Here is a 72,089-nt window from a genome sequence, read left to right on the forward strand (position 1 = left end):
AAACCCTACAGAAATGCTAATATATTCCTAACCTAAGCAATGGCCAAGTTTAAACACCAAGACAAAAGAAATCCTTTGCTGAAACTTCCCAGGAAACATAGTAATGTGATAGTCCAAAGTGACTTTCACCCTGAGGAAGGCTACTTCACTTGTCCGGGCCTTTTAGCTGCTTTGGAAACTTCAGGTAGAGTACATCTAAGCTCCTCTCCTCCCCCCAATCCCAAAGAAGTCATCAGTCTGTCCTGTCCCTCCTCCCATCTTTTTGCTCCCTCTCCCTCCCTCTCTCCCTCTTCTCCCCCCTCACCTGGTCCCTGATGGGATTTACTGAGATTCCCTGCATTCCAGTCGAATCACTGGCTGCTTTTGCAAGCAATGGGGCCCTTGTGGGCAGGCGGGGCAGGGCAAGACTGAGCAGCTTGGATGCCAACCTGTTTCCTCCTTTTCCCTCCCCGCCCCTGCCCCCCACCACACACAAATCCATTCAGCGTCCTCGCCCCCCCTCCTTGCCCCATGTCAGTCAGGGGCCTCATCTTACCCTCTGGAGGGGGGGCCCTCAAGTTATTACCTCTGCTCCAGCTGCTCTAGGACACTCTGGTGTCTGCCTCCAGCCCTGACGAAACATGATGGGGACCCTCTCCTCTGGCTTCCTGCTCTGCAGCCTGCTGCTCCTTCTCCAGAAGCCTGGGGCTCAGGGGCTATCCCAACAGGTCAGAGGTAAGGGACCACTCTGAATCTGCTCCTAGAGTGTGTCAGAAGGCTTAGGTGCCTGGGATGCAAGGGAGATTAGGGCCATCGAAAAGAGCTGCTTCTTTGGAGACACAGTGGGCCTCCTTCAAGGCGCACTTGCAGCCTTCCAGGCTCAGGAAGCCCTGTGGGGAGAAGGAGTTCTTGGAGCAAAGGGGACAGGATAGAGATAGGGAGACAAGGGCAGAGTCCAGAGAATAGGGAGGTATGGGGACAGGATCAGGAACAGAAAAGCAGAGATGGAGCAGGGGCAATCAGTAACAACAACAATAATAATAGCTAGCATTGATTTGACACTTTAGTGTCTGCAAAATGCATTCTACTTTGTCTCATTTGAGCTTCACAAGAACTTTGTAAAGAAAGTACTGTTATTATCTCCATTTTTTAAAATGAGGAAACTGAGTCTAGAATAGGGTAGGTTACTTGTTCAGAATCACACTAAGTGACTGAAGCAGGACTGGAACTCAGGTTTTCCTAATTTCTAAAATCAGTCAATGTTCTATTCACTGTCCCACCTAGCAGAAGGGGGAGGAGTGAAATTGAGGATAATTAGGGTAGGGGTTGGGGTAGGTTGGGAAGCATGAACAAGGTAAGAGAGAAGGCAGGGATGGAGGCAAAACCTGGTATATAGCAGATGCTTAATAAATGGTTGTTAATTGATTGTTTTATCTGAGCCAGGGATAATGGCTGAATTGGGGATAGAAATTAAAATGGGCTCAGAGACAGAGTATTAACAGAGGCAGAGAGAGGGGAAAGAACAGGGGCAAAGACAGAAAGAGAAGGCAGGAATGGGCTCACAGCATGATAGATTTAAAGCTGTATGATTTAGAATTCATTTAATTTAATCCCCTCACTTTATAAATGGGAAAACTGAATCCCAGATAGAATGAATGAGTTGCTGAAGGTCACAGAGATAGAAGAGACATGGGGGTGAGGTGGGTAGGGAAGGAATAAGAACAGAAACAGGGAAAAACGGTGGAGAAAGGCAGGAAGGGAGTAGGGACAAGGAGAGAGTTGGAACAAAAAAGACACACAAGACTAGTGACAGAGACAGAGGTAGGAGGAGAGAGATGGGATCAGGTGCAGTGATAGAAGTAGAGAAATGGACAAGGGAAAAAACAACGTCAGGGACAGAGATGGGCACAAAAACCATAACAGTACCTGCTGGGAATTCACACTCTTTCTTTTGCCATGGCTCAATGATAGACACTCAGAAAAGCTTCATTCACTTCTCCTCAATAACATGCTTTGATTCTTGGAAGGAAGTATTCAGGGAGCCCAAATTTAGTGTCCAATTGTGCTCTCCCTTCTTTCACCCAGACCTAAGTTAATTCCAGATTTCATGTAGGGATGGCTCCTCCACCATGCTTCTCAGACAGCTAGAGTTTAGGTAACTGGGAAGATGTGGCCATTGAGTCCAGCTAAGAAGGTTCGGTGTCCACTCCATTATAATGTATTAGATACTTACCAGTTTGGTGTACTACAATTTCAGGATAATCTGAATCCAGGGAGAGGGCTAGAGAAATTTTAGTTTCTAATACCACCATTTCCTTAGACTTCCATGTTCAAAACCATGTTCAAAAAGGTAATTTCATTATCTTTCTCTCCCTTATTTCTCAGTCAGTTATTATGCCCTATCTTTCTACCTCTTCATGCCCTTATAATCTATCCCCCACTCCATTTGCCAGCATGTGAACACCATTTCCTCATGGATGTACACATACATATATACACATGCACACACTAACACTCACATATGCGCACGTGCGCACACACACACACACACACCCCTAGCTAAATCACTTATCTTCCCTACTTCCCTGGTCAGGGAAACAGAATTAATTCCTCTGACTTGACCCTTATTATTAAATGCCTGCATATACATATTGCTTTTAGGGAACCAATTGACCCTAAGTAATGTTGTTTTACCTTATACCACATTTTCACAGAATCAGTTTTTAATGCTAAGTGAGCTTTGTTCTGCTTGGCTACTGATGGCAGAATTAGTTAAGGGGGAGGAGGAGGAGGTTTAAAGAGGCAGATTTGGGGTTTAATATAAGGAAGACTCCTTGACAATCAGAATTGTCTAATAATAAGAGGGTCTGCCTTATAAAGTGGACAGATCTTAGCCTAGAGACTGCTTGTCAGGGATGGTGCAGGGGAAGAAATCCCTCATTGGTCAAGATGAGATGATATGCTAATCCTGAGATTTCACTATTTAGCATGAAAGAGTGGGGGGAAAGTACTAGGTCTGAAGTAAGAGGACCTGAATTTGAATTTTAACTCTGATGCTTGCTATCTGTTTGACATTAGGCTCTTAATTTCCTTAATTGGGTCTCAGTTTCCTTAATTGTAAAATGACTAGATGACTTCTCAGGCACTTCCCAATTTCTTGATTTATGATCCTAATACTTGTGTGACTTTGGCCAAGCCATTTAATTTCCTTGGGCCTCAGTTTCTTCATCTGTAAAATGAGGGGATTGGTCTAGGTAACTCTAAGATGACTTGACTACAAAGTTATTTGTCTAATATTCAAGGCCCTCCATCATCTCTTGCCACCTTTTTTTGTCTTGTCTCACAGAACTGGAGAGTTGGAAGAGACCTCCGTGATCCCCTGGTCTAACATATCATAAATTAATCTTCATTCTAGCATATCAAAAGAGGTTACCAAAGTGCTGCTTGAGGGCTTCAAATTGTTGTGTATTCTAATTCTTTATGCTCAATCTTATTGCTTTTGTATCTCAGTGTGTAACACAGTGCTCTGCACACTGTAGGTACATGTAGCATGTACCTATATGAATGAGCACATATTCTCTCAGAATATTGGATCAAAGAGTGAGAGGGCAATTTTAGGGAATGAAGTGATCCATCCAATAGTGCCAGGGCATTGGGACTTGGGGCAGGAAGACCTAATCCTAAATCCTCACACTAGTTGTGTCATCCTAAGCCACTTAATTCTGTGTCTCATTTTCTTCATTTGAGGAGATTGGACTGAATGGCTTCAGCAAAACTCCTCCCAACTAAAATTCTGTGATTCTATGAGTAATCTCTCTACTTCCCCCAACTCTACTCCTGGATTCTGGTGCTATCTATGTGGTCAACTCATGTCTCAGAGGCACTGGATCTGTAGGAGAATTAGTCTTTGGATGAAGGATGGTGGATGGGAGGGTGGTACCAAGGAGTCAGGGAGGGTAGGGAAGCTCCATCTTCTCCTGCATCAATGAAGGTTTGAAGCATGAGTAAATTGGATCCTGGTGTGGGCAAATTGTGCTTCACAGGACTCTCCTCTGTGCTACAGTTTCCAGGATGAGGTTTATTTATATGTGTAACCCAATTCAGAATAGCAATCAATAAGCAAGCATTTGTTGGGTGCTACTATGTGCTACAATGTTAGAGTGGGAATACAAAGACAAAAGTAAGAAAGTATCAGCCCTGCAGTAGTTTAAATTCTATTGTTTATAGCATGTTTTCAGAGAAATAAACACAATAAATATACAAAATAATGTGTGTGTGTGTTTGATATCTGAAGAAATCAGGAAAGACTGCTGTAGGATAGGAGCATAATGTCAGGACTGAGAGGGTTCTTAGAACACAGGATGTCTGAGCTGGGAGGGTCCTTAGAACACAGAATGTCAGAACTGAGAGGGACCCAAAAATAAAGAATGTCAGAACTGAGAGGGACGCAAGAATACAGAAGATCAGAACTGAGAGGAACCCAAGAATACAGAATATCAGGGCTGGGAAAGTCTGAAAAGGTCTTTCCTAACAGAAAATCAGAACTAGAAGGGACCTGAGGATATAAAATATTAGACTCCAGAGAGAGCTTAGAGATAATCCAAGCTTTTATTTTATAGTTGAAGTAATAGCTCAGAGAAGGGATATGACTTCATTAAGATTACACAGCAAATTAATAGGAGAGCCAGGATTGTAAGTCAAAGCTTCCTTACTCCCAGCCCCTTATTTTTTCATTATACTTTATTCTATCCTCCAAGATTCTTGAATCTGTGGTTACCCTGCTGGGATTCTAATTGACTATTAGCTCTCCTATCGCCCCACTTCCAACCCACCATGGATTGGATAAGTAGGAGAGGTGGTGAAAGATGGGGAAAACTACCCCTTTGGGTGTATTTAGGGAACAAAGTCAATCAACAAGCTCCTTAGGAAACTCTGTTCCAGTACCTCAACTTGCTTCAAACTGTAGGGACCATCCAAGCTCTAACTTGGATCAATATTTTGGTAAGTATTGACTGTGAGTTTTTCTTCTGAATTTCTTAACATCTAGATGCTTTCCCAGGTTTGGTCTGGAAAATATTCCTTGGTTCCTTTTCTTATAAATTTCACCATCTTCCTTTCCATAAACAGGGCACCTGTGCAGGACAAGGCCCACAGATCTGGTGTTCATCATTGACAGTTCCCGTAGTGTGCGGCCCCATGAATTTGAAAAAGTCAAAGTCTTCTTGTCACAAGTTATCGAATCCTTAGATGTGGGGCCCAACACAACTCGGGTAGGGGTGATCAACTATGCCAGTGCCGTCAAGCATGAGTTCCCTCTCAAGGCTCATCGGACCAAGGCCAGCCTCCTGCAGGCTGTGCACAAGATCGAGCCCCTTTCCACAGGCACCATGACAGGTCTGGCCATCCAATTTGCCATCAACAGAGCCTTCAGTGAGGTTGAAGGAGCTCGAGTCAAGTTCCCAGAGATCAGCAAGGTAGGTGTCAATTATAATTTTTTAGCAGTCTTGGTGGTGACTTTCTTTGGCCATCTTGGTACTAGATTCTAAGCCTCTTCAGCACAGGAAGTGCTTGTTCTCCATCCTATATTGTGTCAAGAATTCTATAGGGATTAAATCATCCTTTTGGTGATGGTGGTGGAGATAATGGCAATGGTAGGTGATATTAAGTGCAGTTTTGATGATGGTAATGGAAAAGAAGAATGACAAGGATGATGAGGATGTTACTGTGATAAAAAGTGCATTCATATACCTTAAATGTATGGATTCTCTGACAAATGATGAAGTTCTATTCAAGATTCCACTCCCGGACTCAGTAAACATCAATGATTTCTTAGTACTTCTAGGATCAAGTGTGAACTTGTTTTTGGTATTTAAAGCTTTTCACAACTTAGTTCCAATCAAAAAAGAGAATTATTACAGGAGAAGGAGATTAACTGCTTTTGCTTGGGCCCAGAGGGTAGAATTAGATGGAATCTGGAGAAAGGAAGGTTTAGGTTTAACAAAGGAAACACTCCTTAACAGTGACAAATGAGTGATCCCAAAGTAGAAAAGCCCACTTTGGGAGGGAATTTATTCACTGGAAAGAGCAGAGATGAGGCTTCATGACCATTTGTTAGGGATTTTGTAGACCAATCATGACAAGCCAATGGGCATTTCCTTAGTATCTTTTTTTGTACCAGGCATTGTGCTAAGCACTGGGGATACAAAGAAAGCAAAAACAATTCCTGTTCTGAAGGCCTTCACACTCTAATGGGGGAACACAACATGCAAGCAACTATGTAGGAGATAAACTGGAATTGATCAACAGAGGGAAAGCAGTAGTTTTAAGAGGGACTTGAAAAACTTCTTCAGGATGTAGGATTTTATCTGAGACCTGAAGGAAGCCAGGGAAGCTAGGAGGGGGACATGAGGAGAGAGAGAATTCCGGGCATGAGGGGCAACCAGTGAAAAGAAGATAGTAGTCAGTCAGATGGAGTGTTTGAATGCAAAGATCAGCAAGCAAGTCAGAGATTCTGGATCCTAGCGTATGTGAAAAATGTAAGAAGCTGGAAAAACAGGAAGGCATCAGGTTATAAAGGTCTTTAAAAGCCAAACAGGGAATTTTACATTTAATGCTGGAGGTGTAATGAGTTAGGCTTCTTGTTCAGATTGTGCCAGATGGCATCTGAGGCCTTTTTGAACACTGAGATTCTGTGGTCGGGAGGCCCTGCTCTCAAGGATCTTACAAACTAATTGGTGAAAGATTGTGTATAATAATTAACAGAAAGAGGATGATAAATGCAAATAACAGAGGCAAAGATTGCTTTGGAATGTGCAAGTCTTCATGGAGAAAATGGTTCCTGAGTTGGGCATTGAAGGAATGGAAGAATTTTAATAGACAAAGGTAGGAGAAATCTGTTCTAGGGATGAGAGATGGTATAGTGAAGGCAAAGAGTGGGAGGGAGGGGATAAAACAAAAGAATATGGAATGGAGAGTTGAATAAGACAAAGCAAAAAAAAAAAGGTAGGTTGCATCTGGACTAGGCAACCTCAAACAGAATAATATAAGAGTAGTTGATTACATCATGCTTCAGAATTATAAAAGCTATTTACATATATTATTTTGTGTGGCTGTAACAACTCTATGTATGAAATAGACCTTACGAATAAAGGACCATGACGTTCTAAGAGATGAATAAATTGACCCATGGACACATATCAGAACTGGGGTTCAACCCTAAATTCCTCCTGACCCAAGAATAGCAGCCTGCCTCTCAGTAGTGACAGCCACACTTTATTCTATGGGAAAAGTTAACCTAGAGCAGGTTGTATAGATGAATGATGTCATCAGAGTCTTGAAATGGGGCCATTACTAAGACATGATATGATGGACAGTTTGGAGATGGGATAGAATTGAGAGAGGAAGATCAGCTCATTTGTACTTACAATACCTGGGGGAGCATAAAGGCAAGTATTTATAGTGAAAGGGGAGTTAAAATAAGTGAGCAGAAATGAAAAAGATAGGAGGGATGGGAGAAAGATTTTAAAAGATGGATTGGATTTTTGAGGACTCTCTCAGTTCTGATATTCTGTGTTCTAAGGTTTCTCCCAGCTCTGAAATTTTGGGTTCTAAGGGTCCTCCCAGCTCTAATAGCCTATGTGCTAAGGCCCCTTCCAACTCTGACATCCTGTGTTCTAAGGATCCACCCAGCTCTGACATTCTGTGTTTGAAGCCCTTTCCAGTTTTTTTAAACATTCTTTGTTCTAAGGCCCCTCCCAGCTCTGATTCTTTCTGTTCTAGGCTCCTGCTCAGCTCTGACAGAGTTTATTCCATCATTTAAAAGTAAGAAGCTTATTGCATCTATAAGGTGGGGCCTCTTCATTTTGTGGCTCCTGCTGTGCAGATGTGGGACTGGTTTGGGTTAGATCTGCTGGGCTGTGAGCACATGCCTTTCTTTGCCTCACTCACTGCCTTCTTCCCCAGGCCTGGAAGGCAGACAATTTCTCCACATAGAAGCCTATGATCTGTTCCTGGGCCTTGAATGCCATCTTGCGGCCAAAGATGGTTAAGGCTATTTGAAGAGAAGACTAGGCAAGGTCTAGCATCCAGGCTTCCGTGAAGCTCCCTTGGATGGCAAGGACTGGAATGCACCCATCTGTTCCAAAACCCCCTCCTCCATTAAATTGTTGCTTTAATACATTTCCTGTTAGGGAGCTCATGTCCAGATCTCTGTAGTGGCAGGAGAACTATTTCCCACCAGACAGACAATTCTTGGAGATGTTTCCACCAGTGATGATCTTGCCCAAGAATAGAGGGAAGTTTGCTAACACAGAGGTTTTGCATCCTTTTTTGGGGATGGGGGCGTTAGCAAAGATGGCTAGAAAAGACACCTTTTACCTCTCCCCCTAGCTGCTCCCCCTTCTGCTTTGGAGCTGAAGAATGAGTTAGAGCATCTTTTGGAGACATCTTCTGGGTGCTACAAGGAATTACAGAATTGGGGACCGTGGAAAGTTATCCAGCAGTAAGAGGATGCAATTAGCTATATTTAGAACCTGACTTTATGGCTTACTTTTATTATTTAAAGGTAGCAAGGCTTAAGAGGTAAGAAAACCTGTGTTTAAATCCCTCCTCTGGTATTCTCTGGCTGTGATGGGGAAAAACACTTAACCTTTCTAGCTCTGTTTCCTCATTTGTAAAAGGTGATTCTAGTCACTACCTCATGAATTTGTTGTGAGATTCACATGTTCAGTTGAATAGGGTTGAGCCCATTTTAACCCGATTGCCTTAACTAGTTAAGACTGTATCTAGAACATTTAAAAGACTTTAAAAGATTAAAGGTGTAAAGTTTTTGAAAACCATTGGATAAAGTGAAGTAACAGGAGCCTCATTATAATGTGCTGAGAAACTTGATCATGCTTCTCGATTTTATGTATAAATTATCAAGTTGAGAAGGAGAATGAATCCCAGGTGTAATTGTAAAGCACTGTGCAAACTTTTAAGTGTTCTAATGTCACTGGTTTTTATTATGCTTGACTATGTGATCTTGGTAAATCATTGAATTTTGGGGGGATTCTATTATTTCCTCTGTAAATTGAAGATCTAACATCTATGACCTGATGATGTTAGGATCTATTTCCCATGAACAATTAGCCAACCTTGTTAAAATAAGCTAAATGGTCACTCAGCATTCCTATCTACAGAAGAGAGTATCCTGACCATACTTATAACTGATGGATGATGGAGAATATCCTGGTGTGTCATAGGCAGAGGTGATAGAGAACTTTATCCTCCCCAAGGAAATCATTCTTTGCAACAGATACTAAGATCTTGTTTGTTTGGCCTTAGATCTCAGCATCCTAAGGGCTATTCTCCATAGCAACATCTTCTCTTGACCTTACTTTTGGACTCAGAACTTTCCCCACCTTATATATGGTATAGTGAATACAGATCTGGACTTGAACCTCTTATTATCACATCCCATCTTTGATGTATTCAGAATTGGTGAACTTTTTGTGATCTATTTATTTTGATTCCGGTCTATAATTTACAGAGAACAAATCAATCTGCTTTGGTAGAGGGAATTACCTATAACAATAATGTCATAGGTCTAGCTCCTATATATTAAAGAACCATGAACTAAAACTTCCCTGACCCCAGAATTCCCATGATCTCCTATTTCTCCTGGACCTGCCTGATCATGAAGCTGATTTAACTCCCTGAATTCCAAGTTCAGCTATATCTAACTCATGAAACTTTTCTATCAAAAAGCACTAGTGACTTTCTCATTGTTAAATGAGGTGTCCTTTGATTTTTGTCTTCATTCTCTGAGATCTTTTAAAGATGCTGCTACTGACCTCTATGCTTCTGGAGTCTTTCTGTGTCCTTGACTTCTAAGAAGTTATCCTTCCTTACTTCTCCTTGAATCTCTGAAGTTACTCTTAACTTTCTTTCTTTCACTTTGATTCTCATCTTTTATTAGATCTCTCCGCACTTAGCTCATTCCACTCCTTATATATGTTATTTCTCAAGATCTGTTCTTGGGCATTTTCATTTACTCATTCACTCCTCCTCCTCCTCCTTCTCCTCCTCCTCCTTCTCCTCCTCCTCCTTCTCTTCCTCCTCCTCCTCCTCCTCCTCCTCTTCCTCTGTCTTTCTCTTTCTGTTTCTCTATTTATCTCTCTCTCTCTTCTTTCTGCGTATGTCTCTCTGTTTTTGTCTCTGTATCTCTCTCCTTTGTGCCTCTATCTCTTTGACTCACATACAAACATATGGACACACAGATAGACGCACATATATCCCTTGAGTCTTCTCTTCTTTCCTGAACTCCAGAACTATATTTCTAGCTCTCCACAAGACATTTCTATTAGGATATCCTTTTGGGACCTCAAACTCAATGTGATCAAAACTAAGCTTATCATCTTCCCTTAAATTATCGCTACCTTCTAACTTTGTATTTTTGTCCACAACATCAGTATTCCCCTGTCTCCTTTGTCCCCAACCTCGAGGTTATATGGCTCTTTCTTCTCTTTCATACCTTGGATCCAATCAATTACCAAGTACTCTTGAGTCAGCCTCTGGGGTATTGCTTGCATCTGTGCCCCTCTTCTCTTTCCACTTTTGCCATTCTTGTCTAAGCCTCCATTATCACCTTCCCAAGCTGTTGCAAGAGCCTTCTAAAAGATTCAGAGCTCTATTCTTCCCTGACTTCAATTTCCCCATAACACATCAGAATAATCCTTCTTTTGCATAAATCTGGTAATATCTTTTTTTTTTTTGCTCAAATATCTTTGGTAGTTCCCTATAGCTTAATGAGTAAATGAATGAATGAAAACTTTTATTAGGTGCTAACAAAGTGCTAATCATTGTGTTAAGTGTTATGGATATAAACAGAAAAGTAGGACAGCCCCCTTTTTTGAAGGCACTCACTTTCAAACAGAGAGAGATGAAATACATGAGAGATTTCGGCTGTAAGTCAGATGGATGCAAAGGTCCCTGTGGTCTTTCGGTTACAGCTTACCATGGTAAAGCAGTTGACAATGCATATTTTAAAATGTTATTTCCTCTGACAAAATTCTAGCTATTTATGATGTTGAGCCGCCCGAATACACAGAGGTCTTTTATGGTGAGAACTTTCATTTCTGTTTAGTGGCTGTGGCTGCTAAGGAAGAAAGGACTGAGTAACCTGTCCGGTTGCTCTCTTGGCTTCCTGGGATGGTAACTCAGGGGCTCAACTGTAGGGTCAGAGGTTGGGGGTGGGGAGCTGCAATTCTTGGGGTTCTTGGGCTCAGTTTCCTGGCATATTTCTGTTGGGATTCTGAGAGGAGGTATTAAAGTGATGGAAGTAATTTAACTCATCTGACACATGCCCCCCAAGGCATCGAGAGCGCTTTGCTGCTTCATTTAGGCTGTTTTGCTTGCTCCATGAGTGGCAACTGGTTGGCAGCTGGTGGACAACAAGCTTGGGAATTAAGCTCAAACTCTTCTGCCTGCTCCCCAAAGCCCTTTACCATCTAACATCAGCTTATTTTGGCAGTCTAGTTACACATTATACTCCTCCTTGAACTTTACACTACAACCAAACTGTGTCATTTAGACAATTGATCTCTCATCTCCATACCCTTGCCCACACTACTTCCGTCCTCAGGAGGGAATTTCTACTTATATTTCAAAGTCTCCCTCAAATGCCACTCCCTTCAGAAATCCCTTCCTGAGTCATTTTGCCTGGAATTTTATCTTTCCCCATATCCACTTATTAGAATCCTTGGCTTCTTCCAAAACTCAATTTCAATGTCACTTTCTGCAGAATGCCATTTTATGTTCTCTCTCCTCCTAGGAAACTAGAACATTTGGTGACCCTCTAAGATTTTCTTCCATCTACTCCTTATGCATCTTGTCTGTTGTTAATTATTTATAGTTATCTCTCCTACTAGAATGGAAGCCCCTTGAAATCAGGGACCATGGTTGCCTTTCATTGTTTCCCCAGTGCTTATTTTAAAACAGTATTTGCTTAATAAATATTTGTCAATTAGTTGATTGATTATCACCTATACATCTTGTTGTTCAATTGTATCTAATTCTTCATGACCCTATGGACCATTTAATACTCTCCATGAGGGTTTTTTTTATTTTTGTTTTTGTTTTTTGATAAAAAGTTATTTGACAGCAGCGTGAAGTCAGGGCAGCACATAAAGAAGGGAGCTCTTAGCATAGATATGGCTTGGAGTCAGTGGTCCTGACCCCAGGTACCACTAGGAATTCTCTAGCGTTTTGCTGAGTAACTGGTGACTCTCAAAGTGTTCTTGGCTCAGTATGAGACATTTATAGATCTCCACCCTTGTGGATTCCCCCTTATATCATGGCAGAATTCACCATGTCCCTCACTGTGGGGCAGGCTGTCAGTAAGATCATTCTCCTCACCTTTTTGAAAATAATCTTTGATTAGAAATTGTGGAGGGGCTTTTCTGGGAGTTGAAGGACATATTCAAGACATTCTTCCTCTGCCCCTTTTGAGTCCAAATTAGTAACTCTAAAATGTTCTGGCTGCAGAAAAGATAGGGGATTGTGATAGAATATGCAAGATCTTTATGAAATACTCTTATTGAATCAGGTTTTGGTAGAATGGACTGGATTCATTTGTGATGAATTAATGATGATGATGATAGCTAGCATTTATTAATACTTGCCAAGTACTTTACAAACATCATCTCATTTGATCCTACAAGATTATTATTCAATTTTACAAATGAAGAAACTGAGGCACAGAGCAATTCATTGAATTGCTCAGGATTACACGACTGATTTTGAAGCAAGATTCAGAGTGAAATCTTACTGATTTACTTACAGTTTCCTCATCTGTGCAATGAGGGGGTTGAACTTAATTGCCAAAATCCCTTCTAGCTTTAAATGCTATGAATTCTGGAAAGCTGGATGCAACATATAGCGGGCTTCCTCTCCTGCCCACCCAGATTTTGTCCCAGATCTCCTTCTATGTGGTCAGCATTCCTGAGATGTCTACAGGTTATTTGGGGCAGAGGAGGGAGGAAGTCAAAACCACATGTGGGACAAGGAGCCATCTCCCCTGGTGGTCATAGCACCTATTGCATGCTAACCGGAAGAATAGCATCACTAGACTTCCAGAAAGCTCCATCATTCCCTGACCTGATATCATTTGGGTTCTATTGTACAGTAATCAGTGAGCAGAGGTTCTATCACCAAACCATATATTTAGGCCAGTAGCAGAGCAATCATCCCCATAGACTCTTCTACAGTCAAGCTGTGCAACATGGAAGAACTGAGAGCAAACTAGAGTCAAATCCCTCCACTGATACAGCCTAGCTGCATGATGCTGGGCAAATCATTTAACCTCTTCATTCTCAAGCTATTCTCTAAGGCTATCTAAATTGCAGAGAAGGGATTAACCTGCATCGGATGAGAGAGTTTTCTTACCTGGAAGTCCATTATAGCATTGAAATCTCTGGTCTGTTTCCTCTCTATATTTCCTAAGACTTAACTCTATTAGAATTAATTCCCCAGCAGCAGGTGCAAATTGTCTGTGTTCAGGTCCATTTGTCTGCCCGGCATGGCAGCCATGGCATCTACTCTCAAGGGAGGCTGTGTCTCAGGTGGGCTTCTGCATCTCTGCTTGTATATTCCATCTTTGCCGTGACAGCTCAGGAGCAGGTTGCAGGTGCTAGTCCCAGTTTCGCTATATCCTGGTCTTCTTTTGGAAATCATGACTGTGTTATGGTCTTGGCCAATATGTCTAAGCATGGAAAGTATGTGCTCATGCCAGGGACCTAGTGGGATGGCCGGAAGACTTGCTGAGACCCTGGTTAGATCCTCTCAGTTCCTGATTGTGATACTATAAAAATCCCAACAAAAGAGACTGCCGATCTAAAACAAAAACAATCCCTCTAGTCCAAACCTTGGAGACTCTTTTGCTGCCCTGCAGACCCTGTTAAACAGAGGTTCTCAGCCCAATCCATGTTATGAAATTCCTTTGGCAATCTGGTCAAGCCTGTGGGCCCCTTCTCAGGAAAAAATGATTTTAAATAATTAAAAGAAATGCTAAATTTCAGTTAAAGATCAGTGAAAATAAGGATGTAATTTTTTCTTATTTAAGTTAACAGAGTCCCTAAAATCTATCCCTGGTTTTCTTGGGGTGGGGGGAGTCTATGATCTCCAGAATAAGACCTTCCATTCTAGCTGAGATTCAAGTTCATTAACTTCTATCAATTATGGGGCAAGGCTGTCAAAAAACTGGCCTCCTCCTCTTCCTCCTTCTTCATCATCATCATCATCATCATCATCTTTTTTCTTCTTTCTCTCATCTTCTTCTTTTCCTCCTCCTTCCTCCTTCCCTTCTTATCTTCCTATTCCTCTTCTTACCTCATTTTCTCCTCCTTCTGCTTCCTCTTCCCCTTTTCCTTCCCCTTCCCTTTCCCTTTCCTGATTTTCTCCTTCTCCTCCTCCACCTTCTTCTTGTTGTTCTTCTTGTTCTGCTTCTTCTTTTCTTCATCATATCATCATCATTATCATCTTTCTTCTCTTCCTTCTCCTTTCCTTCTTCTTTGTCTTCCTATTCCTCTTCTCCCCTCATTTTCTACTCCTTTTGCTTCTCTTTCCCTTTCTCCTTCCTAATCTCCTCCTCCTCTTCCTTCTCCTTCTTTTCTCCTCCTCCTCCTTCTTTCTTTCTTCTTTCTTCTTCTTTACTCCACAGGATTAGATCCCAGTGGACTCTGCTTCCCCAGAGAATGTGGGTAAGTCAATTTGGGGGAAATCCCTAATGTCACATCTCACAAGCAATTTGTTTTCCTTCATTTCCCTTTCCCCCAAAGGTGGCTATCGTGGTGACAGATGGTCGGCCTCAGGATGGCGTGAAAGATGTCTCAGCCAGAGCTAAGGAAAGTGGTATTGAGCTCTTTGCCATTGGAGTGGGTCGTGTGGATAAGCACACCCTGAGGCAGATTGCTAGTGAGCCACTGGAGGAGCATGTGGACTACGTGGAGAGTTACAGTGTCATCGAGAAGTTATCCAAGAAGTTCCAGGAGGCCTTCTGTGGTGAGGAGGAGGCATCTGGGCAAAGGGAGTAGATAAGAGTGTGGAAGCTTGGAGAATAGAGTGAAAGGAGGAACAGGGTGCAGATAAAGGAAAGGGTGTCAAGATCAGGGAATGGAAGAGAGTGAAGGGAGGTAAAGAGAATGGAATGGGAGAGCTGGGAATGGAAAGGAGGAGTCAAAGGGGAAATATAACACAGAGGAGGGTATGAAGGCAGAAGAAAAGAGATGAAAGTAATGGTATATTAGGGGAATGGGGGAAAGTCAGGGGAATTGGGTTGGGATTAAGAAAAAGAAGAGAGCAAAGAAGAAAAGTCAGGGTACAGATAAGGATAATGGTGGGATGATTCCTGCCATATGCATTTAAGCAAATTGTTTGCTGTCTGTGAGTCTCAACTTCCTCCTCTGTGAAACAGAGGTGTCCATTCAGGCCCTTCCCAATCTCACAGAGAGACCAAAGCAATTTATAAAAAGATAAAATAGCACATAAGTGTAAGGAAAGAAAAATTTCTTAGAAAATCAAGTCCACGGGCTTTGCTGCTCCCTTGGGATTTCTCTGAAGATTTGGTGAGGTTGGAAGGTTTGGAAAAATTCCATTCCATTCCATGAATATTTACAAAAGGTCTTCTGTACTCAGCAATTTGCTCAGACTTAGGAAAGATGCAGAATTTAGATAAAATCAGGTCCCTGCTTTCATGGAGGTCACAGTCCAGCAAGAGGATGAGATGCAAATACAGAGAACCCTATCATACAACAGAATTATGATAAGTCCATTAGAGGGGTGTCAGATGAAATATAGTATGAAATTTGAGGAGGAAGGACCTAACTAGGAGAAATGATTAGGGAATGCTCTTTGGAGGAGGCAGCATTTAAGTAGGGCTTTGAAAGTTGTGTAGGAATTCAAGAGAGAAAGAGGAGGAGGAAGAGCATTGTAAGTATATAAAATAGTATGAACAAAGATCTGGAGATGAAGAAGTACTAAGTGTGTGTGAGGCAGAACTTAGTTCAGTTTAGCTGCAATATAGAGGAGAGAGAAGGAGATGGGGGGAGAGAGAAAGAGAGAGAGAGATACACAGACAGAGAAAAAATATATATAGCGAGAGAGAGGAGAGAAAAATATGTGTATATATATATATATATATATATATATATATATATACACATAGGAGAGAGAACAGAGAGAAAGATATATATATATATATATAAAAAAAATATATATATATATATATATATATATATATAGAGAGAGAGAGAGAGAGAGAGAGGATAGAAGAAAGATATATACACAAAGAAATATATATGTATATATGTGTAGAGAGAGAAAGAGATAGAAAGAGAGAGGAGAGAAAAATTATATATGTATATATATATATATATATATATATACATAAAGAGAGAGAGGAGAGAGAAAGATCTATATATATGCACACAGAAAGAAATATATATCATATATATATATATATATATATATATACAGAGAGAAATATATAAAGTATATATATGTATATATAGAGAGATAGGAGAGAGAGAAAATATATATATAATAAATCAGAGAGAGAGAGAAGACAGAGAGAAAAATTATATATATATACAAAGAGAGAGGAGAGAGAAAGATATATATATATATATACATACACATATATGTATGTATGTATACACATATACACACACAGAGGTATGTGATAAGGCTCAAAAAATAGCTTGGTGCTATAAATATTAATAAATGTATTCAGGGGCTTAGCATAGTTTGCTGCCAGCACACAAAGGGCTTGAATTCTGGGTGACAGGAGGTTAAATTTTGTTCAGTGGATGACAAGGAGCTGTCAAGGATTTTTGAACAGAAGAATGGCCTGTCTAGCTATTGTTTGCACAAAAAAGATTAGTCTAGTAGATACAGGAAGGATAGGAGAGAATGGAGCTGGAGGGCTTTCTTACAAGGCATTTAATCTTGTAATCCTGGGCAGCCTTAGTAAGGGGTAGAATGGGAGCAGAAAAGATGGATGGAGATATTACAAAGGAAAACTTAATGAAATTTAGTAAATAGAGAAAATTAGTGTATCTGAGAGGTAGAGAAAAAAGAAGAATCAAAGAATCTTTGGGTTACAAACATGGGAGAATGGATGAGTGATGTTGCCATTGACAGAGAAAGTAAAGTCATAAAGAGATGGGAGGCAATAAAGTTCATTTTTTACATGTTGATTTTGAGGTATTGGTGGGACGTCCTTTCAGCAGAAAATATAGGTCTGGAGCTCAGAAGAAAAGCCAGGGGTGGAGACATATACCTGGGAGTTGTGTGATTGGACATGGTAGTTGGCAAAGGAGGAAATATAAAGGGAGAAAAGGAGAAGATTGAGGTCAGAGATTTAGATCACCAACCTTGAGGAGCAGAAAAGAGGAGAAGTCAAGTAGGAGGATGTTAGAAGTTGTAGGTTAGGTGTCAGTCTGCATTGGCAGTGAAAGTTTTTCATTAGGTATTCTCAAGCCTGAGAAAGAAAGAAAGAAAGAAAAGAAGGAAAGCAAGCAAGAAAGACAGAAGTGGAAGAAAAAAAGGAGGAAAGAAAGGAAGGAGGGAAGGAGGAGGAAAGAAAAAAGAAAGTCGAAAGAAAAAAAAAAGTCAAAAGAAAAAGAGGGAAGGAAGGAATAAAGAAATACAGAAAGGAAAGATGGAAGGAAAGAGGAAAATAAAGGAAGGAAGAAAGAAGGGAAGGAAGAAAAGAAGAAGGGAATGAAGGAAGAAAGAAGGAAAGAAAGAGAATTTAAAATTAAAAAATATGTATGAAAAGAAAAGAAAGAAGGAAGGAAGAAGGAAAAGAAGAAAGAAGGAAAAAGAAAGAGAAAGAATGAAAGAAAACGTGATTAGCTTAGATCATTCAAGGGAATATTTTTCCCTCCAGAGAGAAGGAGGGAGGTGGAAATTTAAGTCCTCTTGATGACCAAGAATCCATCCTAAATCTTTGTCTCCTTCTTTTGTAGTGGTGTCGGACCTATGTGCCACTGGAGATCATGATTGCCAACAAATTTGCACGAGTTCTCCAGGCTCATACACCTGTTCCTGCCGGGATGGTTTCATCCTGAACAGCGACGGGAAAACCTGCAGTGGTCAGTGCCCCTCAAAATCCCCATCCCCATTACCTGGAGTAGGAGGGAGGGGTCATATATTGGGATCATCAAGTGGGAAGAGAGACAGAAAGGCCTGTAGCCAATGTGTCTAGGAAGGGGGTTGTCTACATTTTAGTCACATAAGAGCCATTTGGGGTTAGAGTATGGTGCTCATCTTGATAAGGGTACCCATGACTCCCTTCTAGTTGGCCCCAGGATGCAATGTAGACAAAATCTCTGGGCCTAAGGCTGAGGATGCTTTCCCCGTGAAGCGAGTTCCTCGTCTGCAGTGTTCTGTGGTCTTGTTAATCACCAGCATCTTTCTGTCCCCAATTGCCCATCACACAGGGCTGAGTGCAAAGCACAGGGACATTACAGAATGTTATTGGGAGAACTGGGCTTCCCTATGTGTCTTCAGGCCCTACTCAGAAGGAAGGTTCTGATAATCAATCAGGAACCTCTAGATCTTTGGAACCATGGCTTGAAAGAAGCCAGGTGGTGGATGGAATATGAAGTTTCTCGGTAGTTGGCTCAGGGCATGGAATGCTGCACATGGAGTCAGGAAGACCTCAGTTAAAATCATATCTCACCTCCGTACTAGCTGTGTTGACCTTGACAAATTCCCTTAATTTCTTTCTAGTTTCAGTTTTTTCATCTGTAAAATGGAGATAAAAATAGCTCCTGACTCATAGGGTTGTTGTGAAAATCAAGTCAGGTAACGCATGAAAGTGCTTGATAAATCTGTTACTCCTGTGGTGGTTAGGCTTGAGGAAAGTGCTCATGGGGCTTGATGTTGAGGGACGGGAGGGGGGATGATTCAGAGCTGGCTGGGCTGAGCTGGGAGGTAAGGAGAAGCAAGGAGAAACCTTGGGGAACATCAGGCTTATTCAGATGTTGTAAATGGACACAGATTCTGGAAGCTAACTACCAGACTGGACTTGTGGACTCATTGAGCTGGAGGGTCCTTTGAGACCACCTAATCCAAACACTCCATTGTTAAAGATGAAACTGATTTAACTTAAAACCATGTGTCTTTCCCTAGAGCAGAGGATCCTGTTAAGGAAGGATTAGGCATGAAAAATTGAAGTCAAGCAGTCATTCTTTTAGCGAGAGCAAGAAAGAGCCTCCACTGACTGAGACCATCCACCGTGGTCCTGGAAATCCAGGCAGGGAGAGGCAGCAAAAGAGTTAATTCAGCAGAAGTGATTGCAAGGGTCAATGTTGAAAAATTACCCATGCATATGTTCTGTCAATAAAAAGCTATAATTAAAAAATGTAAAATAAAAGAGTTAATTCAGAAAAGTGTCATGCTTTTGCACCTTACCTCTCTGTTTTCAGTCATTCTTCCCCAGCCAGCCCCCTTGTACTTTCCCTGAGTTCTTCTTTCTCATTCATTCAGGGAAAGGATGTGGTGGTGAAGGACTAAATCTAACTCCCCAGGGTATCTGTGATTAGAAAGATGCTTGAAGGGGGCCATGCTTAACCCCAAAGGATGAATCTTTAAATAATGGTAGAATTTCAGGCAGTGTGACATTTAGGTAGTAAAGAGATTAGGGAAGCACTTCTTGCTACTTTTCACCTTACCATATAGGTGATGACCTCCTTTACCCATGCAGAAAGCTGTCTATAGGACCAGTTTGGGCCTGGCTGTCTCCCCAACTAGTCAATAAAAGTCTCATGTAATCTCTCTTATATCTTCTCTTTTATTTCCCTCTCCCTTCTCTAGCCTGCAGTGGAGGTGGTGGAGGCTCTGCCACTGACCTTGTCTTCCTGATCGATGGGTCCAAGAGTGTCCGCCCTGAGAACTTTGAGTTGGTGAAAAGATTCATCAACCAGATTGTGGACTCATTGGATGTGTCTGACAAGTTGGCCCAGGTGGGCTTGGTACAGTACTCCAGCTCAGTCCGGCAGGAATTCCCCTTGGGCAGGTATAAAACCAAGAAGGACATCAAGGCAGCAGTCAAGAAGATGTCCTACATGGAAAAAGGCACCATGACGGGGGCGGCTCTGAAGTACCTCATTGATAACACCTTCACCATTTCCAGCGGGGCCCGTCCCGGTGCCCAGAAGGTGGGCATTGTCTTCACCGATGGCCGGTCCCAGGATTACATCAATGATGCAGCCAAGAAAGCCAAGGAGCTCGGTAGGACCTTACTGTCCTTCTCAGGGGGATAATCAGCCCCTGTCATTTTTTTTTATTCGGCTGTAGAAGTTGTTTCATAGGAGCATAGATTTAGGGTGTGGAAGGATTTTAGAGGCTCCTAGATTTTAGATTACACACCATAAAATCTAATTCAACTCCCTCCTTTCATAGCAGAGGAGCTTGAAATCCAGAGTGTTAAAAAAGTTGGCCAAAGTCACACAGAGAATAAAGAGCAAAATTAAGATTTAAACCTCGGTAATCTCACTCTAAAGTCCTTACTGTTTCTACTATAATATACTACCTTTCTTCCCTACCCTTCCCTCCCTTGCAATCTTCCTGTCCATGGATTAGACATCCAGGGTCCCAGCACCCTAAAGGCCATTGCCTTTATCCAGTTCATACACTCAACCCCTTTGAGTTGACTCCATTCTGGATTATTGGTTTTGGGGGATATAGAGGTCTGGAGTCAGAGTTGGGAATGAGAAGGGTATGGTGGGATGGCAGACTGCCATTATAGGTATGGTATGGGAACTTTGTCATTTATTCAGTAAGAATGATAAGTGATAAAATGATGATGAATGATATGATAATGATAAATAATGATAAAATGATAAAAGCCTCCACTGATCAAAACCCAGATGAGTAAAGGAGGAGGTTGTTGATAAACAATCAAGTGAAATAATGTATATAAAATGCTTTGTTGATGTTAAAACTCTCCATAAATGTCACTCATTACTGCTATTGTCTTCCTATAACTGGAAAGAATGTAATCTTGGATGGTTTCCTGGAGGAGGTGGGACTTGAATTGGGCATTAAAGAATAGATAGAGTTTGTCTAGGAAGAGGGACTTTAAGGTATAAATGATAGAGAGAATCACAAGTTCAGATTTAGAAGGTAACTTAACTGAGACAATGGGAACCTTGGGTGAAGGGGCAATCTTTCTGCTCCATGAGGGCAGAATCAGGGAAGCAGAGCTTTACTCCTGCCTTCGGGAGCCATGATCCTTCTTCTCCTTTTAGGGTTTAAGATGTTTGCTGTGGGTGTTGGCAATGCAGTGGAGGATGAGCTGAGGGAGATTGCTTCAGATCCCGTGGCAGAACATTACTTTTATACTGCTGACTTCAAGACCATCAACCAGATTGGCAAGAAACTCCAGACAAAGATTTGCGTGGGTAAGTTGGAGGAATGGGAGAGGAGGACACTGGAAAACCCTGTTAGGAGAGGCGCAGGTGGGCTTCTTTAGGCCAGATCTGAAGGTTATGTCATTTTGTCATTGGAGTGGCAACAGAACTAAACAGGAAGACAAGCAGGTACCATCATGGGCTGGATCATGGGCAGACAAGGTCCAAAGTCCGGCAACAGAGTCCTAGGTCGGGAGACTGAGGGACAAAGGGTTTCATCAGAGAGTTGGGCTGCCAGTGATTGAGGCTCGAAAGTCTTGGGAAGAAGATATAAGGATTGTGAAGTCCATATGGTCACCTAGCATGGCCCATTCTTGTACAGGGGTGGGTGAGTAGATCAATTAGTGAGTGAGGCTCTGGTCTAGCTCCATCCTGCCATATTGATTTATAATTTATCTGGAGGGATCATCGAGGCCATCCCTGAAATCCACTTCACCTACTTAGAAGCAGGAAAGGGCCCTATCAGGGTCAACAACATATTTCTTGGACTGGAGACTCCCCTAACCCTTTGCTATCTCAGAGGGACTCCCAACATCTTTCTCAGTTCTTCTTTAAGATTCACAGACTGCACACATATTTCCTAGCATTCACAAGAACTCCCAGTATTCCCCCTCACACTGAGAACAGCTCAGTCTTTCTTCACTTCTTTCCCCTGCCCCTGACAGACACAACTCGCATCTGCCTTAATACTCACAGGGAAACTCACCTCCTCTTTCAGTTTTCCCATAGCAATGACAGACTTTGGCAAGCTTCTAACAGTCCTAGGGGCTTCAGGCATCTCCCTCTGCTGTCTCGGCTCTCCCAGTGACTCCCGGTGTGTTCCCCACCTCTGCAAAGAATTCCCACACTTTTTCACTTCTCTAACCACAGCAATCACTAGGATACTCTCAACACCCTCCCAGCTATTAGAGAAACTCCCGGGATCTTCCCTGATTTACAAAGAAAATAACCGGAGTATCTGTGGACTAAAAGAGATCCCGAGTTCTTCTTAGGAGCTGGGGAGATGATGACTCTCATCTGCCTCAGCTCTGCCCTAGCTCTCACAGAGACTGGGTCTTCCATGGCCTCCTTTGCTGGTTAAAAGCCTGGGCCTGGTTGGATCTGAAGAGGGGAGGGGTAGGTGATGGGGACTAGCTGGCTCGGCTTCATCTCTCTCTTGTTTTGGATTTGATCCAGAGGAGGATCCGTGTGCCTGTGAGTCCATTGTGAAGTACCAGAGCAAGGTGGAGGAGCTCCTTCAAACCTTGACACAGAAACATATCCTTTTCTGTGGGCATGGGTTGGGCTTCTGAGAAAGGGTCAAGGTAGGCCCTGAGATGGAGGACCTGGCAGCTCAGGCAGAAGGAGAATGGGCTTGGGGCTGGGTCTTCTCATAAGATACTTGGCTATCTCTGAGGATACCAGGATTCAAATTAATTCAACCCAATTCAATTTAACAAGCATTTCTTAAGAACCCACTTCTCCAGGAAGCTTTGCATGATCTTCCTAATTGATAGTGTCACCTAAGTGTTTTGTATTAAACTACCTTATATTCTCTCTCTCTGTCTCTCTGCCTTTGTATCTCTTTCTCTTTGTGTGTTTCTGTTTCTGTCTTTCTGTCACTGTCTCTGTTTCTGTCTCTCTTTGTCTCTCTCTTTCTCTCTCTGTGGCTCTCTCTCCCTTTCTCTCTCTCTCTCTGTCTCTCTCTCTCTCTCCATGTTTCTCTCTTGTCTCTGTCTCTCTCTGTGTCTCTTTCTTTCTCTCTCTGACTCTGTCTGTCTGTTGCCTTTCCTCTTTCTCTTTGTCTCTGTCCCTCTCACTGACTTCAAAGTTAGGAAAACTTGAGTTCCAATTCTCCCTTTGACATATACTAGTGCTTTATAGAAAATGCTTTCAGATTCCAGGGGGACAGATAACCTGCGTAATAGAGTGAGTTATTTTTCCCAGGGAGCTATTGAAATAACATCCAGTCCCTATCTCTATCCCAGTGTATCTATATTCTCACTCCCATAGACTGTGAGTATAGACAATTTCATTCTTTATTTCTGTATCCCAAGGACCCAGCACAGAGCCTGGCTCCACAGTAGGTACTTAATAAATGTTTATCAATTAATGATTGAAGGAGCTTTGCCGGGTGTTAGGGATACAAAAACACATAGGAAACTGTCCCTACAGGCAACCTGATTCAATTTAAAAGTTAATTGAAGGATGGTGAGGAAGAGCTGGACTTCCTCTTTGGTTTCCCCAGGAAAAAGTGCTTATTATGTGTGCTAGTGGAGGGGCACTTCTGAGGATGGAGCTGCAGAGAGGATTGGCCTTGGATGGGTCTGCTGAGGCAAAAGCTTGAAATGTGGGATTCTGAGGGCTTGTTCCGCTTTTTGTGTGACCATAGACTCTCTGGACCTCATTTCCTAATCTCCAATTCTACAACATAGGTAGAAGCTGGAGAAGAGACAGGAATTTGCCACCAATGGAACAAGGATTGTGTAGATGGCCTGAGGAAATATCCAAGCATTGGGGATGAGGGGGCAAGCCAATGGAAGAGCATAGAGATGGGGAGGGGAGAAGACTGCTTCCGTTACAAGGGTGCTATGACTGGACCCCAGTTGTCCTTCCTTAATCACACTCACTGGAAGCTGTATCTAAAAGGCTTACTGCCCTGGAGAACAATGTGATTTAGGACCTGATGAAGAAGGCCTGATCTCTCCCTTATGTTCCTCCTGGTTTCCTCCTTCACATATTGTTCCATGCTGGGGGGAGAGCAGCTCAGCCACCTCCTCCATCCTTCTTTCTGTAGCTGAGAATCCAGTCTCATCAGCATCCTCCTCTTGGAGGAGATGATAGGGGGCTGGGAGGCTGGGATACTCGGGGTAGGACTCTTGGGGGTGTGTGCCAGTCTAGCCAGTCTTTTCTTCTAATGTGCATCTAGAAAACCCTGGGAAGAGGCATGAGTGTGTGTGTGTGTGTGTGTGTGTGTGTGTGTGTGTGTTTGTGTGTGTGTGTGTGTGTGTGTGTGTGTGTGTGTGTACCCAAAGGAGTTTTGATTTTCATTTTTATTGTTCAAAGCGTAATATATTTCCTTATTTTGGGTCAACCTGGACTTGACTATGAGTTCTGTGGGCCCTTCTGGTGAACTCCCATTTTCTGTTTATAGAGTGATTCTATAGAACTTAATTTAAGTGTTAAATATATATTAGAGGAGACTGGGTTTCTGGCTGAGAAAAAAATGGGACTCATTGGAATACTTTTATAGTGTGATTCCTTTGATACTACTCTGGATTCTTGTAAAGAAGATCAAGATATACTTAGATCTAATGGAGATTCTTGGACTTCTTGTCAGTCCAGAGATTAAGATGAACCCATAGTGGATCTACCTAAAGATTTCAATTTAATTCAATTAAGTTCCATTTAACAAGCATTTATTAAGTCACTACTATGTACCAGGCACTGTGCTGTGTATTTTTCATGCACCGACAAAAATGAAACATTTCCTCCTTTCAAAGAGCTTCCATCTCCCTGGAAGGTCCCTCGAGGGACTTAAGATTTATTCTCAATTTTCATACTCAATAAGATACAAAGTTGATGGTCAGCATAAAGCTGCTCTAGTTCTTGCTACTGCATCAATCCTTGTACCACCCACAAGATGTAGTTCCTGCTTTCCCCATCCTCTCTTATAGCTACCCCAGCTACCACAGGAGGGACAGCCCCAATCCCAGCTCCCCTTGTCGAACATGCTGTACTCTGTGTAGTCAAGTCAACAAGCACTTATCAATCCCCTGCTGTGTGCCAGACACTGCACTCAGTATTTTGCAGATACTGCCCTTCTCCTGCTCTCAGAGCATAGATGGAGGCTCTGCCCCGTTAGCCTCCAAACCCTACCTCTGGGGGTCTGTTCCCACATCGATACCATTCTTCTTTGTGCTCCTTAGAGCACAATGGGTTTTCCTTTTGGTCCTGCTTAGTCTCATGTTTCAGGCATCAGAATATTTATACTGGAGCATATGTAAAAAGTTTTTCAGAACATCTCCAACTGTGTAGAAACACCCTGTTCAGGACTGATCAAGGGCGGCAGAATCATTAAAGATTCCCAAATTCCAGCTAGTCTCTGTGTCACTGCTGTTACAGCCTGCTCTTCCTTCTCAGGATTTCAAATGCTCTCTTCTCTGGCCTCCTTGTCATTATGGAGGTGACAGCATTATTAATCCTCTCTCAGAGGATTCCAAGATCTAGAAGGTCTGAAATCCTTCACCCTCATCCTGCCATTTCTTCTAGTCTTTTTTTGGGGGGGGGATTGAGGCAATTGGGGTTAAGTGACCTACCCAGGATCACACAACTAAGAAGTGTTAAGTGTCTGAGGCCAGATTTGAATTCAGGTTCTTCTGACTTCAGGGCTGGTCCTCTGAAGCCACTGAGCCCCCTTCTTTTATTCTTCTTGATCTACCCTTTCAAAAGTCTTCTGCAAGATGCTATTATCCATTGGGACAACTATGGCTCCACAGTGTATAGAGTGCTGAGCCTGGATTAGAAAAACTCCCATTCCTGGGCTCAAATAAGACCTCAGATATTTACTACTCAGATACTAGACAGGTCATTTAATCCTATTTTGACTCAGTTTCCTCACCTGTCAAATAAGCTAGTGAAAGAAATGGGAAAACACTCCAGTATCTTTGTCAAGAAAACACCTAATGGGGTCATGAAAAGTTGGACACCACGAAAAGCAGTATATAGCAAGCATTGGAGATTCAAAGCACAAAATTACAAAAATTTCTGGTCTCAAAGAGTTTACATTCTTTTCAGGAAAACAATCTGTACACTTATAAGGGAATATAAAATAAATACAGTCTTTTAGAATTTATTGAACACTTACTATATATGCTAGATGCTGTGCTACAAAGAAAGGCAAAAAAAAAATTGGTCCCTGCTCTTATGGAGCATGTAATGGGGGGAGGGGCAGCATGCAAACAGTATGCAAACAGGAGATATACGGGTTACTTGGGGAGAAGGCAGTAGAGTGATTAAATTATTGATTATGTGAAGAATTTAAAGGAGAAGTTTGCTCTTCGTGATACAGGGAAGAGAAAGATCCATCTTGGAGAGAAGGAATTCTTATCTTCTTCTGGTTTGCCTTTGCCAGTCCCTCCTCTCCAAGAGAACCCCTGGGCTTTTCCTACTGCTCCTTTAAATAATCCCAGACTAGAGACAAGGATTAGTGTTTGGGAGCAGGGATGGGCACTCAAAACCCTGGAGAGGCTGTCTTCCTCCCTGTCAGGGCCTTTGTTTTTTAATAATTTGGAGGCAAAGAGGTGATTCACAGTCTAAATTTAACCGGATGCTTCCTTCCTCAGAGAGTCTCATCTGCCCATCACAAGGCTTATATACTTCACTTAGAGGGATGTTTTCTCCAAATATGAAGGAATTGAAAGCTTTTTTGGGGGTGACAGGAAATAGAATTAACTATAACAATTTCTTGCCATTATTCTGGACTGACATACGGGGCTCCATTCATACTCAATAACTTCCTTCCTCAATTAGGAAGGTTGTCTTGTTCTTGTTCAACCCTAACTGCTTGATTTTTGAACCGGGTTGGGGTCACTTGTGTCCTTGCCAGCTCCCCTAACATCCCCTTTCTTTTTTTAACCTTCAGCAGAAACCGGGCAAACAAATTAGTTAATGTGCTTTGAGCTCTCTGGAGAAAAACAGAAGGGGTGTGTAATCACACTCACTAATCACTGGTTTGCTCCTCTGTGGCCGTGGGATATGATGGATGGGTGTGGGACCAGTGGTGGTAGAACCAGCTGGAGGGTGGGCCTTCTCTTCCCTGCCTAGAACAGGATGCCAGGTGGCCCTGGACTCTCAAGGGATGGAAGGAAAACAGATGGCAGAGGCAGCAGAATCCCGAGATGTAAATATTGAGGGCAGAGGGAGGAACAATGCAGGTGGGTGGGTGGGGGGATGTTGGCTGGAAGCTGAATTCTGCTCAAGGCAAGGAAAAAATGACTGACAATGAGAGCTGAACAAAAGGGGAAGGGGCTGCTCTGGGAGGTAGTGAGTTCTCCATCTCTGGAGGTCTTTAAGGGTAAGTATTCAATTTCCTCTGCAAAGTTGTAGAGAGATTTTGGGCTTAAGCAATGGTCAGGTTAGATGCCCTCTGCAGTTCTGTCCTGCAGTGTGAATCTGGGGATCTGTGCTGGTCATGAGGGGAGTTGCTCTGAGTAAGGAAGTGGAAGAGGGGCCAGGGCAGACTTCAGGAACTGTACGTAGCCTGTGGGGAGAGTCACAGGCTTTTTGGCAGGGAGATTCTGGGACTGATACCTTCTCAATCAATCACTTAACATATGTTAGGTGTCTACTATGTTTCAGACACTGCGTTAAGAGTTAGGGATACAAAAAAAGACAAAAGACATTCCCTGACCTCAAGGAGCTTTACAATCTAAAGATATAACATGCAAAGCAATATATTACATTTATTTTTTTATTTTATTATAGCTTTTTATTTACAAAACATATGTATGGGTAATTTTTCAACACTGACCCTTGCAAAGTCTTCTATTCCAAATTATCCCCTTCTTCCCCCCACCCGATCCCCTAGATGGTAGGTAGTCCAATACATGTTAAATATGTTAAAATATATGTTAAATCCATTATATGTATACATATTTATATAATTATTTTGCTGCACAAGAAAAATCAGATCAAGAAGGAAAAAAAACTGGAAGACAAACCAACATATTACAAAGCAAGCTATATACGGGATAAATCAGAAATACTTACTAGAAAAGGCACTAGAATTAAAAGGAGTTGGGGAAGGCTTAGAAAGTGGGATTCTAGTTGAACTTAAAGGAAGCCAGGGAGGTAGAATGGAAGAGGGAAAGTGTGTCAGGCAAGGGGGATTGCCAGAAAAATATCCAGAACCGAGAGATGGAGTGTCTTGTTTGTGGAACAGCCAAGGCCAAGATCATTGGAGCAAAGATGTGTTCTAAGGGATAAGGGCACTGAAAAGGTAGGAGGGGGCTACTTAGGAAGGGCTTTGAGTTCCAACCAGAGCATTTTGTATTTGATTCTGGGGGCAACAGAAGATCCCTGGAGTTTATTGAGCAGAAGGGTGACATGATCAGACCTGAATTTTAGCAATCACTTTGACAGTTAAATGGAGAATAGAATGGAGTAGGGTTAGACCAAAGGCAGGCAGACCCATCGGCAGCTATTGTAAAAGTCCAGTTGTGCCTTGATAAGAGCCTGCCCTACAGGGGCGACAGGTGTCAGAGAGCAGAGGGACAAGTGTTGGAGAAATGATGAGAAGGTGAAAATGACAGACCTTATGAATATGGGATAAGGATATGGGGTGGGGATGAGAGAATAAAAAATCCAGGATGTGATCCTGAGGGATGGAAGCATGGCATTGCCTTCTACAGTGACAGGGATAAAGTGTAGGGGGAATTTATGAGTTTTAGACATGTTGGGTTTAAGATGTCTGCTGGACATTCAGCTTGAAATATAGTAAAGGCATTTGGAGATCAAGATTAGAATTCAGGAGAGATGATGGGGCAGGAAAAGTATATCTGAGAATCATCAGCATAGAGACTGTAATTAAATCCATGGAAGCTGATGAAATTACCAAGTATGGTATACAGGGAGAAGAGAAGAAAGGCCAGGGGAGAACCCCAATAGACACATAAGATTGGAGGACGTGATCTGAATGAGAATCCAGAAAAGGAGATTGAGAAGCAGCAGTCAGAGATGTAGAAGAAAAGCCAGCAGAGAATGACATCCTGAAAACCTGGACAAGAAAAAAGTGATCAATATTGTCAAAGGCCAGAGAGAGGCAAGGAGAATGAGGTTTGAGAAAAGGCCTGTGGATTTGGCAACTAATAGATCAATAGTTTTACTTAATTAATTTAGTTAAAATTTACTTAATTAAAATCATTAATTTTAGAGAGCACATTTGATGGAATGATAAAGTTGGAAGCTGGATTGTAAGGGGTTAAGAAGCAAGCAGGAGGAGAAAAAGTGGAGGCACTTATCGGAGATGAGTTTTTTTGAGGAGTTTAGCTACAAAGGGACAAAGAAATATAAGACAATAATTAGCAGGGAGGAAAGGATCAAGCGAGGGTTTTTCAGGAACGGGAGACGTGGGCAGATTTGGAATCACTAGGAGATGAGCCAGTTGAGAGGAAGAGATTGAAAATATGTGAAAGAATGGGATTTGCAGAAGGAACAATCTGCTGGAGGAGACGGGATGGAGTGAGACCACTTGAGCAGGTAGAGAAGTTGACTTTGGTAAAGAGAAAGGTCATTTCATCATTTGAAACGGGTGAAGGAGCACAGAGTGACAGCTGAGAGACAGGAAATGAGAAAGAGGGAAGGTGGGGGAGTTCCTAACAAATGGCCTTGCTTTTTTGGAGGGATGAAATGAAACAAAATTCTCACCTTGAGAAGGAGTGGGAACCATGAGAGGTTTGAGCAGTGATGAAGAAAGAACTGAAAGAGCTGCTGTGGAGATAAGGGAGGGATTCCTCAGCAGCAGTGAGGGCTCAGGTAAAGTTGGGTGACATAAATGCGCAGCAGCCACAGTCAGAACAATTGTGTGATTTCCTCCACCTTTAGTCAGCAGTAAGCTGCAGGGGTAAAGGCAGTGAAAGGCGGGAGTGACCCAAGGTTGAGGCTTGAATGGGCATAATCAGTAATAGGATGAGACTTTAGGGATTCAGGAGAGAACAGTGTAGAGTTGGATTGGTTCCCCAAGGAATCAAGTTGGGGAGAAGAGAAAAGAATGGCTGGTGTAGGGGAGATGGCCGGAGAGAATTAAGGGGTAAGGCACTGGAGATCACCATGAGGATGTAGAGCAGGATATAGAGGGGAAGACAGAGGGAGGGGTGAAAGGCCAATGATTTTGTATTTATATATAACAGGACCTCTAATCTTTTTGTGCCACTGGTCCCCTTTTGGCAGTCTGGTGACTCCAGAGTGTTTATAAATCAACAAGACAAAATCCATAGGATTACAGAGGAAATCAGTTATATGGAAATAATTCTCTCTCTGTGTGTCCCTCTTCTCTGTCAGTCTGTCTTTCCACACACATACATATAGGTGTGTGTGTGTGTGTGTGTGTGTGTATATATATATATATATATATATATATATATTGAGGAAATTCCAAAGCCACACAGAGAGTGAGTGCTGGATGTAAATTTGAACTCAGCTTCTTGACTTCAGAGCCAGTGTTTTTTTCGTGTTCCATACTGCCCCTAGGAAGCTTTCAGATTGTCTAAATTGCCCCTGATTTCTTGCCAGGAACAGCACAGGTATCATAGTGGATTGAGTGCTGGGCTTGGGATCAGGAAGCCCTAAGTTCAAAACTGGCCTCAGATACTTAGTTGCGTGATCCTGGACAAGCCACTTAACATCTGTTTGCCTCAGTTTTCCCATCATAAAATAGGGACAATAATAGCACCTGCTTCCCAGTTTGTAAGGATCCAGTAAAATAATATTTGTGAAGTGCTTAATGCAGTGTGTGGCACACAGTAGGCACTTAATAAACTCACTTGTGATGAAGGTGATGAACCTCAGTCCCCCCTTTAGAGCAAAGCCAAGGAGTGAGCCCCAGGGCTGCCTTATACCTGAGCCTTCCAGGCTCGACCCTCAGACAGAAAAGACAAATGTACACCCTATCCAAATACCCAAAGCTTCCTGGTTGCCAAGTTCCAGATGATGACAAATGTTCACACACAGGAATGAAGAAGAAAGAAACTCCATGACCTGAGATTTATTGTATTCTAGTTGTGGAGTCATTTTAATCATGTCCAGCTCTCCATGACCCCATTTGGGGTTTTCTTATCAAAGACACTGGAGTGATTTACCATTTTACAGGTGAGTAAACTGAGGCAAACTGGGTGAAGTGCCCAGGGTCACACAGCTAGGAAGTGTCTGAGGGTGGATTTGTTCTCAGAGAGATAAGTCTTCCTGACTCCAATCCCGATGCTCTGGGCACTATGGCACCAACTAACTGCCCTAGGAGTTGAGACCACGTCCACTCCATTGCACTCAGCCTTATTCAATTCAATTTAAGAAACATTTTCTCTGTGCCTCCTCTATCCGAGGTATTCTGCTAGGTGTTAGAGACACAGAACCAAAAAAACAAAAATGAGAATAAAACCAGAAACAGTACCAGCTCTCCAGGAAAGCACATCCCACTGGGTTAGATAAGACACACAGGAAAATTAACAATAGGGAACCTGAGGGAGAGAGAGAGTATAAATAACTGGGGTGATCAGTGAAGCTTTCCTAAAGAGACAGCATCTGAACTAAATCATGAATGAAGAGAAAGACTGGGAGAAGCAGAGAAAGGCGTTCTCCCCTGCCACAGGGGATGGGCCACGTGAGATCCACGTGAGAAAAATGGGCCAAGAATGAGTTCTGTATCCTACCTGTGGCACAATCGATTCCTTTTGACTTGGTCAGAACAAAATGGACTAGTCTAATGATTGCTAGCATTGGTCCTGGGCCTGGCCCTACCTGGAACAGACCATTCCTAGGGGGAAGCAGTTAGCGATAGGGACTGACTTCCCCCTTTTACGAACGGGCTTTTTGTCTGCCATTTATTTTGTCCTTCCATAGGACTGTCAGCCTTTCTTGTACGCTATTCTCTGAAGGAGATGTTGCTCTGTTTACTTCTTGTGCTCCTTTTGTACCCTGTGTCACTTCACTAGAGATGTTCTTTGAGGTTGATGTTAGTTCTGAAAATTCAACAATGTCTAAATATCCATACATCTCTCCAGTTTGACAATAATAATATTGATTATTAATAATGTTAATATTAATAATATCTAGCATTTATGTAGTACTTTTTAGGTTTAGAAAGTATTTTACAAATGTCACCTCATTTTATAGTGTGAGAAGGAGAGAATATAGAAGGATCTACTGTCTCTTGGGTGTGGGGATAAGAAAGGAAGGAAGATCTCCTAAAACTTGGTCTATTATCATTTCTAATGGTTTGTGTGATACAAATAATTCTTTTAGAAAAACATAGAATGAACTGACGAGAATTATGGGGTGGGTTGTTCAGTCATTTTAGTTCTTTCTGATTCTTCGTGTTCTTATCTGGCTTTTTCTTGGCAAAGATACTAGAGTCGTTTGCCAAAAGAGACAGACACTCTACACAAATATTCGGAAGTTTCCTGGACACCAAGCTCTGCAGAAAGCAATTTCAAAGATTTAGAAACATTCACATACGGGAATGAAGGAGAAAGAAACTCTATGACTTAAGATTTATTGTATTTTTGTGGTGTTGTTTCAATCATGTCCAATTCTCCATGACCCCATTTGGAATTTTCCTGGCAGAGATACTAGAATGGTTTGCTATTTCCTTCTCCAGCTCACTTTACATTTGAGGAAACTGAGGCAAACAGGCTAAGTGACTTGCTCAAGGTTGTATACCCAGTAAGTGTCTGATGTTGAATTTGAACTCAGAGAGATTAGTCTTCCTCATTTCAGGCCCAGGACTCTATCCACTGTGTCACCTAGCTGCCCTGAAGATTATGGAATCTTGGAAAAGAAGTACAGTAGAGTACTTTGGTAGTATTTTCATCCTTGCTATTAAAGGCTTTAGAAGTAAAAGACAAATTTGGGAAGTTTGGGTAATTCATCATGGATAGAAGTGGTCAGACTCTTCAAAACTAGACCCAACAGATGTTATTTCATGATTTAGGATCTAGAAAGGTCAAATATATTATACCTTGATCCTTTGCCTCTGTCTGAGTCAATGAATCTTGGAGGTTTGCAATTTTAGATCAAAGGAGGTTGCCAAAATCCTTGCAGGATTGTGGAATCTCATAGATAGAAGAAGGCTTATAATAGGAAATGTAGTCCAAATTCTGCCTGAGTAGATATCCTTTTAAGTTTTTCTCCAGACTCTGTTTGAAGACTTCCTATAGTCTAGGGAACCTCCATGATCTCACAATAGCACAGGCTACTTTTGGACAGCAATTATTCATAAGTTTTTTCCTGAAGATGTGCACATCTACCTCCTATCATCTCCCTCCAGGGGAACATTTTTGGTTACTTTTCTGGGTGATCATATGGAAGTTTGGGAATAGGGCTGTTTCTTGTCATGTATGTCTCATTAGTGATAGTCTTGCAATGGGAAATGAGGAAGAGTCCTCTTAATTTCTTGAGCCAGAAGAGCTAACGACCCACTGAATATGCAGAAGTGAGCTATTACTATTTTTCCCTTCTATTACTTTTGTTTCTGAGGTATGCCAGTCAGTCAACAAACATTATTAAGCACCAACTATGTGTTAGGCTCTGTATTAACTGCCAGAAATACAGGAATGGAAAAGAAAGAAAGTTCCTGCCTTTAAGGAATTTACAATTTAATCAGGGAAGAGAGTTCACAACAACTAGATCCAACAGATAATATCTCATGATTTAGGATCTAGAAAGCTCAAATATATTGTTGAAAAGGGAGGGCCTCCTAGCTGTGTGACCCTGGGCAAGTCACTTAACCCCAATTGCCTCAGCAAAAAATAAAATAAAATAAAATAAAAAGGGAGAGCTAGGATGGAAGGATATGATGGAAAAGTCCAGAGAAATACAACAAGGTGGTTTTTGAAATGAAGAGATGGTGGGCTTGGATGCCCTCTTTAAATTGAAATTCTTGGAGTAGTGCTCTACCTTCCAAAAGCGTGTGAACTGTTTCAAACTTCATCCCAAGGACCAAGTGGGAAAAGGGGTAATTGTCTAGTCTTTTATTTAACTCCATGCAGTCTTAAGCACCTGGCCTTCTCTGGTTCTTTTGGGCTTTTTCTTCCCTGATCTCATACCCCATATGGTGTATGTGTATAGGACTGGTGTCATACTTCTAAGTTTGAAAGGTCCAAAGATCCTGGAAGGCTGTGGGCATGGCAAATATGGTATTCCTAGAATGCCAGTGACTTCTGGTGGAGAAGTTTCTTCATCAGAAAGGATGAACATGAACAAAAGGATTGACCCAAGCTTACCAACAGATAATTTTTGGTGGGATTCAAGACTAGTTTGACAATGAAGTACCAAAGTGAAATATAAAATGATTTCTTAGCAGTATTGAAAAACTGTTTTATGTTCTAATGGACTTAAATATTAGTCTTCCAGACTAGTGTAACCGTAGTTTTAAGTTGTTTTTGAATCTTCATAATCCTGTGAACTTTATAAATGGATGCCAATTCTTTGTAAATGGATATCAATTCCAGAATAATTATTTACTACTTACTACTAGTCATCACTAGTAGGCAAAGATAGGAACAAAACAGTATAGGAGTTTTTATTCTGCTAAGGGGAACAACATGCAAGAATAAAGAAAGCAATTTGGGGGATGAAGGAGAGGACTAATAATTGGCAAGATAAGCTCGTGAAGTAGATGTCACTTGAGCTGAAACGTGAATGGTTCTAAGAAGTAGAAGTGAGAAAAGAGAGCATTTCAGGGGGCAGCCTGTGGCAATATGCTGAAGTAGGAGATGGAGTAGGATGTCTTGGGGAAGTCAGCAGGTGAGTTTAACTGGAAGTTAGAATGCAAGGGGAGGGGAAGACTCAATCTGAAAAAGAAAGATAGTTGGCTTCAGTTGTGAAGGGCTTTAAATGACAGTCAGGAAAGTTTATATTTTATCCTAGAGGCAAGAGAGAATTGCTAGAGCTTCTTGATTAGGGGAATGACATGGTCAATCAATCAAGAAACAACCATTTATTAAGTACCTACTATATCCAGGCACTCTTGTTAGGCATTAGGAATATAAATATAGTAAATGAAATTATCCTTACTCCTAAGGAGTTTGCATTCTGATGGGGAGGGGAGAAGGGGAAAGGGGATGTCAAATATATGTAAGTACCTAGAGAGACAGTTCTTATTTTATGCAAATTTAACTCCCTGACTCATATCAGGGGTTCTCTACTTCAGGCACTGATGATTCTCTGGCTTCAAGGCTGCAGAGTCTGGATGGGGGTAGGTCTTAAGGGCCCCTGCTAAGATAAGGAGTGGCTTGTGAAAGATCCATTTACATTAAGCAAGAGCTAGATGAAATATAGATAGATCTACAGTGTAGAAAAATTATGTGGAGGATTGATTATAGAAGGGAGAGACTTGAGTCAGGATGACTAATTAGCATATTCTTTCAATAGAAGGAGTGAGAGGTGATGAGGGTCTGAACTAGGGTGGTTGCTGTATGTGAGGGAAAAGGTTGCATGCGAGAATATCATTGAAGGAGAAATGCCAACATTTAGGAAGTGATTAGATAAGAGAAATGAGGGAAAGTGAAGACCTGAGGTTGGAAACTTGGGTGACTGGAAGAGTGGTATGATCCTAAGCCGAAATAAAGAAGTTGAGTTGAGGAATACGTTTTGGGAGGAATGATAATGAGTTATGTTTTGGATATGTAGAGCTTGAGATCCCCACAGGACATTTGGGCCATGTCCAGCAGATAGACAGTGATATAAGAGAGAGAGATAAGGGCTAAATGTGTACAATTGGGGGTCATCTACATGGCTATGATAATTGAATCCATGGGAGATGGTGAGATCACCAAGAAAGGGAATATTGTAAGAGAAGAGAAGAGGGACCAAGAGAGAGCCCTGGAGTATACTCATGTATAGGAGTCAAGATTTGACAAGTGATTGTATAAGAAAGGTGAGGGGAAGTGGAGAATCTGAGGATGATATCAAGGTTGGGAGGGAGGAAGGGGGTATCTACAATCCCCTCATCATAAGAGGAGAATCAAAAATGTCAAGATCTCTAGGAGAAGAGAACAAAAAGAGCCTGAGGAGAAGTGGTCAGAGCGTAAGGTTAGAAATAGGAATAGGAGGGAGCAGTGCCACAGAAACTTAAAGAGGAAGGAATGTGTAGGAGATGGGGTTATGAAGGATAACATTAACCTAAGCTGCAGAGGTCAAGAAGGATGGGATTGAGAAAAGACCATTGGATTTAATAATTAAGAGATTGCCAATAAACTACTCAGTAAGTCTACTAAGTTTGGAGTTTACAGCCTCCCTCCCAATCTTTCTCTCTTCCAATTCCATTCTGAGATTCTTTCACTTGACTATACTTTCTCTGTCCTGTACTAGATTATCTGGTTTTTCTACACAACGATGACAGACTCTACGAAAATTCGGGGAGGGGATAGGAGAGCTGAGGAATATTGAATATGGCAGTTTGAACTGGAGGAAAGGAAGATGCCATGGGATCAAGTGAAATCCTGAGAGAGTACTCCCCTTTCCTGTCCTTGGGGGCAAATTGTAGCCCCCCTCCTGATAATGGCTCCTTCCCATTCTCAGTGTGACTTTTCTAGTTTCTAATGAAGCACCTCTTTGGATAATTTCCAAGCATGCTGTGCTGTAGGTTTGATTAACAAATGTTATAAATAAGCCTAAGAAAGAATGGAAAACCGACACCCTTGGTGGAAGAGCCAGAATATATTGGCAGGAGCCAAATTACTTTGCAACTAATATTTTTGTTTTTTGATTTTATAGATAAACAGAACTAAACTAATTAAGCCTCTTCCTTCCTCGGTCTGGCATTACAAAAGAAGTCCCTTGGCCCCAAAGTGAATTAGTTACCAGGTTACAATATAGGCTTTATCACTGCAATTATAGTTCATTAATGGATCTGCAGTGGTGGAAAGATGGAATCCACCCTCAAAGAGGTTTGTTTTGCATTTCTCCCTTTTTAATTACATGGTTATCTCTTCAACAAAAGCTCTGTGAAAAATGAAAATCACACTGGCCCATATGTTCCAGATGTGAGGCTAATGAATATAGCCCACTGTGCAGATTAGGATGAGTGTTCCATTTTAATTGAGATGGTTTTTTTTAATGCTTAGGTACTGATATAGGGTTGAAGTTTAGGGTCAAATTTAGTGTGAGTCAGAGCTCTATGGTACTCTACCAGGGACCCACACATTGGACATCAAGCTACTAATTGATACTTTTGAGATTTAATCATTAAGCTGGTTCTAAATGTACTAAACTCTCCTAATAAGGGAATTGTTTGTTTTTTACCCTGTGCTATTCATGATTGCTATTGATGACTTGCATGAAAGAATATTTATCACATTCACAGATTATATAAAGCTTGGCTAATATAAATTATTTTATGATTACAGTTAGTGATGGTCAGTATCCAGAGATCTAAAGAGGTTAGAAAGATGGCAGAATCATATTAGATAGAATTTAAATGGGATAGATGGAGGTTCCTACGAGTAAAGAATGGGGAAATATGGCTGGGAGTCTCATGCTCAATTTAAGTCAACAAGGTGATATGTCAGCCAGAAAAAAATTAATAAGATCTTAGAACTGCATTGATACAGGCAGAGCATTCGGACTAAGGGAGATGAGAGTTATATTGTCTGCTGCCCCAGCCAGGGAACATCTTGAGAATTATGTTAATTTCTCAGCACTTCATTTCAGGAAGGACATTGACAAGCTGGAAGATGTCCAGAGGAGGGTGGCCAGGATTGTGAGAAAGAACCATGGGACATAAGGAAAAGTGGAATAAAATGGACACATTTAACATGAAGGAAATATCTGGGAGGAGAGAAGGAATGATGGTGATGATTATAATGATAATAATAATGATGACAATGATGTTAATAATAGTTCTCCTTTCTATGATGCCTTCATATTTACAAAGTGCATTCCTCCCAAAGATTCTATGAGGTAATTATTAGGCTATATAATTTAAATACTTAGAAGAGATTTTAATTGAATTATATGGAGAACAAATTGTCATAATGGAGAACCTCAATATGCTCTTTTCAAACCTAGATAACTCTAACAAAAAGATAAACAAGAGAGAGATTAAGGAGCTGGACTTGCTCTCCCAAATTCTGCTTATTCTCAAGGGTCAGGTCTTCAGAGGGTGACTGCTTTGTCTACCCTCAGGATTCTAAGAGTAGCTTTGAGAATTTAGGGTACATTTAAATGCGATAACTAGTGAGCCAACACAAGTTAATTTTCCACATTGGTTACCTATTTATATCAATTAGTCAGCAAGACAATTAGCTTGCAGAAAAAGGTATTTATTAAGGTACCATAGTAAGAAGAGCTGGTACAAAACAACCTCCCCTTAAGTCTGTAACACATTGTCCCACCAGTACACACAAGTTCCAGGAGAGTGGACTCTAGCCATATGTCACATATGGCAATGGAGTAATTCATATTTCCTGGTTTATGGAATTCCTTTTTCCCTTTTATGGAGTACTCATGAAGTTCTCTTGAGATAATGTACTTTCCCACTGGGCTCCTTAATGAGTCCTGCTTTTTTTGGTGTGCTTAGGTTTTCCTCTGTTTTGCTGCAAACACTGATGCTATTGCAACATGTCAATAGGACACAGAGGAGAAATCTGAAACCCTCAACCTTCCAATATCGAAAATATTGCTATAATCAGGAGAGTAATAAAAGAGACAGAAGCTTCTCCTTGCTTTCCTTTGCCTCCCAAGAAATTCCCTCTCAGGGCTCTATCCTATAGGCTACCCAATTCTGAATCAACTTTTCACTTTTTGAAATTTTTTTCTACTTAATAGTATTTTCCCAATTACGTTATATAGTTTCTAACATTCACTTTTATAAGATTTTGGATTCCCAATGTTTCTCCCTCTCTGTCTTCCCCTCCCCTCAACATAGCAAGCAATCTGATATAGGCTACATATACATATACAAAAAGGAAAAAAATTAGATAAGAAATACCAAAAACCAAAAGAAACCGAAAATAGTTTGCTTCATTCTGTTTTCATACTTCATAATTCATTCTCTAGCTATGGATAACATTTTCCATCATAAGTCTTTTGGAATTATCTTGGATCATAGTACTGCTGAGAAGAGCTAAGTCTATCATAGTTGATCACTGCACAGTGTTACTACTGTTACTGGGTATGATGTTCTAGCTTGTCACTTTTCAACAAGCCCTACAAGGTATAGTCAAGTCTCCACTTAATTAATTAAGTTATTCTTGCTCAAGCTTAGTTTAATGCCTTTGATTGATTGGTTGAATGATTCAATTGAGACATATAGATCTTGTTCATTCCTAGGTCACATCTCTAGGTGATATATTCAGTTGAGAAGTCTTGGCTCTTTGCAATTATTGGGATGGAGCTTAGAAGAGAAGTTATAATAAAATTAGAAATTCTTTTGTAATAGAAAATTTTTAAATATTGTTTATGTTAGCTTTTTTGTAATTGAAGAATAGGAATTGGAAGGAGCATATTTCATCATCTATGGTGTCATTAGGATTAATTAACTATCAAGCCCTTGTTTTAATTCTGCATGAAACTTTTATATTTCATGTGTTTTTCTTGTAAACAACATATAATTGGGTTCTGCTTTTTAGTAACTTTCCACTATTCTTTCATTTTATAGGTGGGTTCATCCCATTTATAATCATGGTTATGATAGTTAATTCAGTTTCTTTCCATCTAATCCTCTTGAATTCTTCCCTCTCTTTGTTCCCCCCTTTATAATTGAAGAGATGATTTTTAGTTTCACTTCTATCTCTTCTCCCCTCTGTCCTTCAGCCCAGACCTGAATCATTGGTTATTACCTTTTCATTTTTTTTTTCTGTCTTGCAATCAGCTTTCTGAATTTTGAGATTTGCTTTGTCTATTCCATCTCCAATGTTATTTTCCCCTTTAAACTGGCCTCTCTCTTCTCCTTGTCCCTGCTTATTTCCCTGTGTATTTTAAAATATTTCTATGTCAAACTCTTTGAAGTGTGTGTGTGTGTGTGTGTGTGTGTGTGTGTGTGTGTGTTTAATCCTATTTAATCTGACTCAGACTAATGAGGCTCATGTGGATTTTGCTCCCTCCACATTTGTAACTATTTCTTCCCCACAACCCCTTCTTTTCCCTTTTGTCTTTTACCCTGAGCCTGAGACCTTCAATTGGAAATAACCTATAAACTTGCTCTTATAAATTCTTCAATCTGCCCTGACCCCAGGACATCTAGAAGCCATCTGAATTAATTGACTACTTAGAGGCTTGGATAAGGGGGGGTAACTTGGAGAGTCACCAACTTTATTTCTTCCAGTTATATGGAAGATCACCTCATTTTTGATCTCCAGAACTATGCTCCAATCAACTGATATAGTCTAAAGACTCCTAGGCCATGCCATCTAAACCACCAATGCACTCTTAGCACTATTGGGGCTTTCCATCTGCCCTAAAGATAAACTTTGTTTTTATGTATTATCTCCTCAATTTAAGAGTCAATTCATTAAGAGTAATTTTGTTTGTTTCCTTGGTACTTAGTACTATCCTTGGCAAGTAATATACACAATACTTTTCATCTACCCAATTATAAGAAAAACTAAGCACCCTTCCTTCTTTCTCTTTATTTCTTAGTGTATTTTTTTCCTCTTCCCTTTTCATTCCTCTTTTATATTATCAAAACAGCAAAGATTCATCCTCAAGTCTTCTACTCATCTTGTTTAATTTCATTACCTTATAAAACATTGGATTTCTGTTCAAATACTTTGGCCATGGAGAGACTTATATGAACTGATGTTAGTACACAGCAACAAGATTATGTGATGATCAACTGTGATGGACTTGACTCTTCAACAGTGAAGTGATTTAGGCTAATTTCAATGGTCTTGTGATAGAGAGAGTCATCTGCATCCAGAAAGAGCCCTGAAGGGAGTAAATGTGGATCACAAGATAATATTTTCACCATTTTTGTCATTGTTTGCTTGCTTTTTGTTTTCTTTCTCATTTTTTCCCTTTTGGATCTGATTTTTCTTGTGCAGCATGATAATTGTAGAAATATGTATAGAAGAATTGTGCATGTTTAATATGTATTGGATTACTTGCTGTCTAGGGGAAGGGGTAAGGAGAAGGGAGAGAGAAATTTGGAACACAAGGTTTTGCAAGGGTGAATGTGAAAATGTGAAAACTATATTTGCATATATTTTGAAAATTAAAAGCTATCATGAAATTTAAAAAATAAAATGAAATGCACAAAAAAGGAAAAGAAAAAAAATCATCTTGGAGGCTGAATGGAAGATGCATTGGAGTAGAAAGAGAGCTGAGGCAGGCAGACCTATAAGCAACTATTAGAATAATTCTGCTAGGGGAGGGGGAAGGTAGGGAGGGAGGATGAAAAATTTGGAACATAATATTTTGCAAAGGTGAAAGCTGAAAATTATCTTTGCATATATTTATTCAAATACATTGGCCAGTTATAAACTTTATAGATTTCTCTTGATCTCTGTGTTTGCAATTCAGAGTTTCTATTCAACTTTGGGCTTTTCATCAGGGATGTTTGAATCAGGAGTTATTTAAAGAGACAGATGTGGATGTGCAGAGAAATCACCAGCCAAATTAGAAGTTTAAAAGTCACAAATAAAAGAAAACAGCGTGTGCCATTTATGAAGGATTGCATGGAATAAAGGTTCAGTTATAAAGGAGCCACATCAAGAGCCTGGTGATGAATGCTAAGGATAAACAAACAAAAAAGGGTTTTTTAGCTTTTGCTGAGGGTCAGGAGAAAGATCAGTGAAGGTACAGGGTGCTATTCAGAATAGATGAGTGGAAACAAATAATAGAAAGAAGGCAAAAATACTTAACTCTTCATTCACTTTTATTTTCTCAGCTAAGGATAATGATCTTAGGTCTGTACTTGAAAAGGAAAGAACAAAAATGGTTAAGAAGGAGTTGAAACCAAACCTAATTATAGAGATAGTAAGAGAATATACCTCTGATAAATACAAATGACCAGGTCCAAAATCACTAGATTATTTAAACTAGGTTGTAGACCTAGAGTTGGAAGGTACTGTATAGGTGACTTACTCCAACCCTTTCATTTTACAGATGAGTAAACTGAGGCCCAAATTGGGAAAGTAACACATAAAGCACGTGGCACATCTGAGAATTGGCTCAAAGTCCAACACTCTTTACAACACTCTGTTGCCTCCCATCTACAACCCATCACACTGAGTGGCAAGGCCAAGGTAATAATCTTTGAAAGATGATAGGTAATTTGAGAGGTGATGCAGGGATTGGCAAGAGGAAATGTCAATATTTTTCAAAAGGGGAATAGAGTAAATATCGCAAACTATAGGTTATTAACCTTAAAGTTGTCTCATTGAACTTGTAGGATATATATATATATATATATATATATATATATATATATATATATATTTAGCTTTTATTTATTTATTTATTTTTGGTGAGGCAATTGGAGTTAAGTGACTCACATCGCTAGGAAATGTTAAGTGTCTGAGATCACATTTGAACTCAGGTCCTCCTAACTCCTAACCCTAACCCTAACCCTAATCAAATTCCCAATTGGGGTTAAGTGACTCACATAGCTAGGAAGTGTTAAGTGTCTGAGACCAGATTTGAACTCAGGTCCTCCTGAGTTCAGGGCTGTTGCTCTAATCACTGAACCACCCAGCTGTCCCTAGGATATATTCTTAAAGAAATTGTATGAAAGCAACTAAGTGACCCAGTGGATAGAATACACCTGGAGTCAGGAAGATCTGAGTTCAAATATGGTCTCAGGCACTTTTAGTTGTGTGAACCTGGGCAAGTCACTTAACCCTATTTACCTCAGTTTCCTCATATGTAAAATAAGCTGGAGAAGGAGATGGCCAATCACTGCCAGAATCTTTGCCAAGAAACCTCAAATAAGGTCATGAACATGACTGAAATGCCTGACCAGCCACAACAAATGGGGGTAGATAGAAAGATAATAGATGATAGAGTTGACAGATCCTTGACGAATAAATCTCAGATGTTAGATAGATGGAAGATGGCAGACAGATACTACAGACAGATGTTAGATAACAGATAAAATAGATTACAGATAGCAGGTGATAGATGGATGCTAGACAAAATAAAGCATTTGCTGAACACGGATCATGTCCCGGGAGGGTTGCTATTAGCAAGAGATTTCCTGCCCTGCAAGAGTTCACGTTCAATCGTTAAAGGGGTGCTAATAATGGGGAGAGAATGGGGCTCCTGCTGCAGCAGGGTGAGGGACTTCTGGAAGTGCTGATAAGGTCTGGATTAGAGCAAGGTAAAGAGGAAAGCTCCGGGAATTAATGAGTTTCTATTAAGGGCCAGCCTAGCATAGCCTCATTTGGAATTCTTGGGGCTCAGTTGCTATGAACGATCTGACCACTGGAGGTCACCATCAGAGAAGGAATGGTGCCTTGCCCGGTCGGGCTCCCCAGCTGCCGAGTTTGACACTGACTGTAATTAGAGCTAACACCATTTAGCCTTCTGTCATTCATCCTGCCTTACAATGTTTGATGGGTTTAACCTTTGCATCCAAAAAGAATTCACACTGTGTACAGCGTTCTTTCCTGTGGGGCCAAATAGGATGCTCACTGCCGCAGAGAGGATGGGGAGCCCGAGCGGGCCTCCTCGTCAGCCGCCTCCTCCTCAGCAGCCTCCTCCTCCAGATTTGACTTCAGTTCACATTTCACTTGCCGCAGGGGCCTTGGGAGCCTCTGCTTTGTGCAGGGCCTGGTTGCCTTCATCAGTGGCCAGAGATGTGGGATAATCCTTAGGGTTCTGTTCAGCTGTAAACCCTTTGATTTGTTTACTGTGATTCTTCATAGAATGTCAGAGCTGGGAGGAATCTTAAAACACAGAATGTCAATGTGAGAGGGTCCTAGACCCAGGAGGTCAGAGCCGGGAGGGCTCTTAGAACCCTGGATGTCAGAGCTGGGAGGGCCCTTAGAACCCGGGAGGTCAGAGCTGGGAGGGAACCATATTCCACAGAATGTCAGAGCTTGGAGGGTCATTAGGGATCTATTCTAACCTCTTTTTATAGATGAGAAAAAAGCTCCAGAAGGATTGAATGAATTCCTCACGAGCAGATGTCTACTTAGTTGAAAAGCTAATACGAGATCTCAGGTCTCTACTTTAAAAAAATTCAGGTTACTAACTAGTCATGTGACATTGGTCAAGTGATTTCTTTTCCTCTGAGTTTCATTTTCTTCATATATGCATCAGGCTTAGACCTGATGACTTCTAAAATCACACTTCAGTAGTGGATGATTATTGGATTAGGTGAAATTTATAACTTGATGATATTTTATATGTTTTTGTATTATTTTTTTTCCATGGCTCAGGGGCGCCATGATGCTATTCGACAGTTGAGGGAAGGGATGCTGAGAGGAGCAGAATGGGTACAGAAAAGAGAACAAACATTGTAGACATACTTTGCTATCCAAATAAGATGGAGTTGGCTTTGGATCAAAGTGCATCTTTCCCTTCTCCCTTTTCTTTTCTCTTTTTTAAAATCAGCATTTTATTTTTCCAAAATACATACAAAAATAGTTTTTAGCATTCACCTTTGCAAAACCTTGTGTTCCAAATTCCCCCCCCCCTCCTTTTTCTCTCCTTTTCCCTCCCTAAGATAGGAAGCAATCCAGTATAGGTTATACATGTGTAATTCTTCTAAACATATTTTCATATTTGTCATGCTGTGCAAGAAAAATCAGATCAAAAAGGAAAACAAAATCAGGCCTTCTTCCTTTTCTTAGGAATATGATTTTCTTATTCAGGAATTGAATTGTTCAAGAATTTTGGCCCCACTCCTCCCCTTTTTCTTCCCTATCCCCCTCCCTCTCTTCCTGCCTTCCTCCTACTCCCCTCATGCCTACTTGATCCAGAAAAGGCACCAAACTCATCACGACAGATTTGGCTCCCTGTTTTCTGGGAAGAGAAAGGAGCATCTAAGATACACAAACTTGGTTTTCTCTTGTGGGGCTTTGGGGTATCATTTATGCTAACTGGTCTTTCCATAAAAAACCAACGGTGATCTAGACCAAGAATTCAATCATTTTTTGACAGGGGAATGATGCCATGTAGTGACTACGGGCAGCAGTGGAACAGATTACCCAGAAAATGCCAGGATCACAGGATCAAAGGATTAGAAACCATATTAGATGTGATCTGGAGAGGTTTGGCTCTGAAAGTCAGTGCTGTTCAAGTGGAGTTGGCTGTCTCAATAGTCGAATGCTCATTTATCAGGGGTATTGTGGAGGGGGTAGAGCCGATGATCTCTACTTGGTTTTCTGAACCAAGTTCAAGGTGAAAGTACTTGGGTGAGAGCAAGCTTGCTAATCAGCAGAAGAATGAAGAGAAAATCCATCCTCCCTCCTTCCTTTACTCCCTCTTTCCCTTCCTCCTTCCTTCCTTCCTTCCTTCCTTCCTTCCTTCCTTCCTTCCTTCCTTCCTTCCTTCCTTCCTTCCTTCCTTCCTTCCTTCTCTTCCTTCCTTCCTTCCTTCCCTTCCCTCCCTCCTTTCCTCCCTCCCTCCTTCCCTCCTTCTCCTTCCTTCCTTCCTTCCTGCCTTCCTTCCTTCCTTCCTTCTTCCTTCCTTCCTCCTTCCCTTCTCCTCTCCTCCTTCTCCTCTCCTTCCTCCTCCTCTTCCTCCCTCCTTCCTCCCTCCCTTCCTCCCTCCTTTCCTCCCTCCTTCCCTCCTTCCTTCCTTCCTTCCTCCTCCTTCCTCCTTCCTCCTTCCCTCCTTCCTTCCTCCCCTCCTTTCCTTCCCTCCTCCTCCTTCCTTCCCTCCCCCCTTCCTTCCTTCCTTCCTTCCTTCCTCCTTCCTTCCTTCCTTTCCTTCCTCCCTCCTTTCCTCCCTCCTTCCCTCCTTCCTTCCTCCCTCCTTTCCTTCCCTCCCTCCTTTCCTCCCTCCTTCCTTCCTTCCTGCCTTCCTTCCTTCCTTCCTTCCTTTCTTCCTTCTTTCCCTCCTTCCCTTCCTTCCTCCCTCCTTTCCTCCCTCCTTCCCTCCCTTCCTTCCTCCCTCCTTCCTTCCTCCCTCCTTCCTCCTTCCTTCCTTCCTGCCTTCCTTCCTTCCTCCTTCCTCCTCCCTCTCCTTTCCTCCCTCCTTCTGCCTTCCTTCCTTCTCCTCTTCCTTCCTCCTCTCCTCCTTCCTCCTTCCTCTTCCTCTTCCTTCCTTCCTTCCTTCCTTCCTTCCTTTCCTTCCTTCCTTCCTTCCTTCCTTCCTTCCCTTCCTTCCTTCCTTCCTTTCCTTCCTTCCTTCCTTCCTTCCTCCCTTCCTAATGATAGCTTAATCTCAACCTTGCAGAATCCAATTATTGCTACAGATTTTAAGTGAAATAATAGAAATGAAACCATAGTGGCAAATTGAAAGTGTTATTAAAATTTAAGGGATCAATTTGATCATAATGACCAAGGATTAATTAATAAGTACTTATTAAGCACCTCCTACATTCCAACCAGTGTGCTAAGACTCTGTGGATACAAAGACAATCCTCTTTCCTGCCCCTTCCTCCAAGTCCCTGCTCTCAGGGAGTTGATACTCAATTGTAAAGATCAACTATCTAGATTTTGAAATTAGTAAATACAAAATAAATATAAAATGTGACTGAGGGGTGGGGTGGGGAAAGGCTACTAAAGACTGAAAGAACCAGAGAAAAACAAGGGGATGACACTTAAGCTGTACCTAGAAGGGGGTGGGGGAGCCCTCCAGGTTGTTGGCTGCTCCTGGCAGTTAGTCTTGATTGGCTTAATTTGTGGTCAGAGAGGTTTTTCTTCCCTCTTGCTATCAGATTTTCTTTCGCTGTGCAAGAATGGAGGAGGGAGGCTCAATGCGGTGTCTGCGGCAGAGCCAGAAGCCAGTTTGACTGAAGTGTCAAGTGTTTGAGGCTGAATAATGTTATATTCAGCCTGGCAAGAGTCAGATGGAGGAGGGCTTTGAAAACCTGTCAAAGGAGTTCGTATTTGACCCTAGAGGTAATAAGCAACCTTTGGTGCTTCTTGATCACAGCTTGATTTGGTATAACCAGAACCTGAGAAACCTGGCAGCTGGGATGACTCTCCAGCCCCTGGACAGTTCCTTCTAATATTGTTGGGGGCTGGATCTTCCCGAGACAGTTAATTCTATTTGGAAACTTACGCATTATTGGGGCTGGATTTTTCCTATGTTAGTCCAATTTTGGTTTAATTCTGGGCAGATAGTCTCCTCCTCAGGCAGATAGTTTTCATCGGCTCCAACTGTGTCTAGCTTTTGGGAGAGCTTTTTCCTTCTCTTTCCCTCTGGGTTTCAGATTTTCTGCCACTGTTTTTTGTTTTTTTTTTCTCTCTTATTCCCTGGTTTGTGTCCCAGAATCCCTCCAAATGGCTCCTTCCCCTCCTCTCTCCAAGGGAGCTTCATCCTGAATGGCTGTGGCTCCCATTAGCCTTCTGGGGAGACAAGTAAAGCCATCAGAGGTCAGAGCTGGGCCCTGGTATTTGATGGCCTGAAAATGCAATTAGTCATCCCCGGCCGGAGCCCTGCCTAGCTGACTGCTTTTTGATCTCATCTCCTAATATTTTCCAGCTTCTTAATTGGCCTTGTGGCTTTGGTCTGGTTCTCCTCCAGCGAGCTGTTCTCTTTTCTTTGGAGAGAGCCAGATTTAAATTGGCGTGCCCAGGGCGTGGTCTCCTTTAGAGGTGGAGGAGAAAGGAGAACTGGCAATCCTCCACTCTGGGATAAAGGGGCCCCATTCTGGCCTAATTAAGGAGGCTTGAGGACTTCTACTTTGCCACAAACTGAGTGCAGCTTGCCAGCTGAGGGGGCTCTGCATTTGTGGATTAGAACAGTGGGGGGGCTCTGCATTTGTGGATCAGAACAGTGGGCTTGCCAAAAGCTGGGACTGAGGTGCCTGACTTCTCACTCCAAAGGCTTTGCCTCAGAGGGAGCCTCAATATTTTTTAAGTTAAATTGGTTGCTGTTTTCCCCAATTCATAGTGGATAATGACTTCTATCCATTAATTCATAGTTATTGTTGTTCTTTGGAAGAGAAGGGGCCAAGGTTTGGATTTGTGATTTCACTGGAGTTTGTAAACCTCCAGTGTGGAAATTCCTTCTGTGAATGCAAATCAGCAACTTTGCTCTACCCTTCAGGAGTTCAGGAAGATGAAATGATTTGCCTAACTTAGCAAGATAGGTGGGGCAGTGGGTAGAGCAGTGAGGTGACAAAATGAGAAGAGTGACAGACTTGGAATTGGGAAGAAGAGTGTTCAAATCCTGCTTTAGACAGTTATTAGCTTTATGAACCTGGATAACTCATGGAACCGCTGTCTGCTTTAGCTTCTTCTTCTGTTAAAATGGAGATAATAATAGCACCTAGCTCTCAGGAGTCATAGTGAAGATCAAATCAGTTAATATATGTAAAGTGCTTTGCAAATCTTAAAGCACTATACAAATATTAGCTCTTGTCTTCTTTTCATAGCTGATACCAAATAAAAGAATATTGGTAAAGCACTGGCACACAGTAGGTACTTACTATTTATCCTTCCTCTCCCCTAATATATATCAGAGATAGATTAAACCCAGGGTTTCTTGATTCCATGGATAATCCTCTCTCCACTATTTCATGCTGCCCCTCTTATAGATCCAAATTTCTTTGTAGTCTTCATATTTGCTATTTTTAGCATACAATTGTATTCATTGTATTAACATGTCATTACACATTCAACTCTTTCCTTTTTATTGAGCTTAATGCCATTTGTAGTATTTCTCCTTCCTTCCTTCCTTCCTTCCTTCCTTCCTTCCTTCCTTCCTTCCTTCCTTCCTTCCTTCCTTCCTTTCTCCCTGTCTCTGTCTCTTCTTCTCTCCCTTTCTTCAGTCTATTTCCCCTCCTCCTCCTCCTCCTCCTCCTCCTCCTCCTCCTCTTCCTCTTCTTCTTCTTCACCACATCATAGGATTCTGGATAGATACTAATCAGATGAGCAGCTAGACAACCTCTGAGGGTTCCTACCCAGAGATCTCCTGACTCTGTCAGGCCGGTTCCACACCTGTCCTACTGTTCCTGTTTACAAGGGTCCTAAGAGGAAGGCATCTGGGGCCCTGGCATTCCCTATTTGCACAGTCAGTGGGGGAAGGGAGAATTCTGGTTACCTGCCTGATATAACACCAGTTACTATGGCAGCAACCTCCATTTCCCAGAGTGAGAGGAGTATAAAATAGGCCATAATGATAATGAAGTAGTGAAGTTTTGATCTGTTCTCCTGTTAAGTCTCAGGCTTCCAAACCCATTCCTTCCCACCACAAAGAATGGCTGTTGGCCAGCCAAGGCCAGTGTCGGCCCCAGACTGGGCACTATCTGTGGCCTTGCACTGGGACTTGGGGGAGCAGAGACCATGGATGGAAAAAGCTCTGAAGTCCAGACCTTGGCCAGCCTGGAGGCCAGATCGGGCTGGGCTGAGCAGGGTGGGTGGGTGGGCTGGTTTGGGTCAAGAGGAAGGGAGAGGGTCACCATGTTTGGCAGGAGCTCCTGTGAGGGATGAAATAGGTTGGAAAATGTTCTTGGAGTGCGGTCGTATCCGGCTTTCCAAGTGTTTCATTTGAGTTCATTTCACATTCCAATCATTGGTGCAGTGAGGCAGGGGGAAGATTTAGCTTGCCAATCAACATGTTATTTATTTCCTCTGCGCAGGATATCTTTATTCCGGAGCCATCCTTCACTCACCCAGCCAGGTATGGAGATTTTCCTAAACACACTGGGCCTGCCTGGTTATAGTGTTGCTGTTGCTATTATTGTTATGGACTCATTAGGGCCATTTACAGTGGTGCTGCCTGGAACAGGACTGCCAGTCAAATCCCACTTCTGGAGCTTCCTAGCTGGGGATTCCATGCTCTTGAGCCTCAGTTTCCTTGCCTGAATAAGTGGGAGGATAAGGCCGGCTCTGGCTAGCTCCCAGGGTATTTTCAAGGAGTGCATGAACTCATGGCCGGGGAAAGCGCCAGTGCACATATAAGAGATTGTGAGGGATTAGGGGGCTGCCAGGTCTAGATGGCCTGTTGCCCTTGGCTTTAAGCATCTCCTGGCACTGGGAAAGGGCTGGAGACAGAAAAATCTCTCATGTCAGCCTCTCCTTCTGCTGATTGCAGGCGACCCCCGGGAGAGAAGCAGACAAACCAAAAGATGGTTAACTAGGGTGGAGCAAATGGAGCTTTGCCTCCTGGGAAACACAATTTAGAGGGCACTAGCAGTTCTGTCCTGGGATATGCTTCCTCTGTACTTTGTCTCCTGACCACACCCAAAATTAGCCTCCCTTTTTATTTCCCCCCTTTTCTTCCCCCTCTCCAGACGTGTCCTAGTTATGACTGAAAAGCAGCTGCTGCTGCCTCTTGCTGAGAAGTGAGAAGAAGAAGAGAAAAAAACTTGTGTTTTCTCAGTAGAAAGCACGCTCTGAGAGCAGGGGCCATTCTGTGGTGGTGGTTTATGTTCTGCTATCACCAGCAGTAAGCGCAGGAAAAGCCTTGTAGAGAGACAGTATACACTGATAAATGTGTGTTGAATAGAAACATGGTTCCAAATTTGGATTATAGGAGAGAAAGAAGGAAGTAAACTTTAATTAAGCACATACTATGTGCCAGGCATTTTGGTAAGTATTTTACAAATATTATCTTATTTGATCCTCATAACAACCCTGAGAGTAGATACTATTATACCCATTTTACAGTTGAGGAAGCTGAGGGAAACAGTTAGTGACTTGCCAGGGGTCACACAGCTAGTAAATATCTGAGACCAGATTTGAGTGAGGTTACCTAACTCTAGATCTACCCACTGGGCTACCTGGCTGCCAAGTGGTATTGTACTTTGGTCTGGGTCCAATAACTCCAAACATGGGTCTCTTTCACTTTTCTCAGTGAGAAGTCTCACCAACCAGACCCACTCAGTCACATCCTGAGGACATCAGTAACTCCTTTCATAGTACCTGTGAGGGGGATATAGGGACACTACTTAAGTCGACCAGTCACACACATTATGGAATCCGAAGCTGCCTTGGAAGCTCTTTCTCATTTTCGATCTCTCTTTGTCATGGACTGCCTGTGCTCCCCATTCCAGGGCTGCTCACAATCTGGTGCTTCTCTTGACCTTTGTCTGCAAGCCTTCAGACCTAATGGGTCATTGATGGTCTCCTATAGGAGCAGAGGAAATTATAAAATCTTCCAGGCCGAGACCAAAGTGACCCTGGGTATAAAACTCAGCCTGGTCTAAATCTTTTCATTTATTCTTATCGTTCCTCTTACTCATAGGTTCTGACTTGATGGCTAATACAATTCCATATATAAAGAGTACCATACTGGAATATAATGAAGCCCAGAAACCCATCCAGGTAGCTCTGTGACTTTGAGTAAATTACTGACCTTTCAAAAGATCTCATATACAAAATGAGTTTGATCTCTATGATCAATAGATCTATGAGTAGATCTACGGTGCCAAACTATAGTTAACATATCAACTTAGAAAACAACAAATTAGCATTATTTGTATTTTATTATAGTTATGTTTATTTTGTTAAACATTTCCCAATGACATTTTAATCTGAGAGTTTGATACCTCTGGGATAGACAATGTTTAAAAATCTATAATTTTTCAAGAACTATGTCCAGTATGAGAGGTAGTGTGATAGAGTGGGTAAGGAGCCAGCCTCTGAGTCAAGATTCTAGGGTTCAAGACATGTGGGCTGCTTAACTCTGGACAACTCATTTAACCATCTTAGTGATCTAGACTAGAGTGTCAACAAACCATGGCCCATTGGACAAATAAGGCCTGCCTCATATTTAAAGATGTAAAAAAAAAAAAAGTGGTTCACCAGCTATACAAAAACAGGTGGTTGAACTGGATTTGGCTCAGGGATTATAGTTTGTTGACCCATGAAAGTCTGGACAATCCTCTAAGTTGGGTGTTCACTTTTTTGTATCTTGAATTGCCTTTGGCAATTCTATGGCCCTCCTTTATCAGAATCATGCTTTAAAATACATAAAATAAAATACATGGGATTCCGAAGGAAGGTGTCTTTAGGTAAAACAGCTCATTCTTTCCCTCATTTTTTACCTAGTCTTAATTATGGGATAGGCAGACTTTATGTCAAAGTAAAACCTTATGGAATTAGAAGCCAGCTTTAGAAGCTTGCTGTTTCTCAATCTTGATGTTTCTTTGCAGTGAGAATAACTTCCAGTTGTCCTGATCTTGTCCTGATCCATTTCTTGCTACTGGACCCAGATGGCTCTGGAGGAGAAAGTGAGATAAGTGATAATGATTTTAATAATGATTTTAATCTTTTGTTGGTTCCTTTCTTTTTATTTATTTATTTCTAACTTTATTCTGCACTTTAGTAATCTAAGCTGGAAGAGAGAATATAAACCTTTTGAGGACAGGGGTGGTTTCATATTTATTTCTGTAAAGTGAATGGTACGGCCAGAAAATTTAAAAGAATGAGATGTTTCTCTTGCTAATGTATAGATTGTGAAGAGTTTCATAAGATGTGGGAATGGGATAATCTTTAAAATGGAGAAAGTTGTTCTTTCTGGTCTCCACCTTCACTATGATGGAAGCAGAACTAGCATGGCTGAATCATCACCATGTAGCTTTTAGTCCGTGCACAGACTCTGCACACTCTCGAATTGATGGGGCAGGAGATGTTTGCCCAGATCAAGGCTCATATGTTGTTCCCAGAGGGTGTCACTCTGGAAGATCAGGTCCTGCTGCCCTGTCCTCTGGAGGATGAAGCCATCCTGTGGTAGTGTGAGGAGGAGCCTCTGTCCACTCTGGAAGTGGCTGGCTGGATGCTGGAAATTACATGGCCCTCTGGCCAGAGCTGGAAAAGTGAAGGATCAGGCCCCCAACATGGCCAAGCAGGAGAAGAAGAAAAAGAGTGGACCTTCTAAGAGGAGGATGCAGTACAAATGACACTTTGTCAATATAGTGACCAATTGGTAAGAAGAAGGGTCCCAATGTCCACTCCTAACCCTGTGGTAATTTCCATCTGTCCCCATTAAAGCTGCTATGACTAAAAATAAAATAAAATAAAATGGAGAAAGTCAGAGCTGTGATGGTTCTTAGAACACAGAATGTCAGAGCCTGGAGAACCCTTAGAACACAGGATGTCAATGTTCTTGACAAATGGTCATCCAACCATTGATACACCTCCAGAGACAGGGGATGCACTAACTTAGGAAGCAGCTTGTTTCACTTATGAATAGCCATGATCATTAGGAAGGTGTGATCTATAGCAAATCACTATCTGCCTCTTGGCAACTGCTGTTTACCCTTTCTTGTTCTATACTCTGAGTCCAAGCAAAATAAACTCAATTCCTCTTCTTCATCCTGTTTCTTTAAAGTCTTCCTTTCCTTAGACTGAACATTAACACTTGTCCAATTGGTCTTTGTATAGTCTAAAATCCTCTCATTTTCTTGGCCACCCTGGATATCGTCTAGTTTGTCAGTGACTCCTTTGAAATGTGACATCTAGAAGTGACTCACATTCTCGATCTAATCTGACCAGAGTAACATGAACCTGAGCTGTCTCCTCCTCCTTCCTTGCTCCTCTACCATTCGCATAACCCAAGATGCAATTGACTTTTTTGGTTATTATATCTTAGCTGACTGATACTGGGACTAAAGGCCTCCAAAACTCCTCCTTCCCTTTCATGTAAATTGTTGTCTACCCATTTCTACCTCTGTTCTATCAATTGTGCAAGTGAATTTTTGAACCAAGTACAGAATTTACACTCATCTTAATTTCTCTAAATATCACTTCATAGCTTCTGCTTATAATTCTAGTCTGGTGAGGTCTTTCTGGATTATGGTTCTATTTTCCAGTATGTAATCCATCCTTTCTGACTTCAAGTCAGTTGTAGAGTTGACAGATGTAATATCCCAGGCTTTAGGATGGCTTCATAGAGGACCATGAGAAACCAAGGGGCTGCCACTACATCTGCTTTGATGTGACAAAGCGATATCTTTGCTACATCATGACATCCCAGGTTTTTTGATCCCACTGAGCATAATGGGAGTTGGCAGGGGTGGAAACAGTACCTTTGGTGGAGAGAAGAATGCTCATAGTCGGTCTGTATGCATAGAATATTATGGACGTTTATATTGGACTAACAGACTGAGCAGCGGTTAGTTGATGGCAGAGAAACATGTCCCATTGGGTTCCAGCAAGTTCAAAGGGGATTTGGGTCACAAGTATCAGATTGAAAAAAGATTAAGAAATGCTGAGCCAAAAAGTAGCATCAGAAAGGTCCATGAAAGCAAATTTGTTCACCTTCTCCAATATCAGCACTTGTGTTTTCTCATCTATTTTCTCATTTATATTCACAACCGGTCTGAGATTTCTTTCAAAGATGGGGCAACCACGGCCTAGAGAATTTAAATGATTTGCCAGATGTAACATAGAAACTGCGTAGTCAAAATAAATTCCCAACATTCTTTCTAGGACAGGGTATAATGGTGTAATGGAAGGAATCCTGGTGTAAGATAGAGGAAACTCAGGTCTTGGGTCTCTGGTTATGAGAGCAGGAGGTGGAGTGGAGGCATCATGAAGGAATCATGGTATAGAGAATGGAAAGCTTATCTTGAAATCAGGAAACTCCAGTTTGAAACCAACTTCAGACACTTCTTAGCTGTGTCACTATGAGCTTAAGCCATTTACATTCTTTCAGGCTCTCAATTTCTTCATCTGTGAAATGGGGATAATGCGAGAATCTACCTTACAGTATTTGTTGGGAAGATAAAAAGGAAATAATTCTATGACTTGCTTCATAAACTTTGAAATTGCAATGGAAATATTGGATATTATTGTTAGCCCTCTCTGCGTCTCAGTTAGCATATCTGCTAAATGTTGGGGTTAGAATTTCTTCTTTGTTCTCTGAATTGAACTCTGGATTCTTCTAAATCATTAATCCACAGTCTTATTTCTGGTCCACAGACACAGTGAGGAGCTGATGATGTCATAGGTCAGTCATTACTCATGAACAAACAGAAATCTCTGCTTCCCTATGTTCTACTTGCCTCTCCCCTTCTCTGGAATTCAACTATTAGATGAATAAAGATACAAAAGAATGACCTCCATCTGGTTCCCCTCTCACTGGCCTTTCTCTTCCTCCCCTCCCTATTGCTAAATAGATTATATAGGAAGATATTATTTCCAATTTCATCTGTAAAATGGGGATAATACTTGAATTATTTGCAGATTAGTGAACTTCATGAGGTTGCTATGAGAATCAAATGAGGTAACATATATGAGAAAAATGGAAAACTATCAGGTTCTATTTTCATGAGATAAGTCCTTCCTAAAAGTATCCTCTAATAAATAGCACACAGGGCTTGTTTCACTCAGCATCACTTCATGAAAATCTTTCCAGGCCTTTCTAAAAGGAGCTTGTTTATCATTTTAATAGAACAATAATATTCCATTATCTTCATATACCACAACTTATTTAGCGATTCCTCAATTGATGGGCATCCTCAGGTTCCATTTTTTTTGCTGCCACAAAAAGAGTTGCTACAAATATTTTTTGCACACGTGGGTTCTTTTCCCTCTTTGCTGGGTCGAAGAATTCACAGTTTGATAGTCTTTTGGGCATAGTTCCAGATTTTCTCCAGAATGGTTGGATCATTTCACAACTTCAGCAACAATGAATTAATATCCTAGTTTCCCCACATCCCATCCAATATTTATCATTATCCTTTCCTGTCATCTTAACCAATCTGAGAGGTAATCAATAGTGATTTAGAGCATTTTTTCATATGCTTTTTTCATAGATGGTTTTAATTTCATCATCTGAAAATTGTCTGTTCCTTTGACCTTTTGTCTGATCTTTGACCATTTATCATTTGGGGAATCAATTGGGAAATGACTTATATTCTTATAAATTTGACACAGTTCTTTGTATATTTTAGAAATGAGACCTTTATCAAAAACACTGCCTGTAAAGATTTTTTCCCAACTTGTACTTCCCTTTTAATCTTGCTTCTGTTAGCTTTGTGCAATTAAAAAAAAAATTAATGTAATCAAAATTGTCCATTTTGCCTTTCATAATGTTCTTCTTTGGTCATAAATTCCTCCCTTTAAGGAGCTCATTTTCTAATGTAAGGGACTAAACACATTGAAAGTTTCAGCTGCAAATTTGATGAAAAGTCCTATTGGTCCTCAATAAAGTGACAAAGCAGATAATGATGTCTTTTCTTCAGTGTTATCTTTACTGATCTCAGTTTGTGATATTATTTCACAGTACCAAGAACTTGGATGACAAGGACTTTCTTTTTTGGGTCTTCAATAGCTGTGGCCATAGCTAAAAGAAGAGTTACCCAGCTGCATTTCCACAAGGGTTTTTTCCAGGATGATGCATGAAAATACTGGGCTAGAAGTACTGGTACTTCCAAGCACTGGGGTTCAAGGTCCTGGGCTTTCTTCATTAGGATCTGAGGGGATATGAAAGTCAAGGTGTTGATAGGGGTTTGACTTGGGCAGAAAATATTGCTACCTCCCTCTCTCTGAGTGTCTTACTGCTTCAACTAGTAGTGTAGCACCATCCCCTGTATCTTCACTATCATTAGTCATTATCATCATTATCCTTTGATATTTCAAGTAATTTCAGTGATGTGAGTATTCCCATTGCCAAGACAGATTCAAGTCCTTTATACCTAAATACACAGTAGTAGAACGTGGCTGAAAAAATTCATCTGGAAAAATGGTAAAAGCTGAGCAGGAGTGTTTCCTGATTAATTTGATTGGAAGGTGAATCCTCATTCAGGACTTTTGATTGAATCTCTCTATAGAAAAGTGGTTTTTAATCTGGAATAAATAGTTGGATCTTAGGGAATCTATAAAATTAAGTGACAAAAGTAATTACATCTTTGTTTCAGTATATGTATAATATAATGTAATATAATAATATGTTTCCTTTATAATCCTTTGTATTTTATTTTAATGAACTTAAAAATTGTGTTTGGAGAAGGGATTGATGAATTTCATGAAGCTACTAAAGAGGCCCATGGCTTAAAAATGTTAAGAATTTTTGCTAGAGAGGATATAGACGTAGTCATCAGAATTTGGTTGAGGGGACTGAGAACGTCTGACATTATTCTAGTAACTGGGACTGTACCCAAATACAAGATAAATAAATTGGTTAAGTCAGAAACCTGGAAAAACAGGTTTTTTTTTTTTGGGGGGGGGAGGACTTACTCCTTTATAATGACCTACAAAAGAGAATTTAACAGATGGTACTCTGTCCTTTCTTCCTCCCCACCTTTTCTCATGTTTTTCTACTGAAAGAATTCTGAAAGTGTGACAGGTGGGATATGTGGGAGAAGAATGAAAATTGCATCAGTTGATTGTGGACTGTGGATATCCCTCCATGAGTTTCCTAGATATGTTTATGAACTCCCTCAAGTCCTTTGTATTTTGGGTGTTTTTCAAAGAATAAAATAAAGTTAATAATGAGGGGTAGCATTTATATAGCAATTTACAAATTCTGCAAAGCCTTGTATTATCTCATTTGGTCTTTGTAACAAATAGAGAGATTCAGGGATTTGTCTGTTCCCCTAAGTGTGTGAGGCAGGATTTGAATTTAGATCTTCCTCTGTATCTGATAAATATATATCACCTTGAAAGTTTGTTTGGGATTTGAAGACCATTCCTCCCACTCCTGCCCTATATTTGTGGAAACTTAGAAATGAGGTATATTTGGGGATTGATCAGAGTAAATTCTGATTAAAGAGTATGGAGACATAATAATGTTGATTGTCCCTAGGATTCATACTGAGAGCTTTGGGGCCAGTGTAATGGATTAGATATCATCCTGTGGATAATCTTGTGATAACTCCCTGATCTTAATAGTTATGCTAGGCATAAAGTCCATAATTTAAAAAGAACATTGATCATCTAAGAGGATATAAGAGTTGTAGTTAAGTAATTTGAGTTATATTTGGATTCTTTCACTTCTTTACTTTGTATAACTCTTGCCTAGCATACTTCTTGGCACTTAGTAAGTGCTTAATAGACATTTATTGATTGATTGATTGAAGAACATCAAGAGGAAGGGAAAAGGAAAATATTGGGCCTTGGGTTTAAGCCATATGAAGATAGCTGAAAGACCTGGGGATATTTAACCTTGAGAGGAGAATACTCAGAAGGGACACACTCGCTTGTCTTTGAGAAATTTAAGGGGCATCTCACAGAAAAGGGTGTAAACCTACTCTTTTTGGGCCCAGAAAGAAGAACTAGGAACAACATGCAAAAATTTCAAAGAAGCAACTTTAGTCTTGATATCAGGAAAAACTTCCTCAATCATTAGAGTCATCCAAAAGTGGGATGGGGCTACCTTGGGAAGAATTGAGGTCATCCTTGTTGGAAGTACTCAGGCAAGCTGGGTGGTTCTCTGGGGTATGTTATATTGGGGATCCTTTTTTCCTGATATTTTCTGATATTGATAAGGACTCCCAAGTTCCCTTACAATTCTGAAGTTTGGTGAATCTGGAGTTCTATGTTTCCATCGCTAGTCTCACACCCAAAGTATAAATGAACGAAAGCTGGTCCTGAGTGAGCAAAACTAGAGTTGGCTTCCAGGCCCCTCTCCCAGGATTTTCTAGTATGGAAGGAACTGATTTACCGACATAGCCTTGAGGAACTCAGGGTGTTCTCCACATCAGGAGGAGGCAACAGCATCAGATTTTATCAGGTAGATTATACTAATGATTGCCTCTGTGGCCACGTATGCGCTGTGGAAACCAAACGGGAAAGCAACAGATGGTATTGCATTTGCTCTTACTTTGCTAAGTTATTTAATTCTGGACCAAACACCACTAGCAACATCTATCCTAGGAATCCAGGGGAGGAATAATAATGACAATAATTAATATCCCAATAAAGGGGAGGTGATTTCAAGCACATCTGCCAAGAATACTTCCTAATGGATTTTGTCGACTGGGACTCTGGGGCCCATTTAATCCCATCATCTCTCCTGGGGGCAGTCAGGCAGCGGGAATCCCTTGAGACAGTTTTACAGCTGTTAAATTAACAGCCATCAGCAGGCGAGAAGCTGGCAGAAATCAGAATCTGGACATTGTCCTGGTTCCCTCTTCTCTCCTCTCCTTCTCCCCCTCTGCCCTCCCAATTCTGGTTGTGTGTATAGGGGTAGGGAAGCAGGGAGGGATAAAGGGGAGAGGAAGAATTAAAAGGGAGCATGCCTCCAGCAGAGTCTTTGAGGAGATTCCCTGAGGGTATTGATCTAGTCTCTTTAGTTCTCAGCCCTGCTTGGGAGAAGAGATGGGCCCCTAACAGATTGCCAGCTAATGAGGCATTGCCAATATCTTGCCCGAAGCCTCCAGGGCTCTGGGACCCTGGCATGGTAGCTGTAGTTGGAGGGAGGGAGATGGGGATACCTCCCAAGGAACGGGTATGGCTGCCAGACCCCAGGAATGGAGAGGAAGCCAAAGAGGAGACGGCTTAAATGGTTCACTGGAAAAGAAAAACCAGAAGCAGGCTCAAGAAAATTTCACTGCCATGGAGCAGAATGAGTGGATTGAGAAACAAACAGTTCATATTTGCAGACTTGAAATTTGCAGGGGGCAAGTTGGACTTTGTTCCAGGATCTGTCTTTCTCTGTCTCTCTGTCTCTGTCCCCACCTCCCCCCGTCTTTGACTCTGTATCTTTGTGTCTCTCTGGGTGAATCTCCCTGATTTGGTCTGTCTATCTGTCTCTCTCTCTGTTTCTCCTTTCTTTCTCTCTGTCTTTCACTTTCTCTCTGCCTCTGTCTATCTGTCTGTGTCTGTGTTGGTGTCTTTCTCAGCTTCTCTGTCTGTCTTTTTGTCTTTCTGTCTCTTTCCCCTTCCCTCTCCCTATTTCTCTCTCCCTCTCTTTCTCCTCTTTTCCCATCCTTCCCTCCCCCCTCCCTTTCTTTCTCTTTCTTACTCCTTTCCTCCCTCTCCCTTTCTTTGTGTCTCTCTCCTTTCTTCCCTATCTCCCCTTCTCTCTTTCCTTTCCTCCTCACCTCTTTTTCTTTCTCCCTTCCCTCTCCCCCTCTGTCTCTGTCTTTCCCTGTCTTTCTCTGCCTCTGTCTGCCTCTCTTTTTCTGTCTTCCTCTCTGTTTATGCTTGAGTTTTATCCTTGGTTTGGCTTGCCTCCAAACCTTCTACTGCAGTCAAAGTTCAAATCCTACTTCTGATATTCACTGCCTACATTCCCTTGAGCAAACCATATAGTAGCCGAGGGCATTGGTTTCTTCACCTGTAAAATGATGGGGGCTGGATCAGTCAGCAAATATTTCTTTAATGCCCATCAGTCAATAAGCATTAGATAGCCTATTATGTCCCAGATACAGTGCTAAGTTCTGTTATATAAATAAAAAAAAGGACAGGCAGTAACTCCAGGTTACTCCTGGAATAAGGAGGTCTTAAGTTAAAATCTGGCCTCAGATCTTCATAGCTGTATGACCCTGGGCAAGTCACTTAACTGTAATTGCCTCAGTTTCCTAATCTGTAAAAAAGGAGTTGGATTAAAAAATTAGCAAACCTGCTTCCTAGCTGTGTGACCCTGGGCAAATCACTCAAACCCTAATTGCCTCAGTTTCCTCATCTGTTAAAAAAATGATAAACCACTCTAGTATCTTTGCCAAGAAAACCCCAGATGGGGTCAGGAAGGGACTGACATGACTGAACAACAACAAAAATAGAGATAGTTCCTGCCCTTGGGGAATTACCTTCTAAAATGCAAAAAAAGAAAGAGAAAAAAGGAAGAGAGAAGGGAAGTCATCTGATGTGGTAATACAGTGGAGTTCAGTTGGGTAGGAGATGAAGAGATGTCTAATCTGGGCTCCCTCCCTAAATGGAGACTCTGGAGAGTCTCCCTACTTCCAATCAGAGGGCTCCTAGGAGCAGAGGGGACTGCAAGAAAGAGTGTGTTACCAGCCTGATGTGATCTCACAGTCCCTTATGGAGAAATCCAAAGGAAATCCAAAGACAAAATAGACAACTTCTGTTTGCCTCAGTTTCTTCATCAGTTAATCAACTGTGATGGACTTGGCTTTTCTCAACAATATGGTAATTCAAAGTAATTCCAATAGACTTGGGATGGGAAATACCATCTATTTCCAGGGAGAGAACTATGGAGACTCAATGTGGATAGAAATATTTTCACCTTTTTTGTTTGTTTGTTTTTTCTTTGTCATTTTTATTTTTCCTTTTGGTGCGATTTTTCTTGTACAACATGATGAATATGGAAATGTTTAAAATAGTCGCACATATTTAACCTATAACAGATCACTTGCTGTTTTAGGGAGGGAGAAAAAATGAATGTTGAAAAATATTTTTACATGTATTTGGGAAAAAAATTGAAAAAAATATTCTTAAAATGGGGATCATAATAGCATCGGAGCTGTGAAAATTAAATAAGATTATAATTATAAAACACTTAGCAAGTGTCTGGCATCTAGTAAACACTATATACATATTATTGTTATTATTATTATTAATTATTATTGGATTGAGTCAAGATGCAGTTTGGAATCAGAGACCTTACTTCTGATATTTATTGTGTGGCCTTCAGCAAATCCATTCATCTCCCTGGGCCTTTATTTGCTCACCTGCAAAATGAAGGGAACACCCTTCCAGTTCTTCATCTGGGTCCTTCTATCATCTCCCCTAAGGTAACTACAAGACAAGGGAGAAAATACTCCCTCTACAGCTGTCTCAGAGAGTGGAGTACTTCACTGTGTTATTTATTCTCTGGACAAAACATTCCATCTTTATGGGCCTCAGTTTCCTGTTCTGTAAAATGAGAGGGTTGGGATAGAAGACCCTATTAGGGACAGATCCTCCCCTAGTGGTAGACAGTGGTAGGAGTCCCCTCAAATCATAGTGATTGGATAATAATGGAGAGTTCTCCAGTGTCTCCTCCAGGTCTGGGATCTAGGATTCCATCATTATCTCTTGTACTTAAGACTGGTGGTGGGGGTAAAACTGGGCCAGGGGATGACCTGTAGTGATGAAGAACCTTTAGTCTGTGAGAAGGGGGCACTGAGTGCTTGCCTCTGATAAATCCCCCTTCCTTGCTTCTCTCCTCAGCAGCCCAGCCCTCCCTATCTCCTCCAATACCCAGCCCATGCTCTTTCCACTGGGCCCCAAGGTCCCTCATGGTGACATTTAAAAATGAGGAATCCAAACTTTCTTTGCTTTTAAGACCTTCCTGCAAATTGAAACCATAGCTGTGATTGAAAAAGTACTGTGGGTACCCACCTCGCAATGATTTCTCGCAAGGGTCCTAATGACTGGAACACCTTCAAATTTATTTGCAATCGATTCGTCATGTTCCAGCTCAGGCTGAAACAGGCTGGTCAGGAACTGCCAAAAAAGAGAAGTGCAAAATCAGCTCTGGGATGGTGGCAAGGGTCCTAAAATAGACGGACCTTGTGCCATGTCAGAAAAAATAGGGGGATCCTAGAGCTGGAGGGGTGAGATGCCTGTGTCTCTGAACCTCAGTCTCAGAGAACAATACAACACTGGGTGCAAAAATATGGGGAAAAAATCCTATTTTACCTATGAGTTTCATTGAAAGAATTCAACGCAAGTTATTTATTAGCCAGGTAGGGTATCTGAGTGGGGCCATGGGCCTGGAGTCAGAGAGATTCATCTTCCTGAATTCAAATCCAGCCTCAGATTCTTCTTAACTATGTGATCCTGGGCAAGTCACAAACTCTGTTTGATTTAGTTTCCTCATCTGTAAAAAATGAACTGGAGAAGAAAATGATAAACCACTCCTATGTCTTTGCCAAGAAAACTCCAAATAAAGTCATGAAGAGTCAGATGTATCTGAAAAATAATTTACCGTGTACCAGATACCGAGGATACAAGGACAAAAATGAAAAAAACAGAACCTGTCCTCAAGAAGTTGCCATTCGACTTGGGATATAACATGCACATAGATAAGTGAATACAAGTTAATATATACAAAACACTTTTTAGCCATAAAGTGCTTTGAGAGCTAATTTTTGGACTATTTCTTTAAGTAGTGTCTGTCCAGGTTCTCTCTCCTTTTTTTTCACCAAGTGATTTTGTAGCAGGCTGACTCTGCTCTAAACCAGAACTTCTTAAACTGTGTCTTGCAATTCCATATAGGGTTGTGTAACTGAATGTGGGGGTAACAAAAATTTTGGCAATAGAAAAGGTATCAAAAATTCCATCAGGATTTAATTCTTTTTTTCAAAAATAGCTTTTAATATTCAAAATATTTGCAGATAGTTTTCAACATTCACCTTTGCAAAACATTATGTTCCAAATTTTTCTCCCTCCCTTTTCCCTACTCCCTCCCCTAGAAGACAAGTAATCCAATACATGCTAAACATGTGCAGTTCTTCTATATATATTTCGACAATTATCATGCTGCACAAGAAAAATCATATTAAAAAGGGAAAAATAAAAAAAGAAAGCAGAAAAAGGCAAACAACAACAAAAAGGTGAAAATACTATATTGTGATCCACATTCAGTCTCCTCTCTCTGGATGCAAATGGCTCTTTCCATCACAAATGTATTGGAATTAGCCTGAAACACCTCATTGTTGAAAAGAGCCACATCTATCAGAATTGATCATCTCATCATCCTGTGGTTGCTGTATACAGTGATCTCCTGGTTTTACTCCCTTCACTTAGTATCAGTTCATGTAAGTCTCTCCAAGCTTTTTTGAAATCATCTTGCTGATCATTTCTTTTTTTTTTCAGTTTATTAAAGCTTTTTATTTATAAAACATATGCATGGGTAATTTTTCAACATTGACCCTTGCAAAACCTGTTCCAAATTCACCCCTTCTTCCCTCCCACCCTCTCCCCTGGATGACAGGTAATCCAATGTATGTTAAATATGTTAAAATAAAATACATGTATACATATTTATATAGTTATCTTGCTGCACAAGAAAAATCAGATCAGAAGGAAAAAAAAACTGCGAAAGAAAACAAGATGCAAGCAAACAGCAACAGAAAAAATGAAAATGCTATGTTGTGGTCCATACTCATTTCCCATAGTTCTCTCTCTGGGTGTAGATGGCCTTCTTCATCACAAGATCATTGGAACTGGTTTGAATCATCTCATTGTTGAAGAGAGCCACATCCATCAGAATTGATCATCATATAGTATTGTTTTTGAACTATATAATGATCTCCTGGTTCTGCTCATTTCACTTCTGCTGATCATTTCTTATAGTACAATACATAATATTCATGTACCATAACTTATTCAGCCATTCTCCAACTGATGAGCATCCACTCAGTTTCCAGTTTCTTGCCACTCCAAAAAGGGCTTCCACAAAGATTTTTGCACATGTGGGTCCCTTTCCCTCCTTTAACGTCTCTTTGGAATACAGACCCAGTAGAGACACTGTTGGATCTAAGGATATGCACAGTTGTATAGCCCTTCAGGCACAGTAATAGATTGCTCTCCAGAATGATTGAATTAGTTCAGAACTCCATTAACAACATATTAGTGTTCCAGTTTTCCTACATCTCCTCCAACATTTATCATTCATAATCTTTTTCTGTCATCTTAGCCAATCTGAGAGCTGTGTAGTAGTACCTTAGAGTTTTCTTAATTTGCATTTCTCTGATCAATAGTGATTTAGAGCATTTTTCATATGATTCAAAATGATTTTAATTTCTCCATCTGAAAATTGTCTGTTTTCATATTCTTTGACCATTTATCAATTGAAAAATGGCTTGTATTCTTGTAAATTTGAGTCAATTCTCTATATATTTTAGAAATGAGGCCTTTATCAGAACCCTTGGATGTAAATTCTCCGCCCCCCCCCCCCCCAGCTTTCTGCTTCCCCTCTAATCTTGTCTGCATTGGTTTTGTTTGTACAAAATCTTTTTAACTTAATATAATCAAAATTATCCATTTTGCATTTCATAATGTACTCTGATTCTTTTTTGGCCATAAATTCCTTCCTTCTCCACAGATCTCAGAGGTAGACTATCCTTTGTTCTTCTAATTTGCTTATAGTATCATTCTTTATGTCAAAATCATGAACCCATTTCGACCTTACAAGATTTAATCCTTTATATAAAAATATCAAGTACATTCATCTCATTAGTATGCAAATTTGCTTTCATCTTTAATAAATGATAAAATTATATGTATACCAAAGAATTGTTTTAAAATAAATTTCTTTATGATTTATTATCAGTAAATGTTTGACTTCTATGCCCATTTTATACCCAGAATCCTGTAAAAATTTCTTGGCCAAAAAGGGATTGTAAGTGGAAACCGTTTAAGAAGCCATGTGAGACTGCTATCCTACCTTTCTCACATGTTTCTCTTTTTACCTGTCCATTCTCTGATAGTCTCTCCACTCTAATTTCAAATCTTTTATTACCTCCCACCTGTACTAAGGCAATCATTTCCTAATTGATCTTTCTCCCTTAAATCTCTCCCCACTCTAATCCAATCTCTACACAGTTGCCAAAGTGATTTTCCTGAAGTGAAGATATGACTAGGTAACTAATCTACTCAACCAACTCTCTTGCTGCTCTATTGCTTTTAAGATCAAACTTTGTCTTTAGTTTTAAAGCTTTTCACAAACTGTTCAAGATCAATCTTTTCAGTATTATTTTACATTAGGCTTCCCCCTTGTATCCTATGATCCAGCCCATATGGTCTTCTTGCTGTTCCTCACTCGTAGCATCCAGTCTCCTATCCCTGTACTGAATTGAGTGAAGTTAGGACAGAGATGGATAGAGAGAGAAAGGAAGTGCAACATGATTCCTGAAAAAGTATCCAAGAAAATCCCAGAAGGGTTGGTTGTTGCTCTTGTTATATTTTCCCTGTCTTATGTTCCGACTCCTCCAAGTGTCACCTTAAAGCCTCCTCTTGTGTGAGTTTAAACACACCATAATCAAGATCTATTGCTTTAGGCACATCTGGTCTGTTTTATTCCTCTGGGAAACCTTTCTCATCAACCCAAAGGTCAGAACAGATCGCACAAGTGCCCAAGGTGGATGCTGCAGAGCAGGATGGGATGTCTCTCCCAGGACATGAGTCTCATTTCCATGGACAGTTTCTCATGAACAGGAAAGGGCAGGTAACTCGTGGCTGAGTCACGGAGATACCCTCCTGGTCTATAGCCTCTGAAAAAGTCTATTCTACCCAAGAATTCCTTTTGGATTTCTCCTCTTGGAGATTGGGAGCCAGGAGCTCTATGTTTTAGCTCTGTCACCAAATAGCTATGGCCCCATAGCTGATTACTTGCAAGGGAAGAGAAAGGGAATGTGTCCTAATGCAGCTAGGTATTGCTGTGGATGGAGCTGCAATAAGCAAGTTGTTGTTTTCAATTGTTTTTAATTGTGTCCGACTTTTTGTGGTCCCACTGTTTTTGTTGTTGTTGTTGTTTTGGGGGGGAAAGTAATGGATTGGTTTGCCATGTCATTTTCCAGCTCATTTTAGAGGAGGGAAACAGAGTTAAGGGACTTGCTCAGGGTCACATAAATAGGAAGGGTCTAAAGCTGAATTTGAATTCAGGTTACTGTACTACTTAGCTGGGTAAAAAAGAGAAGCTTAAGTCTCAAATGCTTCCTAGCTGTGTGATCCTGATTAACACACTTAACCCTGTTTGCCTCAGTTTCCTCAAATATAAGATAACAGCACCTACCTAAGGTTGTTGTGAAAATCAAATGAGATAATATTTATAAAGCCCCTATCACAGTGCTTGGCACAGAGTAGGTGCTTAATAAATGTTTTCTTTTTTCTCCCTTCTACCCCCACGTCTCCCCTTGTCTTTTCTTCTCTTTCTCTGACTCTCTCTATCTCTGTTTCTATCTCTTTTCCTCTCTGTCTCTCTCTGTTTTTGTCTCTGTCTCTCTGTCTCCCTTTTCCTCTCTCTTTGTCTCTGTCTGTCTTTGTCTCTTGGTCTCTCTCTGTCTCTGTCTCTTTTTGTCTCTCTCTGTCTCTCTCTCTCTTTCTCTGTCTCTTTTTTCCTTTCTTTGTCTCTCTCTCCATCTCTGTCTTTCTCTGTCTTGCTATTAGTTAACAAGGGACACTTAATACTTATTGAGAAAGCCTCCATGACTAGATTCAGGTTTTGCCATGTTGTTAAGTGATATAGCTGACATTTTTTTTATCTCCTTAGTGGATGTAATGGAGACAACATTGGACTGGGGAGTCAGAAAACTTGGTCCTGTTCTTGGCTTTGCTTCCAGGGTCCCATGTGAATTTGGCCAAATCCCCTTAGTCATAGTTCCTCAGCCTGTGACTACTAATTGAACAAATCATTGAACTACTCTGAGCCTTAGTTTTACCATTTGTAAACCAGTTAATTATCTGTCATTATTCAGTTACCTGACCTTAGGAAATTACTTATGATCTCTGAACCCCAGTTTCCTCAGTTGTAAATAGTAACGTCTGTCCTTACCTTACTAGGTGAACTTGGGCAAATAAGTTAACTTCTCAAAGATCCAGCTTCCTTCTTTGTCTTTAAGAGGAAAAAGGTGAACGAGTTGTTGGTCCCTCCTAGTTCTAAGATTCTATGGAATCTATATCTTCTTCTTGTCCTGCAGAACCTTCCAGGATGAGCACAAACCAGAACTTGTATTTTTAATGTTTTGAAAATTATAAAGCATAATAAAAATACAGGACTCAGTCCTTATCTTTTAATTTTTTCATTCATTCATTCATTTTATTTTCCTTTTCTGATTTGGATTGAGGATTGCCCCTCTTTGTTTCTGGCATGGTATGGAGAGAAGGGCAGTCAGAATCTGGGAATGATAACACTTTGATTCAGACCTCTACTCTTTGGCTAATTGGGAACATGTCATTTAAGGGTGTATCCCAGAAGGCTACTATAGGGCACCATAGACCAAATACTCTATTAGCAACAGAGTTCATTAACTCAGCTGAGTTGCTCCATGACAAGGGCACATTTGACCTCTTTGCCCTAAATGGCCCATTAGCAAATTGGGGAGAAAAATCTTTCCCGTCTTCCTGAGGCACTGGAATATTTGAGTGAAAATGTGTCCATAAAACATTAGAGCTGGATCTCTGAGAGGATGTTGGACATCCCTCATCCTCTTATTCTCAGCACTGCCTTTATCATGATATATTGTTATGTATTGACACAACATTAGGAAATCTTTCTTCTAGGGAAATCAAAAGTGTTTTTTCCCTAGTAGTTTCACATTTCTGGGTGGGATCAAGATGGGGATGAGGGATATAAAATGAGATAAAAGAGAAAGATGCTTCCTGCCCTGTTGCTGATCATGTAGTGGGATTTCAGGCTCTGCTGACCCACAAGGTGATATAATAGATTGGCTTAACAAATCAATTCTGTATGTTCTGGGGGTTGTGCTTTGAATATTGGTTTAAATACCATGGTAGTCACTCACACTAATTAATTAATTTTCTTTTACATATACTTGGATTTGGAGACTGTTGGACCATAACACATAAATTTATGAAAATGGTATTCAAAACAGGAGGGCTGAGCCAAAAGCATGGTGGATGCTTCATTTACTCATGACCACTCTCTGAACAAGAATTCTTAATGTCATTCTAGCACCATTAACAACTGTGGAAGGTGTAGGTGGATTGATGGGGTCCTCTCTAGGCCTATCATAGAATCAGAGATTTAGTGGAAATGACCACAGAGATCAAACTTCTCATTTTCCTAAGGAGGAAATGAGGATCTAGAGAGATTAAAGTGGGAGAGCTAAATGACTTGTCCAGAGTGACAGAGCTAAGAGTCAGAAGGAGGATTTGAACACAGCTGATGATTTTTCCATTATATTGTATTGTCTTCCCTAGTTGGAAAGGGGCACATCTAAGAAAGGGTTGGGGCAATGGGTGCTTGTATTTTTTTTTGCAGACATGATTAATTTGTACATCTATTCTCACTGCAGAAGGGGAGAAAATGGGGGGAACCAATAGATTCCTCTGCAAAGTGAGGGGGCCAAAGTTTAATTCTTATTGTTCTACCACTGGATATACTAATTGAGAAAAAATGTCTCATATGCTTTTAGATTATAGAATAGAGAATTGGAAGGAATCTTGAAAGTCTTATCTCCTCTCCCCCTTTCATTGTACAGATAAGAAACTAATGCCCAGTTTGTTTAAATAACTTGACCAAGGTCATACAAGCAGTAAGTGGCAGGGCCAGAATCTGGATTCAGGACTTCTGAGTCCAAAACCAGCACTGTTCCTATTATACCATGTTTGGATTGGACGTGGGTGAATATGCTTGATTCTCACAAGAGTGTCTGACAATATCTTTTTCCTAAATACACTCCACAATCTCTCAACTCTATGCTTTTTCTTAGACTGGTAACCTAACCCTGGAATGTCCTCCTTCCCCTTCTCTACTTGTTGAATTCCTATGATCCAATTCCAGTGCTACCTAACTATAAAGAGTTTCCTGGTCTTCCTAATCTGTCACCACTCAAATGACATTTTGCTTGTACCTCTGATACACTTATCAAAAGTCAGCTTACCCCAATGAATGGAAGTCTAGACAAACCTGGGTTCAGAGCCTATACCTAAAACACATAGAAATGGTGAACTTGCTTAAGCTCTTTATGCTCCAGAGAGGTCTTTAAGATGATAAATTATGGACCAGTTGGCTGTTGGTGGAAGATGTTTCCTTACACCAAAAGTCTAGGTCAAAAGCATCATTCATGAAAGAATTCTCTGTATTGCTATCATTACTTTCCAAGACTGTAAGCTCTGTGAGTATTGCATCTTATTTAGTAGAATGCAATCTTCTTGAGGGCAGAGGACTTTTGTTTATCTTTTTAATCTTTAGAACCTAGTACAGTATCTTAAGAGTAATAGTCACTGAATAATTGTTTGAACAGGATTGAATTATTTAAACTTTTTATCTCTTCTTCTTGTACTTAGCATATTGTGAATGTAGTAGACAAAATTGTTGATTTTAATAAATAAATAAAGTTAAAAAGAATTACATATTTGAAAAAAATTAATGAATTACTACATAGAGTCTTAACCTTTGTGGTGTCATAGATTCCTTCTGCAGTTTGGGGAAGCCCCCTTTTCAGAATCATGTTTGGAAATGTATATCATAAAGTGTATAGGATTACAGAGGAAATAAATTCTATTGAAATAGTTATCCGTATATAAAAACTTCATGGGCTTTATATTAAGAAGCCCTGAATGAATGATTTCTACATCAGATCTATAAGGCTAGATAAAAGACTTTGATTTTCTCTTTTTCTCCCTTTCTCCCTCCCTCCCTCTTCCTACCTTCCTTTCTCTTAATCTCTATCTGTCAGTTGTGTTCTATGTCTTTGTCTGTCTCTTGGTCTCTCTCTGTCTGTCTGTCTGTCTGTCTGTCTGTTTCTCTCTCTCTCTCTCTTTCTCTCTCTCTCCCTCTCCTGAAGGGATATTTGACTTCTTTCCATTTCCTTTTTATTTTAGTTGAGAAATAGAGAAGTCAGTTGTCCTGACTACCAAACAGGGCTTGATTTTTTGTGGCATTGTGACTGAGAATCAGATTTAAAAATGGAACCATGCTGACTGGATCCATTACAAATTTATGTTACATAATCTCAATCAGGCTCTCACTGCAACAAGACGATCCTATTATATATTTCTATTTGACCAATTTGTGACACCCCCCTTCTTTCTCAGCTGAGGACCTTGTTTCATATTTCTCTGAAAAAATTGAAATCACTTTCCAAGAACTCCATTTTCTTTTCTCCTCCTTATCTCTCATCATTTATATTCCTTTTTTTTCATTATTTCTGTTTTATATAATCAAGTGATTTTTCTTGCAAAGAAAGGCAAATACTTTTATAAGAACAAGAGATCCCATTTTATCCTGTCTTCTCCAGCAGATTGTCCACTCTACTATCCCCACCCACTTACTTATTACTTATTAGTCTCTCCCTGTCTGCTGGCTACTTTCTTACTACCTACAATTAAGCTCATGTCTCTCTATCCTCAAAAAATCTTTATCTGATCTTTCTATCCCCACTAGCTATTTTCCTACATTTCTATCCCTCTGTGGGCTAAACTCATTGAGGAGGCTGTCTACAGTAGATCTCTTTCTTCTCACTCTCTTTTAAACTTTCTGTCCCCTAGGGTTCTGTCATGATTTCTGCTATGATTCTTCTCTGCACTCCCACTATATGTTACATTTGGTGATATCTTCAGTTCCTATGGACTTAATTATCATTTCTAAGCAGGTGATTATCTTATCTATTTGTTCAGCCCAACCTTTCTGCTGGTCTCCTGAATCATTTCTCCAACTGCCTTTAGACCTCTCACAGACATCTTAAGCTCAATACGTACAAAACTGAACCCAGCATAGTATTTTTGCCTTTTTTGGGTTGTTGTTTGTTTGTTTGTTTGTTTTCTTTCTCATTTTCCCTACCTTTTGATTTGATTTTTCTTGTGTAGTATGATAAATGTGCAAATCTATTTAGAAGAATTACACATGTTTAAACTATATTAAATTACTTGTGTCTAGGGGAGGGTGGAGGTGGGTCAGGAAGGAGAAAAAATTGGAACACAAGGTTTTGCAAAGATGGATGTTGAAAACTATCTTTGCATGAATTTTGAAAAAAAAAGTTATAATTATTTTTAAAAAAGGAATACTTCCCAGGCAGCCAGGCAACCAACCCAGGTGTCTCTCAATCCCCTTCCCCCCATACAAAATCAGTTATTAATAACAATCCTGTTTTTTTTTTTTCTTTTTCAACATCTCTTCTATTTATTCCCTCTGATGCTGTTACCACCTTGGTGCAAGTCCTCATTACCTCAGTTCTGGACTATTGCAATAACTCACTGGCTGATTTCCTCGTCTCCAGTCTTTTCTCACTCCAGTCTGTCCTTCACTGAGCTGTCATATTGATCCTCCTAAAGTGCATATCTTCTCATTTTCTCATTCAGTCAGTCAACTTTAGGA

At 40.9% G+C, this 72,089-nt stretch overlaps 1 protein-coding gene and 1 pseudogene across 1 annotated transcript; both read left to right on the forward strand.

Moving 5' to 3' along the window:
• The first annotated feature begins 620 nt into the window (after window positions 1–620).
• On the forward strand, window positions 621–24,249 carry MATN1 (matrilin 1). Its single transcript, XM_003765496.3, has 8 exons — window positions 621–714; window positions 5,107–5,453; window positions 14,796–15,018; window positions 17,988–18,113; window positions 19,840–20,256; window positions 21,276–21,428; window positions 22,614–22,694; window positions 24,047–24,249. Exons 1-8 carry the CDS (start codon window positions 621–623, stop codon window positions 24,094–24,096), a joined length of 1,491 nt encoding a protein of 496 aa, XP_003765544.2. The 3' UTR covers window positions 24,097–24,249.
• Window positions 24,250–52,766: 28,517 nt separating this feature from the next.
• Window positions 52,767–53,215, forward strand: LOC100920116 (annotated as a pseudogene).
• The last annotated feature ends 18,874 nt before the right edge of the window (window positions 53,216–72,089 follow it).

This window comes from Sarcophilus harrisii, chromosome 3 (assembly GCF_902635505.1).
Source record: "Sarcophilus harrisii chromosome 3, mSarHar1.11, whole genome shotgun sequence".
Lineage (NCBI taxonomy): Eukaryota > Metazoa > Chordata > Mammalia > Dasyuromorphia > Dasyuridae > Sarcophilus > Sarcophilus harrisii.

Excerpts from the sequence above, each read along its gene's own strand:
- MATN1 (XM_003765496.3), top strand. The coding sequence starts at position 621 with ATGATGGGGACCCTCTCCTCTGGCTTCCTGCTCTGCAGCCTGCTGCTC. Across the intron at positions 15,019-17,987 it reads GTTCCAGGAGGCCTTCTGTG|TGGTGTCGGACCTATGTGCC; the intron begins GTGAGGAGGAGG and ends CTTCTTTTGTAG. Across the intron at positions 20,257-21,275 it reads CAAGAAAGCCAAGGAGCTCG|GGTTTAAGATGTTTGCTGTG; the intron begins GTAGGACCTTAC and ends TTCTCCTTTTAG.